Here is a 72,089-nt window from a genome sequence, read left to right as displayed (position 1 = left end):
GCTTCAGAATGTCCGAACTCGTAGGTACCAACAACAATAACAACAATAGTCTAAGAAAATTTTTTTTATAAAAAAAACATGAAAAACAAAAACCTATCCATATTACATGAAAATTGTTTGAAAGTTGAAAAACCGGTGACTTGCAGGAAAAAGTAACTCATAATAAAAGTAAAAACAATAATAAATATTATTGTGTTTTTAACAGGGTCCGAGATTTTAAGCGTGCCTATATTAATGTCTCAAATTTTATTTGATATATAATAGCTGGGTTCGTATTGATTTGTAAAAATATATCAACTTCTATTTTGACTATATAGTTGAAACTTTAATTATATTTTATACCATCGTCAGAGTAGGTCACGCGATACGCGCAAAAGAAAAGCGTGACAAGTTGTGCAACGTCGCAGATGGTTACTCTTCTTTCGCGCGGAACGGAACAAAGTTTCGAATCGCGGAGGAGAAAGACTTTTAGATCGGCAGACCAGCAGCAGACGTCCTACGCAAAATCACGTTACAATGAAAATAATAAAAAATCTCTTGAAAATGCTCTCGAGAAGAACAATAACGCGCGCAACGTCTCTGAAACGCGCATTATTATTATTATTATTATTACTATTACTATCATAACACACCGCGTACAGGGTGGTTTCTCGGAGGTTTGGACCTCAAAACTTTTTATGAACATTGAAAACACATTCGTCTTTCGAACCGACTTCTCTCTCATCCACTACACGTGATAAAATACCCAGACGGTGTGCTCCGAGTCCGGCCGAAACGTGGGAAATCACGTGCGGTCGAAACGGGTAAAATCACGCGCTCGGTCTAATCGATCATAAACGTCGTCCACCTCTGTAGCAGCTATTATATGTGTACACACACACAACACGAGTATTGCTATATATCATTAAAATATTGTAACACGCGTTATAATATTATAATGTACAGTGTGTAATGTTGATAGTAATTTATGCACCGATATACTTAGGTATAAGTCTTAAGCGCGTCCGTCGCGTGTTGTCGTGTATAAAGACACCGATTATTGTGTATATAATAGCATATAAACGCATATTATAATATAATAGTATTATAAGACGCGGTAGTCGATAATCGTTTCTTTTAGGAAAACGTTTCCGATCCCATGTACCCTGGTTGTACTTATTACACAGCAACCCGACATACTGTTATACTATTATTATTGCAGACCGTATTATGCATATTATAATAATATAAATTATGGGTCGTCTGCGGCTCGATTATCTCGCCACTGCTGCTGCTCCAGCTCACGCGACGACCGATCTTAACGATTCCGTGATCCATCCGTGGCTAAATGGTTCACTGCGATACCGAAATCGTATATAATAGCGTCCGCCGGGAGGAAGAAAAATCCTATATATAGGTCGAGACGAATACCAAACGTCCTCCGGGTGGTCAGTTATATACATCACAGACCGAGCTATACTTACATTGAGATTTCGATTTTAAAAACATTCTATATTATAATAGGTACCTAGTATAATAAATATTCTCATTATATAGTGCATGCGATTACTAATTAATATGTTTACTAGTAACGTCACTTCGTTGTTCAGTCGTCATATTATTATACGATTATTTTTCTCAATTAATTATCACCATTTTATACATATTTCATGAACGTACTTTTTTTCTAAATGCAATAACTTTAGGTACCTACACAGCTTATAGGCTATAACGCAATACTTTACTTTCCGTCATTTTATAACAAAATATACCCATAATAAGGTAAAATGTTGCTTTTGAAATTCTATCGCGTTTATATTCTTATTGGTTTGTATCTATCTGTTTTCGTATCACTTTACAATTTGCATTATTTTAAATGAAAATACATACCTAGCTATGCAGTATGTATTTTAAGACGCAATACACATTTTGGCGTGTATATGTATATTATTATTACGCTCGTGTGACTTAGGTATTATATATTAATTACTATTAAATAGGTATTAATTTCAGTTTTCGATGAAAACATCATACTTTCAATTATATAGATGAGAGATGAAAAAGAAAAAGAAAAGTGTATTTGGAGCGTTTTCTCAGCGGCCGAGGCTTTTCGATTATTGGAACACTAAAATGCATCGTCTTCGGAGCTGAGACGAGAACGGTTGAAAAACCATAAACTCAAACCCTAAATAAGCATTATAAAATGTATATAATATATTATATACATACGAGCGCGTTGTGCGAATATTGATTTATCGTACTCGAACATTCTCGTCATCTAAAAATAATATTTTACTCACGGCCCACGGGTTGTCCGTGTGGAACAGCGACGGTGGAGGCTCTATAATATTTTAAGTTATAACAGTATATATGTCCTCAGTAACACTTATATTCGTATTCGAACCTTTCTAGTTTCGGTGTTATCAAGCACACACTTGGTACATCGTATAAGACTTAGCATAATACTTGGTCGAAATTTATGTAAAAGATGTGCGTCAACGCAACGGTTCAAAATGTGTAAAATGTGTAAAATAAATCTAATTATAGCGTATTCTACGCAACTATAATTTTTTTTGAGCATAAGCTCGCCTCTATGGTCATTAGCTATTTTTTTTTTGCATGTTGTTTGTAGGGGGAAGAACCGTTGGTTGAAACACGTTTGGATGTGTGGCAAAGATTTGTTTCTAAAAATCCCGGGTGGTCACCCATCCGGAAGCTAGCAACACTGTCCGTTAAGAACACTCAGAGCGTTTCCGCGGTTGAGTATACGGACCGCTCCACACCAAGCGACAACAATTTATAATTTATAATAATGATGGCAATCGCGAAAACGTACAGGTACTTATATATATAAAACTAGAGCAGATTTATAAATTATTAGTCTTTGAAAGTTTGGTATTTTATCAGGATATTTTTTTTTTTTTTTATTAAAGAAATAACCCTCGGCAGCTTGGCCATTGGGATAAGATACATTTTTTTTTTTTTACAAATAGGTGTTACATGATATAGAAGGTTTTAATAAAAAAAAAAACAAATGTCTATACTAGGTTGTATTATAATCTTAATTATGAGGTTTAATTATCAGGATATTATTTATAGCTATAATATATATTGTGCTGAGTGATGTGCACGCTATCACTTCTATTTTTATAATGAATTTATTCAATTTCTGATTTCTTGCATTTTTAAACGTATAGTTATACCATATAGGTACCTACTTAAATACCATATTTTAAAATACTTTCATCTTGCATGCTATTTAAAGAGTTTCTTGTGTCGACATAAACTTCTTATTTTTTTTTTTTAAATGAAAATCGCTGTTTTTTAACATAACCTCCATCAAAACGCATTATTTATTTTAAACTGTAATGTATTCAAACCAAAACTCGAACGACTTAATTTAACTTAATGTATATCTAAGCATAGAATAAAAGTCCATAATCATATTATAGATGTAATATAGAACAGTTATAGTAATTAAAATTAATTTGGTTAATGGTTAATCTTATGGTGGTAACAATATTGTCTGAGTATAATAAGAACTAAACTAAAATATTTAGTTGATATAAAATCATTACGACGTATCAAGGGTTCTTATCAGTATGGTACATTTAATTAAAATATAACTCAGAAACTATATTCATTTGAATTTCAATATTAAGATAATTCAAAATTTAAAAAATAATAACCTACTTAACAATTATTCATAGTCAAAAGATAGATCTTATTTGAAAAAGAATCACTAAAATATGGCCACAGACACTCAGTAAGTACTCTTCCTATATACAAGCAAAGTATCTAAAATATTATTATGTTCTTTAATTATACTTCAGAATTCTAAAAATCAGAATTTTAATAAATACAATATTGCTTAAAAATGGGGGTGAACACGCTTGGGGAATCACTCTGTATATATCTATATATGGTATATACATCTACGATCGATACTAGTGGCTACTCATATAAAACGAATTCGCATGGCTATCAGGTATTTTACATCGATTCCGCAGGTCTTCGAAGTATAACACTATATTATATTTTATTTCTAACGTGTACGTACGTGTTGTTTATATTAATTTAGATCGCAAAAGATTTATAAATGTACAATAATAATAATATGATGCATATTATCATTATAAGAACGTGCAGAAAATTAATAATAGTAATAGGAATAATAATTATTTGTGTCACAGCGAATTTAATATAACAGTGTTACACTATATAATAGCTACTGTTTCTGTCAAAAGGAGAACCCATACACGTCAGACACAAACACTACAAAATGGACAAATCGCGTAATGTTATTAAACTCATCAAAACCGTTTCCGATTACACACACTATAGTACTCGCCGTGACGCAGTAACTTGTCTTTATCATATGTACCAAAGTAAATACCAAATAACTAGTAAATACAATATCAGATGCGAATAACATTATAAACGGCTATGTAGGTACAATATATTATAATATATTACAAATGACAACGTTAACCACCATAATGGTGGTTAATGGTAAATCACCTCGCGAAATATAATAATAATCAATGGTGCACTTTGAACTTTTAATAAGTGTTATATGGCACTCAAGCTCATTCGTATTGTTCTCCGCCGTGATATTTCTTTCTATTTAGTCACTTTTAATCGTTAAAACACGTCAGTACATACTTTTAATAGGTATCGAGTACGGGTAACGATTTCGCTCGTCTGAAAAATATAACGGAAATTATATAATTATTTTGTTGTGGACGAATTTCGCCTGCTGCACTCCGCGGTTTGCCGGAAATTGTGCCGTTGCTTAGAATTACAATATTATTATATTCATCGCACTATCGCAGGTATTACGACATAAAATGATTCCTAAATTTATAACCTGTTGTTTGAAGTATATAACAAGGGACCGAAGGATTTGGAATAGTGCAGAAAAAACACGATTTACGAACCAGAAACTCGCCGGAACCTTTATTTAAACTAATAGGGAACTAATAAATAATTTAGTACCAGAAATTGAGGAATCTAGGTTTTGATATTTCCTACTAAAAAAATTGTATTTTTCCATATGTTAGGTTCAAACTGGTCGGGCTTAGTAATTGGTATTAACCGAAACAGACATTTTTGTTTTTTTTTCTAAAAACCTTATTTGAACTTATTTGCTAAAAAAGTACGTACGACGTACGTACCTTATTGAACAGACATTTTTTTCTTCAAAGGACCGAATTTGATATCATATAACGGATCCGACCCCCCGCGTTCAATTTAATATTATAAAATATATTTAAACGAATAATTTACTTTGTTAAACAATAATTGTATGTCTATAAAAACATAAAACATCTACTAGATTTTAAATGGATTATTACACTGCAATTCGCTTCCAATAATGACTATGTCAAGAATACAAAACAAAAATTATATTCGATTTAACATTCAACGACAATGAACAGAACATAATTATAATAATGTATTTTAGTTATTTTGAAACATAAGTTTTACCCAATAACGACTTGTACGGTGAACTTAGGAGTTCTTCTGGCATAAATAACTTATTACAAAAAGACTATTCTCTTGTCACGCGGAAAAAAAAACATTTTCTTATAAAATCTCACAACGCAATTTTATTTGAACATCACATTTAAATAATTAAAAATGTTTAATATACTAAAGAGGATTTAGAAATAAAATGCAAATATATGGTTAATTTAAAATGGAAAGTTTACGGTACCCACACGAAGAAAGAAAAAAATTGAATACAATTATAGAATGTAGAATGCTATACATTGTCTCGAATAAAAAATTTACATTTAAAACATCGCATATTTAAAAGTATATGAGTCGTTTTAAACTAAATGTTAAATACAGTTAACCAAAGTCTGAAATACTTTATACTGAATAAACTTAGTAATTTATTATATTTGGTTATTATAATTCTATTATTTATCAATGAATCAAAATTTAAATATTTTATATTTAATGTAGAAAGGCCTGCTTTTCAACAAATTTCCCACAAAACTTACTCTTAAATTAACAACTTGAATATAATATGTAGGCATTCTTAATTTTAACTATTGGTTGAATAGTAAAATGTCAATTATGAAATACGGTATATTATCATAATACAATACATTGTTAAATAAAAACTCAATTGTTTATGTTATCCTAATTTTAACAAAAAAACTAATCATTTAAAATTGTTCATTGTATTTAAATTGATGATTTATTCTTAAAAATTTAAATGGCAAACTTTCAAGAAATTAAAACGGAGTATTTTAGATTTTTTTAATATTGGGATAATTTATTATAATAAAATTTATTTGCAAGTTTTTGAATATCATTTTGATCATTGTTGTGCATCAAAATCATTATTCAAGACTTGGCATCACTTATTTTTCAATTCTTAGAGTACCTACTTACGTCTCACTTAGTGATATTATTGTCACACTCTATTGTAGTTTTTTTTAAATTTATTAATTCATTTACACTTCTAATATTGTTTTGTTTACAAATTATGTTAGAAATATATTCTTACCAACCACTGTAAAATGTTATTGTCATTTTGTTCTACTTGTACAACACAATTTTTTTTTTTAAATTTGAACTAAAAACATGTCAATAATATTTTATCTTTAATACTACTTGTATTTGCTCAAATGCTCAATAATTTGGTCAATAGAGTTGTAAACTTCAACACAGACTAAACTATATACATATTATATACCTACATTATACTTTGTTTCTCTTATTAAAAAGATATATGTACCTATGGCTTACATTATATTTCTTAGATAAGTTTGTGCGAAGAAATGTATTTTACTAATTATATATTAATAGTTTCATTTTGTTGGTTTTCACTTTTCATCTGCAGTGTGTTTGCTTCTTGCTCATGGGTGTATGAGTTTACACGGTAAATATAATATTTTGGTCGTTCTAATTCTCGTATTACAATATTAGAATAATTAGCATAAGTATATTATAGTAACGAGTTATTTTAAAATTAATACAAAATGTATCTAGAAAATATATATATTTTATATATTTAAAGATAGCGTCTTCAATTAAAAATTCTCAGTTCAATTTATTGATTGAATAATGTATATATACATTTTTTTTCATGCTTGTCAAGGAAACTAACACGAGCATAATAATATAATTTGTTGCTTTGAAGTTGATTATATGTAATTACATATTGTGACAATTTTTGTTTAAACAAGTTCTTTGTTCTGAAAACTTCAAACTTTCACGGTAATTCTAACAGGCAAAAATAAAAACAACATCCAATAATTAAAATTAAAATGGTTTCAGTAACTCAATTGGATTGGTATTCGGTTTGCTTGGTTTAAGGCTGTGGTCAAATAAGTAATAACACAAACAAACAATAGTCGACACACCTAAGTAGATATTTTTTTTGACGAAGGCTTATTTGATGCGGTGGAATAACGTTTGATTAGATAGGTAAACTTTATAAGATAGTTTTCGATTTAATTAAATACAGTTTTAATTAAATTGTAATATTATTATTAAACTGTTGTAATTCGTTGATGTATCGCGTAGGTATAATAATATACATAATTTTAAATCGTATTTTTAAACGAGTATAATAATTATTTATAGTCATCATAATATTAAATACTTTATTTGAAACGATTTAAATTGGCTTTAAAGGCGTTAAAAATAAAAATAATAAAAGTAGTTAACACGTATTCTATATTATATTAATATTTTAATTTGATGCATTATTACTACGCTTTAATGTCACTCATCAACAATCTGTTGGAAAAAAAAAAACATTAAAACGACTTAATAATACGACTATGTAAATGAAGGAGTGCTCGATCCGTACTGTACCTGTTATAACATATTATTGTAGCACGGTCGTATATTATTATTATTATTGTTTTAATAATATTATTTTATCCTCGCATAATATAACATCGTAGAATGTAGATACACCTATTACGAATATTATGTACCTATTCGGTGAGTGCATCAGCTATGCTCGCTAATAAAATATTGGTTGTTGGATGGTTTTCGACTAGGTAGGTATACCTGTAGTTAACAAACCTATTTGTGCGATCTCCCAAAAGCAGCTTATTACCTATACGAAATCTCTTGTGACTTGTAAGTAGCAACGGCAAGTACAGCATCATTAGTAGTAATACGGGTACTAAACAATAATTACTAACAATTATCAAAAAAAAAAAAAACTATTATAAATTTATAAGTGTATATTACGGAAAATCGGGAGGCCAGCGAACGTGTTGTAGTTATTACCACTACTCATTTAATATATATAGATGTGTGTGTGTGCACACATATAATAATAATACGCATTACGCACATGTATATGTACACGGCAAAGGTATAATATAATATCCTATACATTATGATACACAAATACGAAGACATGAGAGTATTACAGGACTTATATTATATATTATGCGTATACATCGGGTCCAGCACTGCAAGCAGGAGACGTCGGCCGGACAACAATATAATAACGATTTGCCCTTTCACTCGCGGCCGTCGTTTAAAACGTTATACGATATCTGCTGCACGTATATGTACTATAGATACCTACCTATATTATAATACAGGCCACAGGTAGGTGGATAATATAATTTAATATACGTATGCGGCACATTCATAATTTATGTGCCTCGGCATATAGTGGTGCGGCTCTCGGAAATCGGAAAAATCGCCACGAAGGCCGCCCGGGTCCGAAACCTGCGACGGCGCGTCATATTATTAATCATCAGAACGATAATATATACCTACCGTCGTCCGCGCATACTATGATGCACCTAATCCGTATAGGTAACTATGGTATATACCATTCGATTAAATCCGATACGCGTATATTTTAATATTAGGGACACGCGCGCTCCTGCAAACTATTATAATTATATTAATAATATTGTTTATATATAAGTACACAATAACATCATACAATAATAATACTATCGTCGTCGGCGTCTCGCCACGGTGCCTCGTCGCAGGAGTTATATGGAATTTCTAAGCGACTCGTTTGAACGATCTGTGTACATTTCATTATATATATAGGTACGCTGTGCGCCAGTGGTGGATTGAACCGAGCGTACGATATTAAATGGACATTTGAATAGACACTTTCCCGGGTGGGCCCCTGCCGGAGTCGGCCCCTCACGATTTTTTTTTAGCTATTCTACTTATAGATGCTAAAAGTATAGGATGGAAAATCGTTCCATCTAATAATTATTTCAGGAATTATGTGTCATATGAGTGCATCGACTTTACCTATAATTAATACTAACCAAGTAGGTAGTATTCATAAATTAATGTTGTATAATCATCTTTGCATTATTGTTTTCAAAAAGTTTTATATCGATCGATATGAATAATTATTAGAAAATAAATATAGTCAGTCAAAATTTGGATATTGAATTTTATAGACAGGTATTTACTTACAATTACTTCATATGGTTATGCGTAATTTACTTGTAATAAATTGTCGAGGCAATTTATTTAAAAATATTTATTTAAATACGAAAATGATATTACCCCCCAATAATTATTTTATCGAATCCTTTATAATGTACGTGGCCATTTTCTTTAAGTCCGATATTGCAGACTACACGTGCTTTTCGTGTTTTGCATTCCGTATAATATTATTATAATAGGTAGGCACATAATGTATATCATTATAGTTGTATCATAAGTATATCACGACCGTCGCGCGCTCTGTGCGCACGCCACGGTAATAATATATTATGTATAAGTCCTATCGTTATTAATACTTTTTCCAGTTCGAAACGATGTCGGTTGGACATTTCGTCAAAAAAAAAAACGAGACGATATTATAGCAGCTGATAACACACAATATTCGTCAGATGTTGCTGCGGCTGCGTCGGGTCGGGTGGAGCGGGCGGGTGGCTAAAAAACGCGACGAAATTAATTAGAAAAATACCGGTACGCACGCGGTCAATATTTTAATATTGTTATTATAATATCATCGTGTACCTATATATATGGGTACGACGAGTGTAGGTAAATAGATACTTTCGACGAGAATGCGAAACTAATATTATAATGTAATAATAATATTATTATGTACGCACACGGCCGCCGCTGCCACCGCCTCGGGCGGACGTTAAAAATAAAAAATAAAAAGAAGAAAAAAAGCGGCTCCGTGTGTGCTGCAGGAGGAGACGGCCGGCCGCGTGTGGGACGCATGTGCCATTAACATACAAATTACATTCTTCGGAGAGTCGGTTAGGAACTCGGCCGACAGACGCAGAGATAGGGTCATCGGTGCTCGATGCACACGCACCATTACGCGGTATATAGTTTCCTCGGTCGGCACACGCGTGATGATAATACATTTAAATAATATTATCGTCGTCGTCGTCGTCGTCGTATCGTAGGTACAAGTAAATCCCGTTACGATATATATGCGCGCCCGACGACGGAGGTATCGCTGCCGATCGTGGGGTGGGGGTGGGGGTCGCATCACGCCGTAAGCCGGTGTCGAGTCCCGTCGTGGATTTTTGGGGTGCCGATCGTTTCCAAACAGGAATAAAAAAAATTGTTTGCGAAAAACCCATTTCGCGGGCTCTCTGCTCGTATATACGATGAGGGCAATACGAAAGGTACGACGCGATTTCGGTAACGCGGCGGCGGTCCAATATAATATAACGACTACCTCTATATAATATAATATATGTATATGAAAATAGGAGCGCGTATGCGAAAATAACAATGTACATAGGTATATTTGTATATATAAATATATATATATATATATAGGTAAATGCGTACACATAGTGTTATGCGCGTATATATTGGTCGGTAAAACCGTAAATTATTGCGGGGGCGCGCGAGCCGGGTTTATGGGCCGAGGGTAATTTGTCGGCGCCGGGGCTTTTCGAATTTCACGGAAGGGGATACTTATCCCGGCGCGGGCCGCCCGGACCGTTCCGATTCTTGCCGGGTAAATTGCTTCCGGAAAACGCGCGTTATATACAGCCGCAGGTAACGGAAACCGTCTTAATTAGATCGATCCGGAAGCGGTGCGGGCGGCGTGTTCGCGTGGAGGGCCCGAAATAATAATATATACCGATATACCTACAATGCAGTCGACTCGGCTCGCGGTATACCCGATAAGCGGTAACTCAAAGTTCAAAGCGATGAGAGTGCATAAGCACGATGACTTTCGTGCGTTGTCATAGGTTTGTTATCTGCGGAAACTGTGGATCATCAATACAATCGACGCAGTTAAGCGGATGAGAGAAACAATGACGACGATAAAACACTGCCGAATGTCTCAAAAATGTGAGTACCCGGGTACATTGTATATATAGCTACGTTATTTTCTGCTCTGACGAATTTCAATTTTTCTCGCGGATTTACGGGCATGCGAACACGTTTTCAAAATGTAAATAAATGACCGTGTTAATGGCGCCGGTGCGATAGACCACACCCGGCCGACGAAAATTATGCTTAAAAATCGAGACGAGCCGCTAAAGGTCGGCGCGTACGATTATTACTATACGACGACGATGATGAAAATGATGAATTGTAACAGCAATATTGATATCGTCGATGGCGTATGGTATGGGGCTCCTATAAAAGCGCCTCACACGTACCTGTGCAGTTGCACACTGTTATTATACGTATGATATTGGTCTCGAGACGACGACGATGATGATATCCATTCATCATAATAATGTTATAGTGTTATACGACCGGCTTGTAATATAATAATGTAAAGTGTGCATAGCCGGCCCGGGAAAGGGATACAGTCGTGAAAAATGTTTTATGTTAACTGTGTTTATGGTACCCCACCGATTGCTAATGCGTTAAAGTGTTACGGCAGAACGGACGTACTCGGAAATTGTGATGGACGACTGTAAAACGCCATAAACAGTAAATCACTTTTTATACTGCCGATAAAAATGACCATAATATAACGTAATAGCCGGTACCTAATTGCTTTATTTTTCTTCGTTTCGTTTTTTGTACATGCTACACAGAAAACAGATTCAATCACAATTATATTAGTGCGCGGTAGGCGTCTGAAACTTTGAACGCACGCGATCTTCATTATATAATGCCTTATAGCTGTGTGTGTGTGTAATTATTATTGAAAAGAAAACGTTGGACATTTTTTGAAACACACTATCGTCGATGTTATTATAATATTATACCAACCGAATAAGACGAATGATATTATTATTATGTTTTTATTCCGAAATTGCATTTTAGACGTTTCATATATTTTAGATTATTCCACATGAAATGCAACGTGAGAATATAACAACTGATGAATTTCAATTATATACTTAAATAAATGAAAAAAAAAAAAAAACAGAAAATAATTAATTTATGAAAGTGTTGCTATCCCCCAAAAAATCTGGTTACATAGGTAGGTACGCTTCTTATTATATACTTAAACAATTTATAAATTTATAAATAGAAACGCAAAAACGTTGGTCATTATAAAACCATCAAGTTTGACTAATGTTGTTTAGAATTTTTTTTTACTGTTTTTTATCTATACATTAATAGTTTCTCAAGGTGTAGTCATATTACAAGTATGAATAATTTTTATTTTCTTTGGTACCTACTTTAAATGATTAACGATGAGATGCTTTTCGTGTTTTAGCAACCATCTTAAAAACAGAAAATAAATTTAAATATACAATTTTATTTCTATCAAATTTTTTATCTACGGCAGTTGTAATAAATAAAATACATAAATTATAATATTAAGAGTTAGGACAACAAACTGTATAATATAATATATTGTTAATATAATTTATGGAGTTACAGTTATAATATGTAAAATTATTGTTCATTGATATTGAAATTATATTGCTATTATACCTTTTTACTACAAAACAAAAACGGTCAATCGTACTTTACGGTAGGTGATTGATAATATAAAATAAAAATACAAAAAAACCAAAGTGTTTGAATTAAACGTAGGTATTTAGAGTTTGTTTGAATTTTAGTTTATTTACCAAAGATATGAACGGTAAAGACAACAGTATTATAAAACTCAATTTCATGTAAATAAAAACGGTAGGTATATAGTTAGGTATAAAAAACTTTTTTGACTCATAAATTTAGAGATGCTTTATTTATAGAACATTATATATTAATATATTTACATACAATTTAAGTACATCGACTAAATCCAACATTTCTTAAATGTTTCATTTTCCAAAGATATTGTACATAAAAATACAATTTGTCCATATTTTGATTAGTTTGGATCAACCATTATTAAGTGTCCCATTCTCACCCAACCCCTCCCCTAACAAAAAAAACAATAAGTAACATATTAATATTTATATTTGGAAGAGTCAAATATGTTTTTATTGGATTAACGATATTAACAACTTTTTTTAGAAACATTACAGACTAATAGTAAGTATTTTATATCGGTTGTAGATTAGTATCATATAGTAAAATATTTATAACGTTGTGTAAGTTAAATTTAATAAAAGTCCGGTACTTCAACAAACCCGATTGGTTTAGTAAATCTAATAAAAATAGGTACGATATGACCCCGGAAATTGGTCCGGTGTTGCAGAGTCTGCATCTCCCGGTAAGTGCAGACCCCCGACCCGTCTCATCTATAAGCATGAGCGGGAGATGTCCGACATTAATGTCAAAGATTGAAAATTACAGGAAATAAAACATATTTTGTTTAATCCTTAAATTGTAACGCTGCGGGGAGACGATACCCATCTCTGTTGGCTGGTTTACATCTATTACCTACGTAACATCTCATCGCAATAATGTTGTAAATATAATATTATATTAGTCGGCAAATAATATTCTAGTAGCTGTATATTATGTCGTACATGTATATCACGTTATAGCTGTAGTTGCAGTAATATGCTGCCGACCGGGTGTATTATACCTATCGCTCATAATATAAAAAAAAATTATAAAACATTATTAATACGCGCGGGTCGTCGTCGCACCGGAAATCGATTATGTGGTCGTGTGTATAAGTCGTAGGATGATACGTGTACAGTACTGACTGCACGTGTATGTGTGTGTTATGGCTGCTGCGAAGAAAAACAATTTGCAATATACTCGCCGGCCGCCCCTTGACCCTCTCCCCAGGCCGACGCGCGGTTTTATGCGAGTACGGTCGTCGTCGTAGCCGGGTAATAAAAACGGTCGGCTCTTCGGCTGCCGGAGGAGCTGCACCCACCTCCACTCTTCATCACTCTTGCTGCTTCCACCGAACCAAACACCCCCGACCGCCCCGGAGAGACGATATTATTGGACCCGCTCTGAGCGGAGACAACTGCTGCTGCATCGGGGGAATCGACCTCCGATCTCCCAACGCAGCAGCTCGTCCCCCGGCTGCTATATAGGTATACTCCTCGTCCACCACCCCTTCAGTGGACGACGGCAGTTAAACGTATAGGTTAGGCATATATGTATTATAATACATATATATAGCTATGTACAGTGACCGCCACCGCCGCCGCCGGACAATAATCCCACTTGACGTTTATTGTTTCCGAGGAGGAAATCCAATTTGAGTTTTTTTTGCATTTTTTTTTTTACCGCTACGAAACGACGTTTTTATTACGACCGACCGAGTGTGCGCGTACCGGCTGCCATGTGAGATGGATCCTGCGGTACACGTATAACGAGCTCGCGGGTTTATCGTCGTTGGGTGGTGCGTAGTTCGGCGTCGTTCCCTCGACGATTAATTACGCGAGGTTCGCAGTAAATTATTGTTAAAAAAGAATCCAGATCCTCGTGTGTGTGTGTGTGTGGTATATATAGTGGTACGTGTGGTACGTCGAGTGTATTTTATGTACCTATTTTTTTTTTTACAAAATTACGACTGGACAGTTAATTAGTTTTCGGTCAATTAGGGGGAGGACGATATCGTTTCGAATTCCTCGGCACGATTGCAGCAGGTATCATATTATATAGGTGCGCATATCGTCTCGGACTAATTGAAACGATCGGCGGCGGTGGCATTTCATGTTATGTTATGATAACGATATAATATTATCATACATATATATATGTGTGTGCATGTATATAGGGAATAGAGCGGGGGTGAGAAAGAGAGGGGGAGAGAGAGAGATGGCAGACAGAAACGTCTCCCCTTACTCGTAAAATATAACAATATAATATAATACCATACGGTAATAACGACGTATATACGTACAACGATAATAATAATAATAATCGTATATAACGACCGTGTGACGCAAGTACACAACGCAGTGATATATGTACCACGCAGTCAGTTTTGGCACTCGAGATCCGCCGCCGCCGACCATTGTTTACACGGGATAAACGACTTCTGCGCTGTACATCGCAGCTGTGAAAGCAGAGGCCTGTTAGTTGTTGTAGTCCATTGTGCATGGGCGTCGCAGACGTATCATAATAATAATATATAGGTAATATTATTATTAAAATGTCTCGTGGTTCGATGTCGACCGGCGGGAATGGGATTTTTCTCGCCGCCGAACAGATCCGATCGCAGATCACAGCTTTTCAGGATTCGTTATTGCTACGCGTCTATGGTTCAGTGGTTTCCAACCTTTTTGGTTGTGCTGACCACCAATTATGTAAAAAAAACTTTGAGGACCACTACTATTTAATATCATATTTAACACACACACACGGAAATTATAAGAATGAGTGTCATTCAATCTACGACTTAAAATATTTGATTTTATCTACTGTTTTTTGTTAATAAATCTGGTTATGAAAACAGCTTATGATATTACATTGTTTTGTTTCTTGAAAATAAATTTGTTATCACTGATCAAAATAATTTGAAATTGAGGAACTTAATATTTTAAAATTTATAACGCTTGTTTTATCAAACTTTTGATCATCGGATTAATCATTATTTTGATTTCATTAACTGGTCACCCAACACGTCAACTTACCTGCGTGTTCCTAAAACGTAATTTGGCGGGGGCGCACAAAAGATGGCCCGTTCGCCACAGTACTTTTAGATCTTAAATAAAATGAATTTTAAAAAAATATACCAGTTGATTTTGAAATTATTCATTTTTCAATGCGGTATATTTAGAGTACCGAAAGTCAATTTTATGGGACCTACAGAACAGAACCACTAAACATAATACTCGTGCAGGTGTGCATGTTTTAAAAGTAACAAGCTATTTAATAGTTGATGTCATAATAAATCTTCGTGCTAAAATAAATAGTAAGGTAACACAATAGGTACAGGAAAATAGGTATGATTAATTTATAAAAATATACGTATGGTTTATAACTAGTCAATAAACTGTATGATATTTCAATTTAATATAAACCTAGTTTTTTTTTATTAAAATATAATTACAATTTATACACATTTGTTACAATAAATAATTTTGGTTAATGATAATATATACATAAGCGGAGACTAACAGGTATTGGGAGGGCACTCAGTAATGTGCCTAATGACCAAAAAAATTGAAATATAATATAATTTATTGACTGTTATGTTGTTATAATACTGTGCAGTAATAATGTAACAGCAGTAGTAAAGTTATACACTGAACTTTATGGTGACCCTACAATACCAAGCCGTTTTACTTTTTCAAGGATACAAAATAATTTACTTTTACATGATTCTTTTACTAAAAAAAGTATAAAAAGTTTAAGAGTTCATTTGAGTTGCTTTATCTTTATTTAGATAAAAAAAAAATACTTATCTAATCCGAACACTGCTACTGAGTATTCGTTTGTAACGAAAAAATCGACCTTATCCCGATTATTCGGTGATTATACATGTATACGCACACCACCTAGGTAATTTTTTTCTATAATTTTACAAAAAATTGTATATACGTTTATTATTTATATACTAAAATATCAATTTAATATTCAATTGTATCTATTCTTCAGTAGTTACCTACAGCATATGTATATTAAGGAATGCGAAATTTTTTATTTTTTAAAAGTCTGGCGTATCGCCTTAAGTATTTGTTTGCGAGGAGAGCATAAAATATATTTAGAGGGGAAGATTGTATTTTTTTTTTTGGTGTTGGCAGCCTCTAGGACCATCACATCATACATCCAGCTTTCCACCCCTCTCGAATTGCTGCTCGTGCCTTCCAATCACTTCCTCCTCCTAGTTATTCTACGTCCTTCTTCAATACATCCTCCCATTTCATTTTTGGTCTTCCTATGGGACTTTTTCCTGTAGGGTTCTTTTCCAGGACTGTACGAATTAATGGGTTTTGGTTTCTCCAGGCATGTCCTGCCAACTGTAGTCTCTTATTTCTTATTGCTTCAACGATGTTTGGTTTTTGGTACAGTAATTCTAATTCCTCGTTTTTCCTTATCCTCCATTCACTAGTTACACTGTCCTTTACAGGTCCGAAAATCCTTCTCAGAATTTTTCTTTCAAAGAGATGAGCCTATTCTCGTCAGTTTTTCGAATTTCCCAAGTCTCTGCTCCATATGTAAGCACTGATCTTATCAAGGTAGTGTATAATTGTTTCTCTAAGTTTCTTGACAGGGATCGCTTAAAATTTTCGCTAATCCGAAAAAAAACATTTGTTTCCAGCCTCTATTCTCGCTTCTATTTCCTTTGCTGTATTATTATTTTCTGTTAGTATTGTCTCCAGATACTTGAACTGCTCTACTCTTCCGAAATTATATTGATCTATACTTAGGGAGGGGCTTAATCTTGCGTTGTTCTGCCTCATTACAACCATATATTTTGTCTTCTCTTCATTGATAAGTAAATATATTTTTGCCGATGACTTTTCTAGCAATCTGAATAGCGACTTAAGTTCATTTTGCGATTCTGTTATCAATACCAGGTCATCTGCGTATGCTAACAGTCCTATAGTGTGACCCTGTAGGTTTACTCCTTCATGTTGTCCCATATTCATTTCTCCTATTACTTTTTCCAGTGCAATATTAAATAATATAGGCGATAAAGAGTCTCCTTGCCTTAGACCTGTTCGTACTTGTACTTGTTCTGATATTATATTTCCTATTCTGACCTTAAAATACGTTTCCATAATACTTGTCTTGATCAAATTTATCAGTTTGTGTGGGAAATGGAACTCTGCCAGTGTATTAGTTAGACCTTCTCCATGTATACTATCATATGCTTTTTGAAAATCAACGAACAAAACATGTATTGAACTCCCATGTTTTTTGTATAAGTTGTCTGACAATGACAATTTGGTCTGTTGTCAATCTGCCTGGTCTAAAACCCCCTTGATAATCTCCAATTACATTTTCAGATGTCTCTTTTCTTCTTGATAGAATGCAGTTAGTAAATATTTTGTATGCAACATTTAAAAGTGCAATTCCCGGGTAATTTGTGCAGTCCTTTCTATCTCCCTTCTTATGTATGGGACATATCATTGCCGTTTTCCAGTCTTCCGGTAATTCCTCTGTTTCCCATATTTTAATGATCATTATCCATATTCTTTTAGTCAGTTCTTCTCCACCATTGTTTATCAATTCCACTACTATCTCGTCCTCTCCAGACGATTTGTGATTCTTCAACTTTTGTATCTGGTACTTGACTTCCTCTAAAGACGGCCTTAAGCAAAGCTGATAATTTCTACAGAAACCATGGTGTTCCGACTGAGAGGGAAAATTTCACTTGGCTTTTCGCAGTTTAGCAACTTCTCAAAGTATAGTTTACCCATTTTCTGGCTAAATCTCCTTCCATCGTTATCAGTGACCCGTCATTGTTCTTCAGAAATCTCTCTTTTTTCTTGCGTTCACCTTTAGGTTTTTTACCCTAAATTAAAAAATATTTAACAACATTTATTTTTCATAATTACATAATATATTATATTTTATTATATTATTAATATTTAGAAATATTAGAAAACCGGTATATGTAGCAATAATCAATTAAATATTATTCAACTATTATAACGATTTAATTTCTTATAATTAAATAATAATACATTTTATATTGATCAATAAAAAAATATACCTAAATAATAGTATAGTATTCTCATATTCTTACCTTCGATTATACAGTCATCTGAATGTCTTCAAAATTATTTTTTGACCGTTGATTTCGAAGAGTTCTTTTAGTAGTATTGTTTCTGGTGGCATCTTAGCTCGAGTTTCATTATCCAAGTTTCTAAGTTCTGTAATAATAATATTATTTAAAACGAAGTAGAAAAAACATTGAATTTTATATTAGAGGAATGAACGCAGCCAAGCTGTAATCTCGTAGCTTCGGACAGACTGAAGTCGGATATATTATATTTGGGTAAGTTTTTGTAATCTATAATCGGTGTTCAATTTGGAAACACGTTACTGTCGTAAGCCATTAAAATAATAAATATCACGATTATTTGGTGATTATACATGAATACGCATATCGCCTGGGTACCTATTTTCTATTATTGTACAAAAAAATGTATTTAAGTTTATAATTTATATACGAAAATATAAATTTAATATGTATATGTATTCTGCAGTAGTTAAGTGCTTAAAGCATATATTACAGAATGTGACAGTTTTTTATTTCTTAAAAGCCTCGCGAATCACCTTAAGTATTAATTGTCTGTGAGGAGGCAACAAAAATATATTTAGAGGGGGGGGGGGGAGCTATCATAAGAAATCAATGAGAAAATTGCAATTTTTTGTCATTCATTTCACATAAATTGCTGATGAAAAAAATCATATCTATCAACTCTTGGATTTGACATTTAGATGATTTAGAGTGATACGAGACTTTTGGCACAAACTGTATGACAGAAGTTAAATATTAAATCAGGTTGTTGTGATCATTCCACAGTCCATTAACCCTACCAAATTATGGTTAGTTTATTATGGCACAATTTATTAACCTAGATGTCCCCCGGGCCCCACCTTGAAACCGCCACCGAGCGTCGATATATGGGTCGGGAATCGTCGGTTTATATATAATATAGACGAAGACAAAATATGTGATCCAGCTAAGCCTAAGCGAGTCCTTCGAAGTTAGTTAATATATGTTCATGTAATAATATAATGTTGACCGCGGGATGTTTAGAAGTTATTTGGGACGTTTGGACACACTTTCAATTTGCGAACGAAATCATCACCAAGATTTTTTCCTTCAAATGTTCAGTTTAATAAAATTGGACGTACAACGTCGTCGTGGTCATTTGGTGTAAAGTTTGTGTCATTCTTCCGTGATCTGCAACAGCTGACGTTTTATCACATTTTTTTGCTTCTCTCTCTGTGGTGAATTTCCGGTTTGTCTGTTCCAAATCGCAACTATTTGTTCATAAGTTTTGTTATTATTTTTAATTTAGGAGGGCTAAAATGTTTATGGCCACGAGAAAATATATCATGTTCCGTGAACTTTTCAAAAGGACTTTTTTCGCAGTTACTATCATAATATCCAGTTTGATAATAAAAAACGTCATAAGTATAATCTCAGTCCTAACCAGTAACTACCATTAATTATTCTATAAAGTATAACAAAAAACCTGATAAATATAATAAAAAAAAAACTGATATTGTCTAGTTAAACTTATGACAAAAATGATAAAAATGATATGGATAGTAAATAATTTAAGAAATATACTTGTCAGGTTAGGTTAGAAAAGAAGGTTCTTTAAAAGAATATTTTGGAAACAATTATTACGTTTCAAATTTATTTATTCCTAAAAAATAATAATGTTTTAACAATTTTTTTAAAATAAAGTTCTTGACTTGAACAAACGTTATTACTTTTTACCATCAACATTTTTCTAAACATTTGTCTAAAAATTAGGCTTACAAATTGGCCATTTTATATTTTTTTTAAATAAATACCTACCATCCATGCCATTATTACTCGTATTTCAGAATTTTGACACAGTATTTTTGTTTTAGTAATATATTAGATTTTTAAAATTTTAGTATGTATTAATAGAATTCTTTCACTTATCGTTTTGAATTAATTATATAGATTTATACAATTTGTTTATTTTCAAAGCCGACATATATGTATATGATATTAAATTGTTTTTGGATTAGGTGGCCAGAAAAGTTGAACATTTCAAATTACCCAACATTAATTGTCAAAGTCACCAAGTTTTTATTCAATTTAGTATTTACACTTCTCGGCGTTTGGCTTATTGGTAACCTATGCATATAATGATTAAATTTATTATATAAGTATATAATTATTTGTTGATAACAACATTGACGTAATTCGTGCGAATATTTCGTTAAAATAAAATTATAATACCAGTACCTATATGTATTATGTGCAGATACACGATGACGTGCCGAGTGCGAGTCCGTCGTCATTTGGATTTGTAGGCCGGCTAATTATTCGACTAAACGAATAAACGCGCGAAGGCATATTTTAATATTATATGATGATATGTAGCGGCAAAGCGTATACTGCACACAACCGGAATAAATTACACCAAAAATGGAATTGCCGGCGAGAACGCTCGGCATAATACATAAAACGTGAGTGGGTTCTTATTATCGCCGAGTGGTTGTGTCACCATTGCCGTATCTGGGCTATATCATAGTATTATACCGAGACGGTGTTCACAGAAAATAATATTATATCGTATTAAAAAAAAATATATATATATACCTACACCGTATCAGATGATGTGTGATGGAAGTGTGACCGCCGACGCGACGAGCGTGCGTGCCCATTATAATAAACACGCGGAATGATAATAATATTATAATATTATAACGATACCTATTATACGGCAGGTTAGCGGCTGGGAAGCTGTAAACGGCTGTAGGGCCGTTCAACAATCGCGACACAGATTGTTCATACACCTATATTATAGTTTTCTGTTGTATCGCGAAAGCAGCGGACTTTTAGTGGACATAACTGCCACCCCAGCCCATGTATGTTCTCTATTTGTAAGTAAATGTAGGTGGATTTTCAGAGTTTGTAAGTTCATCTGGTCGACGTTATGACCGTTTATAACCCGGGGGGCTAACTTCACACTGTCCCCCAACCTTGTTCAATTTTCACCAATTACATTGTAAGTTGTAGTTCTCTATTTGTAAGCAAATGTAAGTAGATTTATGGAATTTCAGGAATTTTTGTCAGCACCGGCAGACCACACAACCAATATTATAGTGTTTCGTTTTCCTCTCGAAAGTTCCTAAAAAATAATTACCCCCGTACCGGCAGTGTATTCAGATATTCAAAATCGAATGCATCTACAGTAGACAGGACTACTTTGGATTTGTATATCATATGGGTTATATATCATAATATATAGGTTAATATCCGCATTATACGGGGGGTGGCCAACATTTTTTTGATTATGATTTACTGGGAATATATTATTGAGGATCGACTAATGTGAAAAAAAAAACTTATATTAAGAGGTCACTACACTGCAGATATTTGTTGTCTCCGTCTTATATGTGCACGACATAGCAAATTTACGTTGTTTTTAAAATTAAAGTGAATTGATCTATAATGAATCTTGACGGTACAGGAAAATCATCTGTGTTTGTGTGTGAGTTTTTCACGATAATTCAGTTTTAATTGGGTTGTGAGTATGAAAAACCCACATACAGACACAGATAATGTTCTTACCATCATGTTTCACAATAGGCGTAGATTCACTTTAAACGGAGCTAAACGCGTTCTCCTGAGCGTAAATTTGCTATATTACGCGCACTTGTAAGACGGAAATAACAAATGGCCGTGTAACGTCCTCTTAATGTTATATTGCTAATAAATAAACATACTTACCAATATTATAAATAATAAAATAAAATTATATCTAAATTGAGTGTTTCGTGCAATCATGCATTAAATGTCTAAATAATCTCAAAATGTATTAATATATTATTATACCTACTGTTAATATACATACTGTGTACTGTGTATAGAAGCGTGCCATTGCATGCCATTTCCAGTTAATTATATAATCTGGGTAAAAGTCGCTAACTGCTAAACGAAGACGCTACTCAAAATGATCACCTGAAAGTTTAGCGCGGTATTCAGCTTTTATGTAACTTTCATGTGAGAAAATGCCATTTCACACGAACAGCTGGTTAATCCAAAATAGGTATTTAACAAGCTATTGTATCTGCAAAACGTTTAACAATAATGAATAAGTTCTAACAAAGAGGATCGACTATGAAATCGTCCTGGATTCGACCGTTTGGCCACATATACGATAAGTACTTTTATATTTTATTTATTTGTGGATTCAAGTGCGGGCCGATGGTTAATGTCACTTAATGACCACTGCATAATAGCTGTCGAATTTTAGCGTAGTACAATAATGTTATATTATATAAAACGAACATTCGCCGAAAATGTTTGATTTCGACTTTGGATGATATATCAAAACGACATAATATTATAAGTGGTTTTTGGGGGACTTAAAAAACTGTAATGGAGTAGGACCGACGACCATCTTGCGACGGGTGTGTGTGAAGGTGATAGACGAAACTAGAGCAGAGTTATTATATGCGTCTGTCGTCGGGACAAATATTATACATCGTACAGTACACAAAACCACAGTATACGATATTAGTATAGCGTCGTCCGTCTGTAGCTGCTACAGACAGGAAAGGTATACATAATATAGTTTATTGTTACATTAATATCGCTATTGCGTGGTTGTAAACTGTAAAGTGTAGGTACACGTCACATTATATTTTAAATATAATATAACCTTTTGTCTTTTAAACTACAGTCCACATACAAATTGTGGTTCATATAAAATAGAATAATACGATAGACTGCAGTGTGTGTGTCTTATGATATACCATGTACATGTACGCGCTGCTGCTACCGTTTCGGACCGTTCCCACGATAACTCCAGCGCCACGCGAGCACTCCGTATATCACAAATAATATTATTATATAATACACTACATGACTTTATTATTATTATGGTAAATACGCTGATCTCCGAATAATAATATAATTATTTCATTCGTCTGTCGTCGTTGTTGTCGTCGCCTTTTGAGACGGTCTTCGCGTGGCGCCACATGCATAATATAATATTATATAGAGGATCACGACGATGTAGCGCATACACATACATACCTATATATGCACTCAGGTCTACTACAACAACAATAATAATAATAATAATAATAATAATATGATATTGTACATTAAGTGACGGTCGTCTTCGGTTTCGGGGGATTTCGGTCGTCGGGCGCGTAGGAGCGCACGGGAGAATAATAATATAATATTATATTATGGTCTATTCATCTCGAGGCGGTGGCGTGGGTAAACACTCGACGACGAGTGAAGACGCGTTCTCGTAGTCGAAAGGGGTGATGTGACGAGGATGAGGTTTATTGGAGGTGGCGAGGAGTGGTGGTGAAAACGAATACGTCACGTGGACTTAAATGCGCGACGCCGTCGGAATTATTTTTATCATAATATTTTATACGTCGTGTACATTGTGTTATACCACTTGTTACCGCGTGATGATAATAATATACCTACATAATGCGCGGAGTGCGACACACTTATTATCATATTATTATGTATTTTAAACGGCGCGCGGTGGTTTTCAGAACTCAGAGTGGACGCGTTATTGTTTTCACCGTCATTTTTAATTTTTTTTATTCAGTATGATTATGTGTGTGTGTGTATGTGTATTTGTTTATGGAAATATTATAACGACCGTCGTTGGCTAGACGCGGGTACGGTTTACGGTGATCTGAACACGACTCTGCCCACGGAAAACCACGGAGATCTCGACGACGATTATAAATATTATTATAATTGTTACATTATGTGTTCATATTAAAATGCATGGTCCTCGCGTGGCTGTGAAGGGAACGCCGCGCCGCCGTTCGAGGTCTTTTACCGTCGTCGTTTAATAATTATCGTCGTTTAGAACAACACGGTAGGCGTCTGTCCATTGTCTGCGGCGTGCAACGCGTTTGTTTGGTTTTCGAGAAGTTTTTTTCATCATCCTCCGACTCCGATCGGTTTTGAACCACATCGCGCGAGCATTGTTCTTGAACATTTTTCACGATGGTTGCAGTGCACATATACGTATGTATTATACATATTATTGTGTTGTGATGATAATAATACAATATAGGTGGAGAGTGTTCCGACCGGTCGATTGTGATTTCACATACCACGCGGACGCGTATTCGTTTGCTCCTCGTCGAGTGGCCACGCATCATCGTCATTCACAGGGTACAGTCACGAACTCGAGAGGACGCGTCAAGACAATGGGGCAAGTTTCAGAGCAATCGAAATATACTGTACACATTATTACTTAACTGTTATCATGCATAATATATAATATGTATGTACCTACCTACTTGTAACCGATGTGAAATGTTCAGCTAAACTATTGCGGACGTAAAATAGTATAGGTACACACCGGGCCGAAGCCGTTGACAATATAATAATATTATAATAACGAAACGTACAAACCCGGCGTGGTGTTTTGTTGAGATGTGTTCGAATGGGATCCGCGTAGAATATTATTATTCGTTTGTTTTGCGTTTAGTTCGCTCCCCAACTATTATAATATTATAATCATACAGCGACACATCAATAAGCGTCATTCGAACACGAGTTAGAGTTAGAGTTCCCCGATAACAATTATTATCCGTGGACTTTATCAAGAACTTATTGCCTTTGTAAGACATGTAACGCCGTTTGGTCTTCCATATACTTACTGTATTATGATATTGAAATGGAAAACAAAACGACCCGAAGGATATCGAATGGAAAATATCGAACATTATGTTTCACAACGAATTAACATGGGTATAGCTGGTACGCGTTGGTTTATACCTCCGTAGGCTTAGATATACTCTGTTCTTACGTCTTTTAGACCGGCGTCAAAGAGTTAACACTACATAGGTGTACAAAATATTCGTCGCCGGTCCGATGTGATCCAAATGATCCGACTGTATATGCGAAGTACGCCAGAGCCTATATATAGCCATATAATAGGTTATCTAAAGAGGTTACGTTGGGACTTGGGGATTTGAATGCATGAATCTCGGACACGTGAAATGATATTATACAAAAACCGAATTTTCCGGATCGACGTAACTACCTGCTATGATGTTATGCAATATAATAATAATAATATGCAGCGTGTTATTTAAATCATGTAATGTCATACCTATCGTAATAATGTTACACTATATAATACCAATCGTGGTCAGAAACGCTGCAGCACGTCCCATCGTCTATATAATCCGATTGCTATATTATTATAATATAAGTCGATCGATTATTGACGTGCGTCGCGTAATATATAAACGTGGGCAGACCGAGTGCATGCGATATCATGACAACCACTGATTACCGATCTGATTGTCTGGCCAGATCGATTCGGCGGCAATTTCAATGCATAACGTTAATGACGATATCATATTATTATAATAACGAAGAGTTTCAGCCTATAACCTAGGCTGCAGCTGGGAGCGGCGGTGGAACGTAATCGTTTCGAAACTGGACGTTTTTGATATATAAAACGAAATAAAAACAATAATAATAATAATATGAAAAGTCAACACACGCGCGCGCACGTCATAGGTATAATAATATTATCCATCGTATAACACGACGTAGGTATACCTATTTATTTATTATATATAATATATACCATAATATGTATTGTGCGCATGCACACGGTTAATCGTTTCGGTGGCTTTTCCACAGAAACTGGTTTACGGCTGGCAAGTTGGGGGGGGGGGGGGGGGGCTCCGTGAACTTAGCCCCTCTCTACTTGTGTTTCTAATTTCCTGAGGTCGCTGTTGATTCACGAATTCGGGGATTGAATTTACAATATTGAATACAATTTGTCCAAAAAAATTGCATAATGTGGGAGGAGGGGCAACTTCATGTACGTGCTTGTTGGTGCAGTCCATGACTCATAATATGTAATACACGCCCGACAGCCGCCCGACGACAGAACCCCGCTGCAATTGACATCATATTATTATAATTATTATTTTTATTAGAAGTAGTAGTTGTAGTAGCACTTGGTTATTCCAATGACTTCCAAGTCCGACCGCGTTTCGAAACACAACCGAACTCCTCGCGTATACATGGTCAATAAAAAGTATGGGGAAAAAAAACCACGACAATAATAATTGTTTAGTCGGCGACCCGAGTTCGTCTGTGAATGTGTGTCTGTGTGTGAGTGCGCACATCGGTTTTTATATTAATGCCAATTACGGTTCGTTTATTTTACGACCGCCGAGACGGTATAATATAATATATAGGTACCTATGCATATATATATATACGATTTGTGTATAGCAGCTCCCGCTGCAGTACATCGGTTTTACTTTCCGCCCGACATCGGATCCTCCGGGAACCCCACCGAGCGGGCGACTCTTGCGAACACTATAATAATACATATATATACACCGCGGTCTATTATCTTATCGTTAGCCGGAAGAAACCAATTATTTTATAGCCGGAGAAAAATATTCCCTTTGGTATTTCCGCGCCGATTCCGCCGCCACTGCTTCGCATACTGCTGTGTCGTACACGATCCGTTGTTTAGGTTCAACGGCGATCAACACTATAGTATTAAATTTCGCCGCAGCAGTGTACCCCATGTACAAATTATTGTCCTGTACATATTATTATAATATACTTTTCAGTCTTTCTACAGCCTTTTTTTTCGTACTCGTTGTAGACCCTTCGTCCGGTTGTCCGCGAAAATCCGTATCCCTCTCCCCTCCGGTACCCGAATTCAGAGTGTACGCACTTCGCAATAAATACCGTAGGTAGGTATCATATATCAAAATTAATAATAATCAAATCGTTAACAGAACGAGCCTATACTAAGTAAGTATTATTTTTTTAACCTTGTTTTAGATTTTAATTATTCAGCTAAATTATACCTACCGCGGTGAACAGCGGTTAATACAAATCGATTTTCGTTGTAAAACTACAATATTTATACTTGATTCGGTCTTACGTATCATAGCGATCCAATTTTTACTAAAGAGGTACGAGGTCATAAAATGTATATTTTGCTACCTATATAAGTCTATGTTTTAAAAAGAAATATTCCATCACCATCGATCTCGGACGAAAACAGTTTGGCTTCCCTTCACCTTTATAATTTTGATTCTGCTTACGGTGAGAGGATTATTTCCAGTCCACTGGAGCAATATGGTGCCTAACCTGTAACTTTTCATTTTTTTTTTCATAAAGCTAAACTTTGTTTCGTTTAAATTGACTAGTTAACATTTTTAACACTGGGAAAATAATTGTAGCATGAGAACTATAATGATATTATAAAAGAAAACCTTAAGTATTTATTTGCATTTTGTTTCCAATCACTTTTAATCGATTTAAATTTTATTTCACAGATTATGGAAGCGTTTACCAATGAAGAAATTTTTTTAGTTCGATTTGAAAAAAAAAACAAATTATTCAAGCGATCGAAAAATGTCATTCACATTTAAATTATCTATAGAATTTTCCTGAAGTATTTATTATAGCGACGATTATATTATTTCTATTTTTCTAGTTTTATATCATTAAATCTATTTAATTTAATGGATTCTCTTGGAATGGTCGCTCTGATTAAAATACATTATATTATGCTCACAGCATTAACATAATTAAAAATAAAATTTAAGATATAAAATGTATACAACTATTTCATCTTTGTATAAAAAAATTTTTTAAATTTTTTCCCATCTTTTTTATAAAATTCCAACTAAATAATGCCAAAGTAACACAAACACACCTTTAGAATTAGGCGTCTATCATTATTATGACATTTATACTTCCGATTTATGAAAATTGTCAATAACTAATATAACGTAAAATAAACCTATACCAAGATTATATAAAAAACAATATGTAGTGTTAAATTAAATTTCTAATAGAATAGATAATAAATAGGAAGACATTTAGACATAGTCCTACGAAAACGACAGGGGTAACCGAATTGTATTAAGTTAAATGACAGTAGTTGCAGTCACATGCACCTATTGATGATAATCACTATGGACCAAGCATCTCCCCTCTGTGTCACAATTTGTATGAAACCCTTCACAGTAATAATTATAACATAATTTGTCATGTCAATGATTTCCCTTTCTAGGTATTGGCCATTGGGACCAAATTTATATTTTCAAAGATCGTTTTTGTTTTCTGTGCGTTTTCGCTGAACAAAATATATGAATTTGGGTCAATATGTTCAACGTTGTATTTATCAAGAACGACAATCTCGGTGTACTATTTTCTGTGCATGGCATGTTACGTGTTATCGAAAATCAAACTTCCATAGACGTTTCCGTCCAAGTAAAATATTTTACCATACATAAAGTTTTACATCTACCTACATTCCAATATTTGATACTCCAACGCAAGTCGACCGTATAGGATTTAATGCGCTGCTATTGACGGCGACGACAGAAGACATTTTCAATTTCGTTTATTATATTATATTTCATATTATAATATATATATATGCACTCAGCTGTCAGCGTTCAACTTGCAGCAGTCAATGGTAGGTATAACGTAAGTTGATTCCGTCTGCTGACGTGCAGTTAAAATTCGTACAAATCGAAATTAGGTATACCTACTGCTCTATATAATGTTAAGGATGATATTTATATATATACACTGCAAAAGGTTTTTCACATTCAAAAACCAATGACTACGTATTGTCGACGACGAACGTCGGTATGGTCTTTAGCCAGCAGACATTTCCGAACTTTGGAAATTCAAACGTTATATAAGTGTCACTGCCTCACACACGACTGCTCTTGCTTTTGACTCTCGTTCGGTTTGCAGTGTGTGATGATAGCGGTGTATATAAATATCCAGAGATAATATTAATATTATATTATGCGTTCGTGTAGAGCGTGTTCGATCGATTTCCGTAAAGATTAAAAAGCGATTCATTTAAAACGCAACTGTCAATAAACGCAATAATACGTGTCACGAATTAATTCAAGACTATAGGAATGTTATTTTGAACACACTTTTACGCTGCAGGTGTACAGTCATACATAGAACGCGTTGATAAATAAATGGTAGGCCTGCGCGCGTTTACAACTGTACAGATGATGGGTTAAACGGAGGAGAAATAATAATGCATATTATTATTATTATTGTTTGTAAAAACACCGGTCGTGAATATTTTAGTAATAATGATAATAATATAGGTACGATCGCCGTCAGCTTATGACGTTTAGTCCTTTTTCCAAATTTATTTATCGGACTATTATTGTACAATTTATGAATTTGAATTTTTCACAATCATCATAATAGAAAGGGACGCCGAACAAGGATGAGGGGTCGATTTTATCATTGAGTAATATTATATATACATAATATTATTTGGGAAGTACCTACACGTCGGGTCGATGATGAGGGTTTACCTGCGGCCGCGGTGCCTACAGAATATTTTATTCCACATAACTCGTATACCTACACAACAGTACTCGTCAGAAGGAGCAAAAAAAAATAAAAAATAATAATAACGCTTAGGGTCACAATAAACAGAAATGGTTTCTATTGTCTACGGCGGCGACGGTGGAAGAGGAGCTCCCGAACACAAAAACATCCCCACCGACCAATAATCATAAATATAAGCTCCTTCGTGAACATCGCAGTAAATAATTATTATGCAAACGAATTTTTCACGTTAAACATAATGTAAACTTGTATATGTGTGTGTGCGTAGATATATAGGGTGATTTTTTAAACGCAGACCCTCAACTTCATCATCGATTGTTGTGTTAAAAGTTCTCAAACAATGTTTTTCATAATTTAGATTCTCAACACGGTACTAGTATAGTATAATATGATAAGACGTATCTATAGTGTACGATTTAGTAATTTAACTGAATATTATGACTAAATATTAAAACACAGAATAATATGATATACCTTATAATGAAATAATTATTATTCGAAAAACGTATATGCATGAACTCAATATATATTTTATTATTTACAGGTTATATTTTGATAGTGTAAATGAATCAGCTGATGAATATTTAATTAGCACATTCATTACGTCCAACACAAATGTTGGGAAGTTATGGCACATTTGTCCGTTTGAAGGTATTGCTTTAATGCCTTCAAATTGAAAATGTGACTGAGATCATCTGCAAAAAAACTCCGTTTGAATATTTTTGTTTTCTAAAGTAGGTACGTGACCGAAATATGATATTCATTAATTTTAATATTTTTTTAGAGTTAAAAATATGCATTACTTTGTACATTATAAAATATTAATTTCAAATTATTCTACATAATACATAAATATATTATGACGCATTAAGTAGGTACCTACATTTGTGGGTGAATAAAATTAAAATATTTTCTCGAACACATTTATATCATGAGAAATCGACTTACAATATTATTTATCATTGCGTATTATTATTATTATTAACTGCAGAATGTAGCATTTACTATTGTGAGATTAAAAACGGTTTCATATAGATGCCGAGCCCGACCCTAGATGATAAAAAATCGTTTTGGAACACTCCGTATATTGTTGTTACCTATAGGTATATGTATAAAAATGAACTATACCTATACACGATGGTATTATATAAATTTTATATTTTATGGGTACGCGTGCACGCAAAAACGGTATGCGTAATCGAAAGAATGTCGGTCCGACCGAAATCGATTGGATGAAAGCATAAAACGCTGTCGGTCGGCTGTCGAATTTGTTATCGGAGAAGTCGACTTACCACCTTATACCTATTATATTATATATATATAATATTTTACTGAGTATAAAAATATATAATCGTTTCGGCGACTACCTGCCCGTCCGAAATCATCCTCTGGCAGCAAGAAGTTTTAAGTCGCATTAAAACGCTAATGGGTTAATCAAAGGGACAGCAGATGCTCGATGGTAGTTTTTTTTTCATCTCCGGAGCCAGAACCCCACGTGCTGTCTGGCCAAACGCACTGTGTCTAATCGCAAATGCAGGGTTGAACACAAAAAAAAAATGTTGGTAATAAACCGCCATAATAACTCGCTTCCTTCGTTAAAACGGCCCTAAACCGAAATTAAGTGCTCTAAAAACCATTTATTAGCAAAATGTGTTTCCCGTTACCAATCACGTTTTGTCGAGAATTCACTGTTTTATCTTTGTAGTACATTATACTCAGAACGTTTCAATTCTAAGAAACGTTCTATTGCTATACATAATATGTACACATTTAATATTTATTTTTACTGAAATTACACAGCAAATTTCATAAAGAATTATTTTATCACTAGGCCGAGGAACTATTAAAACTCTAATATACAAATATACAAAAAAAAAAAAAAAATATGAAAAAAATATGCAATTAAGCAAAAACATTATGTTATTAATGAACAAAGAAATGTACTGAAGCTCAATAACTCAACTCACTACTATGGTTTGCTGTAAATAAAATGTAATTTCATAAATAGCTTTCGGTAAATTTGTGCTAATTGATTCTACCTAATGATTGATAGATCTCATTGAAATAATTTATTTGAAAATACTCTGATTATATCACACCGGATATGTATACTATACAAAATGTAAATTTATTGATTATTATCATAATACGCCTTATTAAATAAAACAAATATTTTAAAATTAGATAAAAAAAAAAAAAGTTATGGTTTTGAATACAAAATAAATTGTTAGTTCAATACTTCAATATATTATAAATTATAATAAACTAATTAATTATTAGAATAGCAACGAATTTGAAATTCAATGAATATTGTATAAGTAATTAATGCTAAATAATCGTCTTTGTCACAATTTATTATTAATGAACTGTATCACCTGTTAGCATTTCAAAATTACGTGTGTACCTACAACTGTACCTACCTATCATCTATATAGATAATATTTCCCCAGCTAAACGAAACATTTCGAGCTTTTTAACTACCTACTAGAAGAATAGTCTCTTAAAGAACCATCATAATGTTATGCTGAATTTTTATATATTGTATACTTTTATATATTATTTTATTTTGGCAATTTGCAATGTTTCTGAGATAAAGGATAAAGATACGAATGTATTAAGAGCATATATTGGGTAGGTTTTTACATTGTCAAAAGAAAATTACTGACGAGTAATGGGTGTATTTTATATACTATATTGTTAATAATTTCACTTTTTTTGGAAACTGTGCGTCGTATTAAACCATAAAACCAAGTCATTCTACTTCAAATAAATACTTCATAAAAAATGACCATGTTGATGCATTCATATTTTTTCCTCGTAAGTATCTTTATTTTTTAAAATTTTTTAAAGCCACTTAAAATTATGTATTCTCTTAGGTGTTTGACTGTGATTACTGTATGTGCACTGCATGTTAATTGAAGCATCGCACTGCATCATTATTGTCCCATACTACATCCGGTAATAATAATAAAAAATACTACTCGATCGAGTAAAACAATACTGCTATTTATATATTATTATTATTTTTATTTCTATTCGAGTCGCAGAAGTTCTACACGTCAAATCACGATCTCACAATTTACGTCAGGCGTAACTCAAATCTATAAGCGGGTATTATGGCTTAGAATTCGGGAAAGCGGTGTATGATAATAATATGTATACAAGTATCGTTAATAATTAAAATAGAACTACGGTTGTTTATTTACGTGTATGCCAGTAACAATAAGGAAATGACGATATAAGGCGAGTTGGAATTGAAACGTTTTCCATAAATTACAAACGCAATATAAAAACAACTAATAAGTTATTCAAAACGACAGTTCTGTGGTTACCTATCTATAGTTGCGAGGAAAAGTGGGTATATTATTCCCCTATTTTCAAACCATAAAAGTCTATAATTATAACTTATAAGCAACGATGTCATTATTAGTTAAATTATAATGGTGGCAATATATCGTTATTAAGACGGTTCGGTGCATTTTGTAAAAATCTGTGTAAACGTCGAAAAAGTGAAAATTAATAAAATCTTAACGATTTATGATATCTTACGCTGTGGGCGAGAACCATAGGACTTAAGAACATAATAATAACAGCTATAATAATAATCGCATCCCCTTTTGCATCCCTATCTTCCTCTCATATCACAGCCACAGGATCTGCCACAGAGCGCTGTAGGTATAACGCGTTTATCTGCACTGTTTTCGACGTCACTCGACATTAATTCTATGGGTTCGAGCTTTGTCACAGTTCACTCTTCGATGTCGGTCGTCTGTAAACGATAAGAATAATATAGCAACAAAAATAATAACAATATATTTTGTCGGTTACTACAAACGTTAATTTTTTACTTTTGTAATTGTAAGTGTTCGTCCTATCGTCCGATAATTAGCGGTTTTTTATGATTTACGACTGCACAATATATAATAATATTATATACATTATCAAATATTCAACATGACGCTAGGGTGTGCAAGAGCAAATATCAGTACATACCGTGTTTTGTAGATTATAGTGACTATATACCCCGTGGCCTTTAATGTAGAGCAATGGTACTAACTATATATTCACACGGCTAGTTAAAGCGCAGGCCAAACGGAAAATGACAAAAACTCGGTTCGTCGTCGGATTAAATAAAATATAAATGCGTGTAATATATATACACGTGTCCTATGTGCAGTGTACTTATGTATATAATAATAATAATATTATATTCCCTCGGACTGTTGTTTCTATTTACCGCCGCTGCAGCTATCGGACCCCCGTAATCATCCTATACAAACACTGCAATCGCGAGGAGTTTGTTTTTAAATTACTTCTTGCAGGAAACAATAAACGAAAAAAAAGGATTTACTAAACACGGACTCCGATCCAGATTAAATTTGCATAAGCGCAGCTGTAAACCGACAAAAAAAAGTCGGAAAAAAACATTGGCACCGCCGGAAAACGCCTATCTCCACTCTCCCCTACCATCGCCCTCAACCCACCGTACCCACTAACCCACACAACCCATCCTGCCGGTCGATCGAAACGCGAAATACTGCAGCACTGCACAATATGTACGCGCGTATATATATTATTATCAGCTAATATACATCACGATACGAACCCAGGTAGGTACTTATATATGAGTGTGTTAGCCGCTCCGTATAGTAATATATTATTCGCGACAATTAATCTTATCGGACTCTTTTGCATAAAACACATCGGAATCGACGTGCGCGGGGGGGGGGGGGAAGAAATAAATACCTAACCAGCATCCGTTTGGAAATTATATTACGTGCGCGATGGCGAGGTGGTGGATTGTCGTACACATATATAGTGGAGGAGGATTAAAAACGGCAGGAACGCGATATTATATACTAATAGCGACGACCGACCGAGTTCATGATTTATCGTCGCCAATCGTTCTCCATCCAAACGAAACGTTTGCAGCCCGGCTTATATACACCTAATGTTATACCTATACCTAGTGATGTAAATTTTCATGAAAATTTTTTTTGGTGAAAATTTTATAATTTATCATATTAATTTCTTATCAAATAAATCTTTTGATATTATATAGTTATAGTTATAACTTATAACTTGTAATTATATTATTATTCATATATTCATAGTTATATCTTAAACTATGTATTTTTATTACCATTTATACCCATCAATGTGCATTTTTTTCTTTTATTAAAAATTTATTTTTACTTCAGTGTAAATGTTGAGTGTGTAAATAATCGTTTTGCTATAAATTACAATTATTGATTTTTTATGTAATTTATTGGTTGAGTCACTTCCACAATTTTAACCAAATTATAATTTTTTCTATTATAAGTGTTTTGTTTGACTCTGACATTATACTTGTTACAATTTAAATAAAAATGAAACTGACATTTTATAAAGTATTTGAATATATTTAAATTTCAAAATAATAAAATATAGAAACAATTTTAAATCAAACAGTCTTTTGTTAGTTGGTACTTGGTTGTAAGTGGTAACACTATGCAAGTACAGATTAAACGCTTATATTATAATTAACAAATTATATATATCCACCTTGGCTACAATGCTACATCTCGATGATTATATTAGAAGAACATTGTTAACCATCAAAATGAACAGCTATGGTACAGTGATACCAACCATACAACCTCAAAAATTAATTAAAATACATTAAAATTAAAATTTTCAAAATTTTCAAATTTTCAATGAAAAAAAAAATTTCAATTGAAAATGTTCAAGCTTACATCACTACCTATACCTATTATACATTAACGCCATGTGTAGTACGCCTCCGACTTGTTTATATTTCAGAAGCGTGAGCGAGCGAGCTATTTATCCATTCATTCCAATCGACGATGACCTCTCGGACATCCCATCGCATCGTCGACACGTCTGCAAAGAGAACGAGTCCTTCCGCGCGGGATCTGTATGACATCATCACGGTTTAAGGTATACAGGTGATTGCACATTGGGATATGACAAGGTGCAGACTACCAAACCTGAAACTGAGCTCTAGAAATATTACAGCAAGCGCTCCCCGTGAGAACAAGTCAATCAAATTACAATCGAGGTTACATTAAAAGTGATTACGATTTACCGTGGCGTAAGTAGAGGGTGCCGTCGTTTTTTCTCCACAGCTGATTTTGTGAGTCGAATTCATAGTTAACCATTAATAAATAATTTGGTATTGGTCGACGTGAAACCTGTAACAACTTAAATCGTGGATGCGGCCAACGGAATTGTTACAAGACCGGCATGCCATCGATGGTCGGAACGGAGTTTTCTTAGTTTCACGTTCATGGCAGAAACCGGTGACTTTATAATATCGTGTTGTACCTATACCTATATACATAGACAGCTCGCCAAAACATAGCCATACTCTTTATGTCCAAAGTGGTCCTTGAAGGATGAAATGATTTGATGCAATTATACTTGTCTTCGGAGGCTACAATTTTTTTTTCAATCAACTTCCTACTGTGTTTCATATAATTTTCATTATTTCAAACACTCCTTGTACTTACTGTGATACGATATTTGAATTCGGAACGAAAAATGCAATTTTTATTTTGATATATCATAATATTATTGGGGGGTCGCTATACAAATTTAGAAATAATTCCAAATTGAGTACACTTCACGCACTCGGGTATGTATAATGGTACATTATAATATATTATTGTTATATTTTGTATGCTATGACTATGAGGTATCTATCAAAGACTATCTCGTCGTGAAAGTCCGTGGCAAATATTATGTTTGCGATTCTCTGCTTGCAGCGCTGCTCGCTGCCGCATATAGTAATATACATAATAATATACTATGTATAAGTACATATCCCCTGTCCCCTTGTCGGAACTGCGTCACCTGCAGAAACAGTCCTGGCTAAACGATTTTTCCCCTTCGTATGACGGGGCGACAATTCGTATTTTATTTAACAGCGGACCGGGCCGGTAAAAGCGCTTTTTAATAATTCAAAAAAAATGGTCGCGCTCGCGATACGCATATAGCACACAATAGACTGTGCACGTATATATACATAAACAGTGGGCATACCTTTGCGTACATATACACATGCATAATAAGTGCGTACAACAATACTAATATAATATGCAAATGTGTACAGAACCGAAATACGCTTTTACAGAGATTACAATGCGAACACGCGTATACCTACATGCCGTATATAGGGAGGTAGGCGGCAGCGGTATACGTATTATAGACATAGGTACCGGCTATATAATATTATGACGACGACGGCTGTCCTTATAATATAATAAAATATGTTGTAGGTATGTACACAAATGTACAGACATTTATACCGTATAAGAAGCGCTCGATGCACTTACATCGCGAATGGGTTTATCTGTACGACGATTATAATATTATTATAATAATATTATGTTTTCAGGTCATCTGCAGCTCCCGCCACCACCAACCAACTCCATTCCAATATATATATATATATATAATGTGACTATATAGTTTTTTTTTACATATATATTATATACCTTAACCCGCGCAATATCATAACCGTTGCACCGTCGGGCCATTCGTATCCATTCTATATAGGTACCTATATATATATATATATATACCACCGCGCTTAAACGTCGTGTCCGGTCCACACACGCGCCGCCCTTGCGTATAGAGATGAAAATCTCCGGTCTCGCGCGAACTAGACGTCGTAGACCGCGGGAAAAATATAATTTTACTCTACACACACGAGATAGGCGTCTCGATAGGATCTATATAATATAATATTATGCGATGTGTATATAATATATATATGTATATACGTGTACGGGTAAGTACATACTTACGCGGGGCGTGCGTGCACGGACACGAACTTTGTCTCTTTACTTTATACATTTTTAATTTTATAAGCGCGCAAGCCAAAAGACTACGACGAAGACTTATTATTGTTGCGTGCGAATGGCGAATCGATTAGAATCGCGTATCGAACGAACTTAAAAGCGGAATGAGAACGACGCGGTATATATTATATATATATATGTGTGTGTGTGTAGGTACGACGATACCTATAACCTCTTTTATATTAGCATTAAATAGCATATTATATTATGTGGAAACGCCGAAGCGATTTCGTGTTCGCTTATTTCGTATTCTCCCCGCTATAGGTGACATTTTTGCCTTTCGTTTACTACATATTATTATTTTCATAATATTATTAATAATAATATATATTATATTATAAATAAACACACCAGTCGGCGATCCGGCGTTATAGGAATGCACGTTATCGCGTCGCAATATGTGCTTTCCTCCGCTTTTTTTTATTTAATCCACCACACTCTACGACCGTCGATACAATCCTCTTGCTTGTCACCTCTGCGCGTGTTGTATTTACAGTTTTATTATTATAACGCGTGCAGTGGTTGCTCTCGATTTGAACGCTTGGCGGACGTTACGGTTTTCGAGACGCGTTAGGTATATACGCGACCACACAATGTGTACTCGGTGCGAGGGCTTATCTAAAAATGGCGAATAAAAATACGAAAGATTTTGAAAAAAACCGACCGATATGAAGATTGACAGACGAACGGTGACGAGGTGCACTCGCGTTCTCCGTTTAAGTCTTTATACCCGTCACACCGTCCTCCGAAAAACTAAAAAGAGACGAGTGTGTGAATGAGTGCTTAAACAAACCCTCCGCAAAAATAAATAAATTCGATTTTCGTTGATACACGCGCTCCGTATAATAATAATACGACTATAATATTATACTGTGTGTCTCTTAGTATAAGCACATATTATATAGATATAGACGGGAGGGTGCTGTTGTACGCTGCTACAACATCATATTTTGTTCCTCGTGTTACGCCGCGCGTTGTTTATTTAGGTTTTTCGTTTTTTCGTTTGTTGATGTTGTTATTATTATTATTATTGTTGCTATTAACTACACAGTAGCTGCGCACACCGAAACGATTGTATTTTCCACGAAAACCCATCCGAGTTGAGCTCAAGACCCACAGCCCCGGGCAGGTGTGAAAATACGTGAGCGAAAAGAGTAACCGGATTTTTATAATACTTTGTGCACACCATATCGCCCTAAGGATTTCCGTGTTAATATAAAACCCCGTTTTAGGGTACGAGATCTCGCATAACCTCTCTGCTCGTTTATATAGCACAGCGCGTATTACCGAGTCCATATTTTGTTTACTATTCCACTCGTCCCTTATATAGATCTCTTTAGTTCGTTGTTGTTTTACGTCGTCCGCGCGTGTCTTTTCCCGCCGCGTCGCGTGCTTTTTACATCGCGTCCGCGCATTATTTTTTGGGATAAAACGTTATTGCAAATACAATACTATTGTGGTATAATATCTGCACGCATTATAATTCTTATTCGCCGAAGGTTATTGAATATACGTAGATCACGTAGTCTTACAGGTACATAAACCGTATAAAAAAACGTTTAATATATTATACCATCGTTTATACACACGCGACACTATTTATACCTAGGTACACGATACATCATGCTGTAGCTGCTGGTGCTATATTTTCTACGAAACATTGCGAATTTCAAAATATTATATAATATAATACACGCGTTTTTACAAACCTATCAAACGCACGATTACACGCTGAACTTCATGTATACATTGATGCAATGTCTGCTCCGGAAGTCGAACGAGTTTTTATTTTGAACTTCGAAAAACTTTCTTTGTCACTACAATATATGTAATAATAATACGACACTGATGCAGGAATGGAGTTTTAAAATAAATCCACAACACACACGCGTGTCTTAAACATTAACATTTTTAAACTTGTGCATTTTTACAGATCATAAAATATGTATACAGTCACCATTAAAATTTGCTACTGCAAAAAAAAAAATAACAATAAACTATGCTTAAAAAATAAACGATGGACGAAGTTTACACTTTGCATTGAAATAGTTTTCCAATAGTTTAGTTTATCGGTTTAGTTTTTTAAATATCATATCGTTAACGTGTTCTGATAAAAAAAAATAAAAAACCACTTCATACCTCACCAACTTTCAGATTTTTACCCAGTTATCCATACATCCGATGCCCATCGATCAATATACATAGTCGTATAAACTCGTCAGTGTATTTTAACAGAAACCATCAGTTTTCCGGAAAATGGCATTGAGGGGGATAACACAAAACTGATTAATGGAACGTAAAAGCGTCGTACTATTCATTAACCCTCGAAGTGAAAAAATATATATATATAATATATAAAAAAAATGTTTTCAAAAGAACATTTTTTACTCAGCTCATTTGTTCCTTAAATCTCTCTCAATGTCCTCCACGGAGTGGTGTAGATTTATCGTAATCTTCACGAGTCTGATGTTAATTCTTATTTCGAGAAAAAAACAACTGCAGTGAACTTACTATACATAGAGAGTTTTCTGTACTCTTTATAGTAAATAAGCAAGAAAACGTGACTGTAAATTGCTATGATAAAAGTTAAAGAGCCTCGTGACGTATTCGTTATTTAACTGCAGTACCTAGAACGTATAATATGGTAATCGACTGTGGTGATAATTATACGCAAATTATTGAAACGTATTATTTAGAGACTTCAAATTCAGAATTCTACAGTTAATTTCAACGGAAACACTATGCCATTAGACCACGATGAAAATTACTTGAGAAAATTGATTTTCAAATATTGTCAACTTAAAATTATTCGTTGATACCTATTTAAACAAAACGCGTTGGATTTTAATTCCTACTTAAATCGCAGTATTTTTTTAATAATATTTTTATCAACACGCATTTCATTAAACTTTATTCGTTGCGGGCGTTTAAAAACGACGGTTAAAAGCACCGACCACCGAGCACAATCATAATAATAATTATAACAATTACGGTGAGTTATTTAAGTTAAACGCGAATCGTTGACGTTTATAAAGGAAATGTCGAAAAGTATTTATACCTATAATACCTTACCGTGGCATGCAAATGTTTACCGGCTGCCATGCGGCAAGTCAGTTAAGTCGGGTTGACGAAAATCGGTTATTTTTGTGCGCTTTCCGACGGCCGTCGTAGGTATTTTACGGCCAGGTACAACTCTGATCTGATAACATCACGACAGTAATGACAATAGACACGCAGCATTATGCCTTACGATTTATTGTCTCGGAACGGCTTCAGGGTCATAATTTTATAGTATGTATAAACAGTCGGTCACTTGCAGCGCCGACGACGGAGTCCAACAATAATATCGACACGATCCCAATAACAACAAGTATTCACGTAATATTGATGATATTATGAACGAAAGGTATATTCGCGAGGTGGCGGTGACATTGTTTCTGGTTACGTCACGGTGTTGATGTTTTATTGGATATCACCAATGTTTGAGATCTATATTAGCACTGAGTACATATAATATATATATTTTTTTTATTATTATTTAACCCGCGGCAACTTAGGCCATTGGGTGGTTTTTACTGTGTGGGAGGGTACCATTGGTTTTAGACACGTTTACACAGTTTTGTAGATTTTTTGGATGGCGGAACTTCTCTCCGGACACCGTGACTTGCCCGAAGAAAAATGCCACCCGTAGCCGAAGTTTTGAACCGGCGTCGGTGCTCGTCGCAACCGATGCCTTAGTCCCCCCAGTAAGTATATTTTAGTATAATATGTTATATGTCTATAAATATATTTATTACAATATATACTCAATGATATTAGTCCATATCCCATGGACCCCTCCCCCCTCCCCCCCCCCACACACACACGTATCGGAGTATTCGAAATTACATAAGCGATCGCCACGTATTTGTTATGTCGTAGTCCAAACTCTTCGTCTGCAAGACTCTATACCGCGCTTTTGTGTTATGATAATAATTATTAATTATTATATTTAGTCGTGTGTACCGATACAATTAATGACATTCGTTAAAAGCTGCGTCTGCAATCCATACCTATATATTATAATGAATTACTGATTTGACATTTTTTTTATCGTATCGTAGTAAAATATTAATTTCTAGTACAACGTGCGTCGTAGATATTATTGTATAATAATGCACAATATTATGAAATAAAAATACTAATTGTTAATTGGTCGATAAACTGCATACCAGCGACAAGTGCAGTAGTGTGTCATGATCGGCTCGGTCAGTCCTCGTCTGCATATTCGGTGTATAACGAGTAAAATACGTTGATTGACCGGCTGGAACTCGGTCACTAGGTCACTCCGCGTAGATAAATAAATAAATAAATAAATAATAAATACGCATCCTAAAACCCGACGACTCTGGGCGGCAGGCACAACGCGAAACGGCCCTCGCCCGGTATGACGCTTTACCGTCACACGCACAAACACCACCGAAGAGTTGGTTCGTGATCTGTTATTATTTTTCTGTTTGACCGAACCATGGTATCGGTGGTCAATCAATTAACAATATTGTACCGTAACGATATTGACGGAAGAAGCGGACCGATGTCGCTCTACATAATATTTCGCCTGTCGCTTGTGCGGTATTACAAGCCAATATTATAATATTTATTTTATATCATGAAAATATTTAGATGATCTATATTATAATCTACAACGACAATGTTCCCCGTCCTCGTGTTTCCGCCACTCGAGGGTATCTGATCATTTCGCACAACGACAGTAGGTACAACAGTACGACGGAAGCACACTGGCCGGGCCAGACTGACGCAACGAATTAACGTTGTATAACAGTAATATTATATTGTATGATAATATTAATTATTTGAACGCTTTACCGTCGTACTATTTGATTCATCGCGTTTCACCCAAAACATAATACAATATTATTTGACTGCGCATCAATGGTAATCATAAAATCTGCAGATACATTTAGACCTACATTGGCATGCAAATTTAGTATGTAGGTAGGTATATAATAGTATAAATGATACGATGTACCACGTAAATTATACATTTTCTCTACATAATATGTATATAAAATAAATTGCCTTTTATGTTCGGTATGATCTGAGAAATTACTGGTTCAATAATTTACATTAATTTTTCAACATATGCAAGTAGGGTGTATCGTATATACACACACACATTCGTATTTAAGATCAATTTTACGTAGATCCTATGTAGAAGGGACTCATAATTTAAAAATAAAAACTGACGTTTTTAAAAATATTTATTCTGATTTTAAGTATTTAATCTTCTGAATGATATCATATATTTTAATCGGATTATTTCAATCTATAAAAATTGAATTTCAGACAAATAGTTTATTATAGTTGTAAATATTTAAAGTTTCGACAAACTCATCTAAGATTTAACTCATATACTACGCAAGTCCAAATTTTGATTTTTGTATATTAAAGTACTAAATAAACATTCTGCTTTGGAATATTAAATGAGAAATGTATCTTGTCGTTAAAAAATTTAAAGTAAAATATTGTTTTTTAACAATTTAAAATTATGTAAAACAAATATTTTCATAGTCGAATCTAACTTTCCTAAATCAATCATCACTCGATTCCTACCGATTGATATTTATGATCTACAAACATAACGTCATCATTATATATTTTATATTATATAAAGTTAAATCTATACCGAAACGAATCAGATAACCGCAATAATATTATTGTACCCACGACTCCGGCGGGAACAGAATCACGTCCGGTAAAAAGTCACTCGCTAAACGAGTATCGACACCGGACGAAATATCTATTATTGTTTCCGCAAAATGCATTTCACGTTTTTGTGGAAAAAAAAATTACCCGATCCGACTCATAATGTGCAGTTTTATGTAATGACAAAAACAGATTCATATATACGTCTCGAGTGCTGCAGACAATAGAACAGTGACTGTATTTACAATCAACAATATAATATAATATATATTATTGTGACTAGCACTTCCCCGGCAGAAGGATTGACGTGGCCTGTACAAGATTCGGACGGTTCTTCGACAGACGCACAACAATAATAATATTATACTGAAACAATACATTCCGTGGATATCAAACTTGCAGGCGGTTCCGAGATTGTTTGTAGGTATTAAATGTTAATTATAATGGACTATCGATCCGGCTCAGCTTCGTTTGGTTTTCTTAGAGGTTTATAATATCAGACCGCGGAATAATATTATATGCAGCGACAAACAGTTAGTGGTATTCAATCGTCGAGTCTGCAGCCCATATACATACAAAGTCCAATAGCCGGTTGACCTACATAATGACTAATTTTAGGAATATTATACGGATAACGACTGCAGACACAATTCGCACAGACGTAGGTATATAGGTGATTATAATGTATTATGCGTATAAAGGAAGTAGTTTAAATTAATTTTACTTAATATAATATTACATTGATTTTATCGTCTTCAATTATCGTCAAGTCGTCATGATTAAGTAATTATTGTATTTATAATTAGAAAATAATAATAATAACACCATACTCAATTGTATTATTTAAATGTGCATCGAGTGGCTATACACCATAAGCACTGTATCCATATTTGATCGTGGGCAAACAAACGACGATAAAAATACTATTATTATTGTTGTAGAACAACCAAGCACCACGATTCTCTGGATAAAATTTTCAAAATCCTCCGCGTTGTATATATATATATATATATATATATAATATAAACCATCCCTTTCCTCGTCGTTGTTGTACAGAATGCAAGCATAATATTGTGAGCTGCAGGTTGAATAATTCACTCGGCGCACGTCTTCACTCATAACACACATATATTATATACCTACACAACATAATATAATATATAATATCCGTCTCGAATGTCAGAATTTATACAATACGCGTAATAATAAAATAACATGCATCACACGCGCGCGTGGAAAATAATATTTTTACCGTTTTCTGACTACCTATATATGATGGTTACTCTTGGGTTACTACTATTATACCTATATATACCGTGGTAAAACACGTCGAGCTCTCTCTCCGGAAACGCAGAGGGGTAAGACGTGCGTGGCGCGTCCGCGCAAGGTGGCGATGAGGGTGAGTGTGTTGGGGGGGCTGCACTTACGACAATATACTCACAGCCCTGCCCGCCGGCGCCGCTCGTAATAATAATATATTATACATAACATTGTTAGGCCCGTGTGCTATTGAAAACGTGCGTGTTACTACGTAATATTATTACGTTTTGCCCGCAAATAATATTCAAACCGTGAGTTGTGCAGGAGTATCGGAAATCGGACGTGTCGCGGCGCATCAAACTCTCTCGGTTTTGAAATCGAACCACGATTCGGTTTGCGAGACGTTTTCTCGATTGAAAGCGGGGTGGAAAAATAAAATACCGAGCCCCTCCAGAATATTGGACTTCTTCGTTTTGGATATTATGACGTCGTATTTTGTATTATAATACGATACGGGACGGATTGTATACGATAATATTTTGTATACGGTCCACTGTTCAAAATGCATAACGCGAACTGCACTTTAGTGTACGATCTGGTAAAAAAGTTCATTACAGAACTCGGACACTTTGTATGATCCGGTAAGAAGTTCATTACAAAAGGAGGACACTTTTTACTATAATATGTACATTATACATAAAGTATTTAAGTATATAATATATAGGTACATAGTGTTACAAAGTTTGATGAGTGTTGAATATTATTTTATTTAAAAGTAATTTAAATATGTTATGTAAACATATAAATATAGTACCCATTGTAATAGTAGTTAAGTTTTTTAAATGTGTAAGTTAGCAGGTAACGACCAAACATCACTTGGTGTTATAATATATTTATTACAATTGTATTATATTATTATAAAAAGTTATATTAAAAAGTTGATTAAAATTTTTAATTTTATAGTACACTTACTACGGTTGTTTAAGTAACAAACAAACATGATTGGTGCTATAGTTTAATTATATTACCAAATTAGATTATATATACGCTAAATGGTATTTAAACTTAATAACATTTTTTAATATAGTATCGGTAATGACTTGAGACTTTTTGTGCTTAATCTAAAGTTTTGACTGTACGGGTTCTGTACGGGACCTGTAAGTGTTCGCGTTTTGCACTTTTAATGTTCGGCCGTAATACAAATAGTGACCTAGAGCGGTTACCACCTCCTATATACCTATATAACATACAATATAATGTACCCTAAATATTTGAGCGCCTAGTGTGTACACCGCTGTACTGCAGCGGTAAATAGAATTCGTCTCATCTATCTATACGCGTAATATTATGCGTTTTAAAATGAGTTGGATCGGCGGCTATAATAACAATAATATGGGCTTGTAAAATCTAGTGGTAAAGTCAAACACACAATAATATGTAGGTATATTATACCCAGGTACTATGTACGCATTCCTCCATTATAATATACGTTTCGACTGGTGTTTAGCCAGTTCAACAACATAACTCGTGTATATACATATATTGCATGATACTGCTGCAGTGGTGTGTTGTTGTTGTATATTATATTATGTGCACTTGTATGCGTGCGTGCAACATGTCTTTATAAAATATTACGCTTGGCCACGGCACAATGCGCAGTAAACCCGTTGTCATTTTTCCACCGAGGTCAGTTGCATTTTCTCGACTCATAACTCATCGGATTACCTCCACTCGCCGGATGCGCGCGCTTTACAAAAGTCATACATAGCGACGATGATGACGGTATAGATATTATAATACCCACCCAGACCCGTGGGGGGGGGAATATAATAATAATAATGATGATGATAAAAAATTGCAAAAAATTGAATCACAGCGGCGATAAAGAGAGGAGAAAGAATATACAGATAGGAAACGACGCGCTGCACTCGCACACACAACCAGTCACTAATTTTACTTTAGGTATATACCACGCGGGTACTTGTTTACTGTAAATTCGCGAATGTAAATATAGCACACGCATTTATACTGTTTTGCGAACAGGCGTATGTGTGTTGTGTTTATACCTATTATACATATCAAACGGGAAAAAAGCGTTGTAAGCGCATATAGTGAATAATTGTGAGAAAGTAAACGCGTATACGATTCCCACCACAGTTGCGACCTCAATCGAAAATACTATGATCTGTGTCGTTAAATTATATATATTGTTCTTGAAAGTTTTTCCCTGAAAAATATATGAGCTCATATAAGACTTGCGTAGTATGACATATCTATATTATAATATGTTCAAATATATTGCACACGAGGAATGGTCGTATAATATATCGTCCCGTCTACCGTAAAGTCTCCAATATTCGAGTGCAGATCGTGCCCAAACATCGTATATACAACAAATTATTATAGAGTAATGATGGACATAATATCATACGAAATCACACACATATACACTATATACAAATCCGACCGATGTTCATAATATAGGTAGGTACTACATATAATATATCACATGAAAGAGATTTCCCGCAAGTTTCCGCCCCGGCTGAATTTAATTAATAGCTATTGTCTTGTAATTATTTTCCTCGTTGATGTTAAGCTTGTTCTCGTGTGCTCGTGGGCCATAATATAAGCCTATAATGAAAACGCCATATTAATTGCTCATATAGGTACAACGATATTATATGTACGTATTTTATAGGTAGGAGGTACCTGTATGTACAATTTTACAATGCGTTGTTCGTTTCGCAAATAATTTATTTTGTTTAACTCACGACGACCTATATAATATAAAGATTATATTATAATTTAAATCATTTGAAAAAATGAAAAATATCCATCGTAAGTACTTACCTACCTGACTATGTGTGTATCCCCGTCGTCACCGTTCTATATACAGCTACTATTTATAGTACGTCGTTGGATATGAAAATATAATATAATATCAACTGCATAGTCCTATTCGATAATCGAGCGATTTGTAACGTGTGATGTTCGCGTATAGATACAGAATGTTACAGTAAAAAATTGCAGTACGATGGTTGTGGGCGTGGGCGAGTGAAAAAAAATTGACAGCTCACGGGGCATACGCATAAATTATAATCGGAAAACAATAAGTATAATAATATATACGTCGATATTCGCTTAGAGCACATATTATATATATTTCCGTCTTCGCGGGTGCAGAAGTATAATAATACAATATGTTATTATTATAATAATATTTATATACGCTCATATCATACATTGTATATACCTATATATAATATATATACTCGCTACCTATACACTATACCTATATAGATCGAGACGAATTTCGTCCTTGCGGGGAACACGCGGTAGACACAAAAACACGGCGCACACACACACACACATTATAATGTTTTAATACTATACAATAATATTATAATATAAAGGTACCCATATAATATAGGTGTATAATAATAATATATTATATTTTATACTACTGCCCGCGTACATTATATTATTATCGCAGTTTATATGTACCTATAGGTATATAATATTATACGCACTGCCGTGAGACGCATAATTAATTCGATCGCGGCTAATTGTACGATAGATAAGACATAGATAATATGGGATTTTGTGATTGAATTAACATATAAATTAGTACCAATCCGTATGCGGCGCGTAGGTCACGACGGCGAAACATGTTTGTTTCGCTCGCACAATATATAATAATAATAATAATAATAATAATAATAATGATAATAATAACAATAATAATAATAATATAATATATTGGCGTTTATGTGATTTTCGTCGTCGCGCAATCTCTCCCCCGGTCGGTGGTTCATCCAGAGCTCCGCGGCGGCGGCAGCAGCCGGATCCAGAGACGGATATAATATTATACCTATACGATCATATATATAATATAATAACCGATACGGTCAGTGTCGGACTCTGTTTCGGATTCTATTCGAGATTCGAATTCCGCACATATATACCATTCGTGGTTATCGACTTTCGTATACCTATCTGTGTACCGCATGGCACATACACTGCAGATTGAACATTTTCGTTTGCCACTTGACTAAATGACATTTTTTTTTATTGCTTATCAAAAATGTAAACGTTATTTACGTTATTTCACATGTATATATGAAATTTTATTTTACTAGGAACTTCAAAATATAATGAGATTTAATGCACATAAAAAAAATTAAATGTCTACAATTATATGTATGGTATACGTATTAACAATTTGGCTCACACTTATACCATTGACAGTTCTTGGGGTAAAATAAAATAACGGAATAAAAAACTGCGGGGTACCTACCGATGACCAATGCTGAATAGTTATAATAAGTAAGAAAAACCAAAAAAGTAGTGATAGTGAATAAACGGAAAAGGTCCTTACTTCTTAATATCAAATTTACTAAATCATATTTAATGTGGATGTAATGACCCGTTCAGAATTTTTTGATAAGGGGAGATTTTTTTCGCGTACCACCTAAGAGAGTTCCACGTACCACAGGTCGAGAAACGCTGACCTATACCTACCATTATATTATACTACAATATTTTTATGTGCTGCGCTGTATAACAATATGATATTACGTGGGCGTATGCATATATGAATTATAGCAGGAGATACATAGTAGTGCGTGATTGTGCGTTAATAATGTTTATCGTTATTGTTTTTCTCATAATAGTCATTATGCAGTGTGAATCTCCTCGTGAAGTCTGCAAAAATAAAGTTGAAACTTTACTATACTGCAGCAGACATGTCCGAGTGATTTTCAAAATTGCAAATCACTGTCTTTTAGATTTAGGCGCATTTCTATTATAGCCGTCGAGATCTTAAAAACCGTCTAATTTCAGTGCCGCAGAGTGTCTACTAACTTACTACCGCTATGAATAGAGACCGTGAAGGCGACGAAGGATACGGTGTACGCACTATTTAAATGAATCGCTAAAGCCGGTTCGTGTTTTATCAGAACATATATTATAAAATCGGCCGCGATCACCCCTGGTGCTCGCAGCAGCACACGACGATTTCGGCTTTTGTGCGCCGAGGAGGGTTCGATTTTCGAGCTTGGCGAAACGGATCCCCGTCATAAATCTTCGGGCAAACCACTAGATGATTACCGGACCGAATTTTTGACGTCAATAATATTATTTATATTTTATTTTCATATTATAAACCGTGTATCGCATCGGTCTCTCTCTCTCTCTCTCTTTATCTCGTTATTAAAATCGTCACGCGTCCTATTATCGTTACGGATTTAATACAATATATATTATACGTGGGGCACAGTGGCCGCGATAATATTTCACTACCGCCGTCTCTCGGCGAACCGCCGCCACTGACGCGCGTGCGGGGCTCGAAGGGTTTCTCCGGTTTAATTAACCCTTTTCTTCATATATATATATATGTTGTTTTGTGTATAAATTTTTTGTCGGAAAAGGGAGCGCACGTCCGTGATTAATAGCGTCGTGCCGGGACGGCGACCGCGGGCCGCCTTATCTCCGAACCACCGACGCCGCCGAGATTAAGTCGTCCGACTCGCAGCAGCCGTTCGTCATCGTGTGCATACGCGCTACCGTGATAATTCGGCACCACCGGTGTTCGGCACACTTCCGGTCGCTTACCGAGGCGTTTGCGATTTTCCTTGTGCTATAACGATATAATACTGTGCTATGATGTCGTCGCACATAAGATAATATTATATTACATCGTACGGAACGGGCCACAGTAAATTCGACGCTACGCCGTTGATTTTTGGATGAAAAACCGTTTCCCGAAAACGTTATATTAATACGATATAATCGAAAGAATATATCCCGAGTTTCCGCGCTGGTAAAAATATATATAATCACATAATATGTCTTTCGTCCACCGAAATAAATGTTGGTCAAAATAATATATCATAATACACTGTGTATGATATGAATGTCAATATGATCCCAACCAACTGCAATGTTCGAGCAGGATAATATTATAGATAGATATAGGTATGAATATCGGGTGAGCGAGTTATAAAAATCACATTATTCTGGATCTTATGATTTCCAAAGTATATGAAAGCGTATTACAAACGATGCAGCGTGATACTCGGATATTCGAAATTTAACAAATGGGAAATCATTAGCATATGTATATATATATATATATATATATATATATATATTAGGTTGGTTTGCGAGATAATATCGTCCACAGATCGTTTGTGTTAAACCAATGACCGGAACTTTTCGATAACGAATAATATACCTACACAGCGCCATTATATTGTACAGTGTTTAACACGTTCGGGCGTACAAAATGTAACCAAATCACGATGACCACTATATTATAATCTTTACACAATTATTATAATATTGTGTAACACGATAGCTGTACGTATTATAGTGACGGACTTGCAAGATTTCAACCGCTAGTGACAATTTTTATATCCATCAACTTTTTTCGCATCTATTATTAGTATTTTTTTTTAAATTTATTCTGTTAGCCGAATATTTTAAACAATTATTGCACGAATTGAAATACTTCTAGATGGTTAAAATGTTCATATGGAACGATAAGAATACGATATTTGATAAATAAAATAATTATTGAATTACGTTCTCCAACTATGTATGTCGCCAACTTTTAACATTAACGACTTGTGACATGAGAAGAATCAATCATAATACTTAACTGTACATGATACATAGCTACATATAATTGATATGAATTACAAAACATGTATTGTATGGTGTAAAAAATTACACATAAAAAAAACATTATTATAACATACCCAATAACCAATCAATTTTTTTGTAATGCATATGAGGTTATGCATACGTCGCGCAGGTTGAATATAAAATAGTAAATTACAAATTATTATTATCAATTTAAATATACGTGGTGACAAATTTATCCGTATTCTCTGCTCTGTTTCATTTGATATTTTAATTTAAAAAAAGCTATGCATGTATTATTTTTGAAAAGGCTGTATACATTTTACAAGCTCGCAACTATACCTTAAACATAATTAAAGATAATACTATCCAGAATAAAATAACCCCATCAGACGAGTGGTCTGATGCACTCGAGTAATAATTTTTATTTTCGATTTCGTCTCTAAGTAATGATTGGCTTAAATATTTATTCATTTAAAATAATTAATAAAACAATATTATTATATTAAACAAATAATAATAATAATAATACAAATAATAATAATAATAAAAAAATAATAATAATTAAAAAATAGTATTAATTGTATTATGTTTAAAAACACTTAACATCGAACGAATATAATGTGACCGACGACAGCAAAGTGCACGAAGCGAGTAGGTATACGGTTGTACAGCGCATGCGCGCGCCAGACGATCAAGAGTAGCTCAAGAACTTAATCTTGTCCATCAGGTAGAAAAGCGTTTCGGTGGTCTTGAAGTCGACGGTGTCGCTGTGTCCGGTCAGCGTCAACAGGTCGGGCGCGAACCGCTGACCGGCCTCGGCGGAGGAGTCGGGCGGTACCTCCAGCGGTTCCTCGGAGAACACCTGGCTGACCTCGGTGCACTTGAGCAGCACGGCCCGTTCCGGTGTCACCATGACCATCTTATACGGGACGCCTCCGGCCTGTCCGCTCGCCACCGACAGCGACGTCCCACTGCCGGCCGCTTCGACGGCCGGCTGCGTTTCCTTCATCTGCATCACCATGCGGTCGAACGGCGCGTTGACGTTCCACCGGGACGCGGCGAACTGATGCGTGCTGCTGAGCGCGGCCATGCATCGGTACGCGTGCCGCTCGGCCACCGCGTGCTTGGGTGGCCTGTTGCCGTCCACGTAGTGCCGGGCGTCCGGTTCCGGGAACAAGTTGATGCCGCCGCGGCGCAACAACCGGACCAGCTTGTCCGGCCGGTGGTACGCGCCGATCATCTCCTGCAGCGCAACGGTGGTGGCGTTCTGCAGCTGTACCATGGCCGCTTGGTCCTCGCGCACAGCGAACTCCACCAGCACCGTGGCCGCGGTCACCGACAGTACGACGCCGGCGCCGTCGCCGCCGCCCTCCGGCCGTATCTCCCACGACTGAAACGGGAAGTTCGTGTACCGGTTGACGGCCAACCCGAACGAGCCCATCCGGCCAGCCCGGAACGACACCATCTGTTTCTCCTCGTTGAACCTGCGGACAGGAATCGTAACGTCAACCGGTTGGTCGGTTGATATTCGTAGGGCGAAGGACGGGATAACGTCCTGGGAACCGGCCTGTGATAACAACGACAAATCTCGGGGGGCAAATGAGGGGTGGAAATCAAAACGTACCATGGCCAAAATACAAATTTTTCTAAAATTTTCAATAAACACGAACCTGTTATATAAATAGACAAATCGTTTTGAAGATGAAATTATCGTGGTAGACAATGTGCGAAAATTTGATGCGTGCTTGTTCAAATCGAATTTTCACACCTTGTCTACCAAGGTGGCTGAGTTGCACTTATTGCAGCGTGTTGCACCCAAAATAAGTTGAATAGTCACAATTTTTTTAAGAGTTGTCATTTTTACGGACTTCGAAGTGCGCGGGATCAGCTAGTATATTTCATATATTATGTTACAATGTTTAATAACCTGGGCCTTCATAACGTTTTTTCTTAGGGAGGCTCAGTAGTTTTTTCATCAGAAATTAAACAAATTGAGATTAGGATAAAAATGATTAACATTATTCTGTTTTACAATATATTTTGTTTAATAGATAATAATTGATGTTAAGAAGTTAAAATATAATATTATGTAACTGTCAAAGTACTGTGATCAAAATAAATTAAGAAAGTCTAGATTTGAAATTTCTAATTTCTATAATAATATTGTTGACATAATTGACGGGCTACGCGTCGTACATAGGAGATTTTTTTAATTTTTCCTATTATTGAGTTGTTTTCTATTTGGTCATGATTATTATAGTATTATATCGGTTAAATAGAGATATTATAATATAAACATTATTATTCTAAAATATTACCTGATATCGTATATGTATTCAGTTGTCCAATTTTTTTTTTCTTCGTTCCACATGGCAGGTTTGGGATTTTCAAACCAAAGTACATTCTCCGGCAACTTGATATTTATCAGCGCGAGTCTCTTAAGTGCTTCTTGGTTTTGTTTTTTTACGTCCGTTTCCTCGTCTTCTGACGATGTGGACGAAAAACCCATCGACAATTGTAATGGTTCGTATTTTTCATGATAATCGATGGGCTGCAGTGCCTCTGGTCCGACGATCAACACGCCCACTGACCCGTCTTCGAACTCGACAGGTTGCATTGGAAGTTTCCACATTTCCACGTTAAATGCTCCGCCAATTATCCAGTATCTAAAAGTTATTTATTTTGAGACATTGTATGTACCTATAGTTTTGTTGTACAATATTTTATTAAAGGTTGAACTAGGTATTATCTAGATGCATTAGAATGAACAACAATTCAGAGTTAAAATTAGAAAAAAAAATTTTGAGTAAGGACCAATTTTTCAATCATTTTTATTCATCGAATAACATGAGTTATTTAACAAATAAGAAAAAATAGATAATTACCAGTTTTTCAATGTCAAAATAAGTCTTATTCGATGAATAAACCACGAATAACTTTTTAGGTACTTTTTTGACCATAAGTAAAAATAACTTCAACGCATTACAAATCATATTAATGATTTAATCTCAATTTAAATAATTTTAACTGATAGTAAGAATAAACGTGTACCTCCTGGGATTAAGCTCGTTTGGTTTCTCCGAGTATTTCAATGAATTCGAAATATCTTCCATCTCTTCCAGCTGTCTCATTTCTATTAATTGGCTTGGACTTTTTCCCACGTCAACTTGTATTGACTTCGTGGTTTCAGGTTCTACTGGTTTGGGAGGTTCGTCCTTTATGTCTACATCATTTCGTTGATCTTCTTGTTTTTTTTCCTCCTTTTCTATATCATCGCTTGTCGGACGAACATGAGGGTCATTTTTTTCGAGTTCGTCCAGGTATGTTATAAGATCCGCTGGATAACTGCTTCGATCCACTTCCGCAAACGCTTTAAGTTTTTCTTCCATTTGTTCCATCCACAATTGCCTATTTGATCGTTCCTTCTCTTCGTCGAGTAGCTGTATTATCTGAGCCTGTTGTTTCCACATGTCCTCCGAGTACTGCCACAGATCTCGGGTGTCCATCTCAAATGATTTTGAAACGTCAAATTCAGCCATTCTGTCCGTAAAAGGGTCCCAGCGTAGCCACAGAGCCATTACTGCCATGTACTGTTGTGATAGCTGTGGTGGAACATCGACCATGACAAGACATTCGGGGAAATCACATTTCGGCGGAGGGCGGTCGTCTGTCAGCAACCTGGGCCTGTGACATACTACATGTAAGCCAACGGCGAATGCTTCGCATGAGTTCTTATATGCCACCGTTTCTAAATCTACAGGATCCATTCTGCGGTCGTAATCACTAATCAGGTGGTAACAAATTCCGTACACGATTTCTACCAGTAGCCGTCCTAAGTTGTCCCTGGCTTCTCGGAAGCACTGCAATTTAAACTGACCTAAGACAAATTAATTATTGATTACTATCATAATGAATGTCACAAGTGTGCATATGTTGCTCTTAATGAATAATGTGATTGAGTTTTTAAATATTTCATATTGTTTTAGTTTATATAAAAAGTTATACACTTTGGTCACCACACGAACCTGTTCAGTGGGACCCATTATGTTTTTGAATAAATAAAACAAAAGTAATTATAATATTTAATTATATTGTATAAATTATCTGGCTCAGCTATAATAATTTTAGTCATTTCATATGGGATTAAAAAAAAAAAAAAAAAAAAAAACCAAAAGAAAAATTTGGTCACATTTTTATAAATTGAATGTACTTGGTACAATAGCGACATTGAAATATGGTCAAAAACTTAAATAACCATGTCCGTGAAAATTCCATTGCCATTTATGTACGTTTGGTAGGTACCTATATTATCTTATATTATATCTTACTGAAATCCAACGGTAAATCCACGATATCATCTACCGCGTCCATAATCTTGAATATCTCTAAACATTTTTCCACATAAGAGTTTTTATCGTCACTGACATGGCGCACTTGTCTCTCAACAAAAAGGTACGTGTTCAGTTCCTGTATAACCTGCGGGTTGGGAGTACCGTCGCATCGTATCCAATGCTGCCAGTCCAATTCTTCGCGGTACTTGCGGTCGTGTTCATATTTTTTTCGTGACAAATCCGATAACATGGCACAATTTGGTTTTAACCGTTCGCTTCGGAGCTGTAACGATAATATTCAACACGATTAAACTTAATATTAGGTAATGATTACTTACACCATATTACATGATGTGTTCAAGTTTAAACAGTAACACTTCTGCCACTTCTATCATAATATAATCGTTCAGATATTTATGTTGATGAACTTAAGTTGAAATTATTTTTTAAAAAATATGCACATCATAACTACTCAGGTCAATTGTTTCAAAAAAAAAAAAATATTGTTGCTACCTATCGTGGATTACAATAAAAAGAGACATATTAGTATAGTGCCTTATGAGTTATGACTTACTATCCTAATACAGTAATACCATAGTTCGTTCCATAAAATAAACTAACACGGGAACACTAATAATATTAGTATTATCTAGGTATCATTAAAATAATATTGTCACCGTTATTCATTAAAAACAACAATGATGATTCAATTTAAAAACTACATATATTTATTTAAACATGGTTATATACATAGTTTTTACATTTTTGTAATATTAACTATAATTTTTACATAGTTATAACTGAATAAGAATAAATCTGAAACTTAAATTAAATTCTTTGCCAAAATCTAAACCTCTGGATAAAGGGTCAACTCCATAATCAACTTTTTAACATAATAAAATATGTAACTGTTATAAATAAATTTGTTTTGTTTGACTTCAGTGGAGTAAAATATTAATGATTAATTTCTTAACCATACTCGTGGGCGTCGGATTCTGGACCTTCTCGCCCAAGTTTGACATCAGAGTACTTGTACAATATTAAGTATCAGTTATAACTTATGAGTGTTTGATTTATATTTTGTTTATAAAGTACTTATTTCTTAAATAATGAAATGTTTTAATAATAAATTATATCTCGAACACTTTGTGAATTATTATTTACCACGAACTACCTACCTATTTTTATACTACACTACCGCTATACATTAAATAAAAAATATAAATAATCGTATCTATTATTATACTTATAAAATAGGTACTTATCATAATATAATACATTTTATGAACGTATTTTTCTGTGTAATATCATCTTTTGAAGCAGTATTTTTTTTATTTTTTTTTTTTATGTCTGTGCAATTATTTTAAACAAGTTACTTATGCAACATTGTCTAATACGTATCTCATATTAATACCAGAAACAGTTATAATTCTAATGTATTAGATTAGTTTCTAAAAATTTAAAGTTCATATAATTTATATAATTTGATACACAGTAAACCTATATATTTAGATAGATATAAGATATAATATATACTAATAGTATACTATAATGTCGAATAACTTACACATTATTATAATATTAGTTTTATTTTCCACAATGTATTTATTTTTATTCTAGGTAATAACCATGTATATGATTAGTAAAACAGTAAGAATGCTTAAACCAATGAGAATTGTAAAATAAAAAATGCCCATCAATAAGTTTGATATTTTAACGTGATAATTTAAACATAACATTTTTTTTTTTAATCGTAAGTTTCTGGGTAGTATTAAGTGACAAAAAATTCTGAAAATAAATAATGTTGCAAAATATATTTTTTATAATAGTGCAACAAACTGTTTTCTAATTGAATGAAATTACATCGTTGTACTATTGCTTCAATAGTATCAACGTATTAGTGAAATATAGCTAGAATATCAACTTAATAACTTTGTTTTCCAATTCTATTTTTTATGTTTATTATCCACACAAGTAGGTAGAAACCAAATATTATATTAAATATTAATTATTAGATATTTTATTTTATAAATTAAAATTTATGTTAAAATATTTAAATAATAAAAATTCTAACAATATTTAACTGTTGTTAGAATTAAACATTAATACAATTTTGATAAAATAATTACATATTATAGTGTTAGCTTTTTTTTTTTGGTTTTTTTGTTACAAAAACTTATGATGAATTTTGTTTTAAATGTTAGATATACAAAAAATATATCAAACTCAAAATAATTTGTAAATTTTCATGATTTTGAAGGATTTTGTCAAAATACTAACTTTAGACGCTCATAAAAATTAACGTAAACATACGCTTAACTTTGTTTTAAAATTACACTAATAATAACTTAGGTATGAGAAACCTTGCGTTATATTTTCAAGTTTTGACCGAGCGAAAAATTGTATTGATTTCATCGACAATAATTTAAAAAATGTAATCAAAATCTATAATCTATTATGCTTAATAATAACTCTAAAAAAGTCAAAATATTCTTAGATTTTATATAAAAATTCGGTAAAAAGTGCATGTGTTTTACTTTTTTTTGAGTTAACCAAAAAAAAAAACCAATTTTTCAAATGGTAATACCTGAGAGCAATTTTTTGATAAAATTATGATTATAAATTCAAAATACTTAATAAATTGGTGACCAAATTATAATATTATATGGTTAATGAAAATTAGGTTACCTGGTGTTCTATAATCCTAAACTCTCTTTCCTTCTGCTTTTCCAGTAAGGCTTTTTGGTCTCGTTTCAGTTGTTGGGATTGTCGAGCATCCGACTTGGATTTAAATTTTGGGCCACTATTAGGCGTTTTCATTTTTCCATCGAATCGTTTTGCCATATTGTTAACTTTGTAAGTATTTTCACTTGTATCTCTCGAAAAATACGTATTTTTGTATTCATTTGGTTATTGATTTAACTTTGGAATATCTTCAAGAAATGGTCGCTTGGCAACTCGTAGGCAATCGTTTTGTTTTGCTGATAAATCTAAAAATATGTTGCGAGATTCAACGCCGCAGGATGAGCCCATCGGGAGATCGGAATTTTTTTTTACATATAGTCGAATCATGCGTAGCCCTTAACAAATATTTCCAAGTTGAAAGAAAAAATGCCTTTTCGCTTAAGCTTTGAACTCTGCAAAAGTAGACAGTATAATACCTACAACTGTAAACGAGCAACGAGTCGACCCGAATGTAACGTTTTGACATTTTTTTTTATCGTGACGTCCTCATCTCATTAATACATGCACAACGCACAAACAAACAATGTAATAATAATAATAAAAAGTCGAGTACAATTTTTTTTAACGAAGTACCTACCAAACATTTAGCCAGATTTTATTTAAACGGACGAACAGGTATATAATAATAATAATAATAATAACGATGATGATGATAGTTGAAAAATAAATTGTACACAAGTAAGTGCTCTATATATCATATTATTATATTCTAAACTGAAGTAGGTACTTATGCGCACAGTTGGCTGTATTTTGTACTTTTTTTTGTTTTTCTTATTTTCTCATTTTCGTCTTTTATCTTAGATTTTATCATATTTTAATTGATCTAACTCTCTATAGTCTATACCACCAATACATATATGCTTAAATGAGGTTGAAATAGGTAATTATTTTTATATCATGCATCATACATTCATGCATACATGCATAATACCTATTTATAATATTATTAATTATATTTTATCACTTTAATTTTACTATACTAAATTATTTAATAAAATAAAAAACAAATCGGTGCCTACCTATATATAGGCTATAAAACGCCTAAATTAACCTAACCTATATATCATAATATATATATATTACAATATATAATACCTACTGCGGTTCGATCTCGTCATATGTAAATAATAATATTATAAAAGGTGATGTATGCCGCAAACGGTTTACTATCGTGTGTCATAGTTTGATTTACAAATCGTAAATTCTTACAACTTACCCATGATAAATATATTGTGAATAACATACGTCCGCGGAAAGACTAAATAACGGTCTTGTACGCAATATTATAGCACGGTTTCTACATTTTACCACGTCTAAATGTGGTACCACGACTATATATATAATATTTATTCTTGTTCGTTTGCACCCTTCTCCGGGCGAAATACGTACGAATAAAAAAAAAAACGGTGTGAAACAATCGGTTACCACATATCCAAAAAACCTTCTGGCCGCGCACGACAAATCTGCGGCACCCCCGAAAGGTAAACACACTGCACAACGTGTGTACTTATGCGATGTTATTAAAAAAAAATGTTTTTCACGCCTCCCGCGCCGATAGTTTGCCTCCCTGCCCACATCCTCCCTCGTTATTACAATATCACATCGTAACCATTTGCGGCGACGTGTTTATTATATTATATTATTTTTCCACGGTGAGGTGGTATACGCGATACCGCCGCCGACACACCCAAGAAAAACATTGAACCGAACGTCGACGGCATAATAATAATAATATAACAACAACATATAATGCGTTACTGAGCGACAGTTTATATTATTATATTGTATACAGTTCCAATTTCACGTGCGGGGCAGGCGAAGAGTATAGTGTGCGCGATGAGTTGTTTTTACACACGGTATTCCGTGTATAACAGCGTACAATGCACACATATCGAATATAATATATATATTTGTTGTATAGACGGAGAGGGGCGTTTTTAGGGGTAGGAGAAAAAACCGCACGATATAGATAAAAAATAAAAAAAACCCTCTGTAAGTCTTTTATGTGGTCTTAGCCTTTGATCTTTCGGAAATCTTATCGGTTTCCATTTCTCGAAGATCTCTCCCCCTGCACAGCTCCCCCCACCGTTTGGTCCGACCCTTTCCGCCGCCGAAGCCGAACCGCAGCCGAACCTTCGTATTATGTGCATGACATACATATATGTATATACAGCTTACGATTACCTGCCTGTATGTCGCGTAGTCCTCCTCTACACCGTCATCCGTCCGCCCATCGATGCGCGTGCGTTTGTTTCACCGCCGTTGAAACCAGCTATCATTACGGGGCATCTAATGTTTTTGTTGTCCTCGATGGCCTTTTATGATTTAAATAACATATTATATAGGTAGGTATTATTATTATTATTATTTTTTTTTTTGTCGTCGTCGTGCGATGTGGTCGTGTCTGCGTGTCATCTGCCGCTCGATTTCGGATCAAAAAATCCGTCTCCTTTTGTTGGGCGACGTTTTGTCCGCGACGTCGCGGTTTCCGCTTTGCTAACGACCCACAATGCTCGCTATATTATTATTATTATCATCATCAGCTGCCGCAGAATTCCACCGCGTATGACCCTCCCCCCCACCCTTCAAACAATCTGTCGTGGGGGCATATTTTCTGTGGTTTTTTCCCGATTTTTTCTTCTCGTTTTTTTTTTTTGTCGCCCCGAACAATCGACCGAGATGGGGCATAATGGCGGTATCCCGATCTGCAAACGAAGAGGACGACCATACGAGTTTTCGGTACCTATACATCAGCTCGAAACAGTGATTCCCGAAGACTGTCAACCACGAGCGCCGGTCTCCAAGGGCCCTGCAGACGTAGAGCCTCCCTATTATAGTGTATTGAAAAAATAAATAAAACACAAATCGTTGTAAAATCAATACATATTCGTCGTTCCCCTCGGAATCTAAAACAAAAAGACAAAATAGTAGTAAACGAAACATAATGTGATGCAAAATGCAAATAACTCATTAAATTAATATTTAGAAAATGATGTTGACAAAGGCTATCCGTGAGGAATTGACATATTATTATAATGGTTCAGACTCATACAACACTTATTATTTATATACCCATTATTTATACAGCCATATTTTATAGTCATTACAATTTATTCATGACTACGAATTCGAAAGATTTTACCACACATTTTATTCATATATAAAGTAAATAATATATATTATTTTCGATGCACTTAAATTTTCAGTTTAACAAAATTCGACCGGCTTAGTCGTTCGATAGCCGATTAAAATATCATACGACATCGTTGCACGTGAATTCGTCGTATTAGTTGGTTTTATTATTATTTTTTTAGTAGCAGTTGGATGTTTGTGAATTTTAAGTGTTCTCTATAGTTTGGCCGAAAAGGCATCACGTTCTCGTTCGACAGTCGTTTCATTTTACCGTAGCTTCGCCCGCAAAACGTATGGGTTTATACCGACCTACCTACATATTATTATAATAACGACGGTAATTATAATAATATGACGGTAACCTCTTACCAACACGGTCCGTAGGCGCAGCGGTTTCGACGTCGAAAGTTTTAAACGGTCCAAAGCGCCGCCGAGGACGGTTTTTTTGCCACCGCGCGAAAATAGGTCGCCACGAAATCACCGAACGCGGTGGGTACCTTTTATACGACAACTTTATTAACCGTACAGTTTATTAATTACAAAAGTTTTTGTGACGATAATAATAATAATATACAATATCACGTCCTATATATATATTATAATACCTAGGTACCTATTATTATATACAATATCTATACGACCGCGGTGCACCATCCGATGACTTTCTTGGACCGCTAGAAAACGATTACAATATATATAAACATAATTTTATGTACCTATATTATAATTTACAAGCTACGAGACGACAAGGCGATATTCACCGGAGCGAATACAATTTGCATTTTATACGCATTTTCGATCGCGGTGATTTCACCGAGAAAAACTAAGCGTCATCGCTGTATATATAGGTAATTAGGTTGACTGATGTCTATATATTATTACTATTATTATATAATATTATACACCGTATACGCATGGTGTATTAAACAAGCAACTTTTAATTGCACACGACTCGCAGGAAATTCTTCGTTTCGAAACGGAAAGTTAATAAGCCCACTTTTTAAAGAGCTTTTAATGAGTAAACATGAGCTGCTGCTGCAGCCTTTTAACGTCTCCAAAACTTTTAAAGTTATCGTTACTCGCGGGGTGTCGTTTAACACTTGATTCTTCAGCGGGAGTATATTATAATATAATCCAAAAAGTATCATTTACCAACTCGCTTTAAAAATGTGTATTCTATTAAGTACCGTGCAGACGTATTTAGGTAGTGTAAATACTGTAAATGAGTATTAAGACTAGGCGAATCAACAATTTCGCCAATACCTATTAAAGACACAATACCTATTATAGTATTGTAATGTTTATAATTGATTTTTACAGCTTAATTGTTTGTCATTTCGGATCCAACCACCAAAGGCCATTCGCAAATGCTTTACTCAATTAAAAAAATAAACGACTCGAGATATGGTTAAATCTTCTTCAGAGAGGTACCTCTCAACACGTGTTGGTCACTACCGTAACTTCTCCCCTTTCGATACGCACATGGGCATTGAAATCAATCGAAATTGTTTTATTTAAATGACGTTTTGTCCAACCACACAAATAATATTTTTAGCATATTTTAATCGGTTCGTGATCGTTATCCGGTACACTTATATAAGTTGTCTTATACGTTTTTATGATGTATATCTATTTATTTTATATATAAATGCACAATTTTGTTGTACCCTAAATATCTAGTCGAAATAATTATCTTGAAATATTATTATAGTTTTTATGTCGAATTCAACTGTTTTGAATTAACGACTACCTAATATTGTATTATTTTGATTTGTGTTTGCCGTACCGACAATTCCGATGTAAACCATATACATGTATTAAAAAGCCCACTCGCGATAAAACCGTTGTTCTATCGACGTTGACAAAACTGTAGCAATTATCCATAATAATATTATTGTACAGGTGAAAAACGTATTTCGTTTTATTTTTTCCAAACGTTTCGCTCTATGGCCTGTTCGTCGTTTTTTTTTTTTAATGTTCTCGTCTAGCGCGGAATCGTCAAACTATTTTTAGCTATATGCATTTCGTCCCGAAATGTTTATAGTCGCCCGGGGAAACGACTGACAATTTAACCAAACTGATTAAGGACGTGTCAGCCTCAGAACAGTCTCTTTGCCGGATAAAATATGTTTGCCGGCTACACCGAATAACGTCCGAAACAAACTACAACGGCCGCGAAAACAGATTGCCGTGGCGCGACCGTAATTCAATTCGGTCGGACTAAATCATTATTAAAATGCCGAATTGACGTCCTCCGATTAATTATTCGAAACCGTACTCGTGCAAGACCCGCTGCAGCGTGTGCAATAGATAATAATGTGCATTATAATATTATTATACTGTTATCGTTCAACAGCTGCAACCGAAATGCGATGACGTTCGTCTGGTCACACGACGGAACGCACACGATTTTTTTTCTAAACGTCCTCTGAAAACGCAATCGTCACCATTATTACGTATAATATCATAATCATTAAAATTTGTTATTTAATTTTTACGTTATTGAGGAGATTGGAAGCGGATATTTTTCTTCATCGTTTTCTTACACGCTGTATTAGAATTCATAACTTTTTCTTTCAAACGTACCGCGATCGATCGAATAGAGCACGACGAGAGTTTTTAAAACACATTCGAATTGGTCGTCGAGTGTTAGGGTCGTTTTTCCCGAATTCTCGATTTTATCCCCGGAGATCCTAAAAACCATATACGAAAAAAGTAAAAACTCAATTATTTCATTTATTATACATAAATAGGGAAGAGTTTAATTTAAAATTAGGAAAAATCGATACCCGCAAGTGTACACCTCGCGGGTGTGTTTATAGGTAAAGACGGATATATAACAACACCGATTCTCTGATCCGCTCAACAATAATATCGTCACGTCAACGGCCGAATATGACATATATTATAATATTATATAACGTATAATTTATGTACCTATTATTATTTAACACACGCATTTCGGGAATATATCGTGTAAACAATATTATATGCATCATGATATCATCTCGTTTGCTGGACCGTACTTAACGTGTCGGCGAGCACTGGACGTCAGTTTTTGATGTTTGTATTTTTCGACGAATAAATATGCTGCGCAGGAAACGGATGTTGGATTTTACGGCGCCAATATTTCCCCGGTCTCGTCGATGGGTGTAATCGGACGGATCGTACAAAATAATATATATTATATATCATAATAATGATATCACGGCCGTTTTAAGCCGTATACACTGTAGGTAGGTACGTCGATAACACGATATCGTTATATATTACCTATGCCTATGCATCGAGCGCGGAATGATATAACACATTATTGTTATTTTGGTGCAATATATTTTCGAACCGAAAACAAGGGTTAGGTATAATTAAAAATATAACGAACGACGGACGCGCACACGGGTGAACCATACGCTGCATTGCGATTATATATTATGCGCCGAATGTGTGTAGTGTAAACACTTAATATTTATACAAATAATATATATATATACAAATGATACAATGCGATACGTCGATATCACACATATATATATGTGCATGTATAATATTATTATCATCGGTGGTCGTAACGAACACTGCGTCGCGTACGGTCGGTTGGTCTGCAAATAATTTTTCTGTCAGCACACCACCGTTTTAATACAATATTGTTGTAATATAAATGTCGACGCGAAAACTGTTTGCAGACTGCGAGTTCAAACACGTCGAGAGTTCGAATTCGTGCTGCGATTTAACTCCTGCAGAGAGTGAAATCAAATGATGATAAAAAATGCTTTTCGTGCCCCGACCCCGTCACGGTCGTATATGCGCTGCTCGCCAATCAGTCGTGTTATTGCATCGATCGACGCGATGGCATTATCATCATCATTAACTGCTGGCTGCATATCCGGTCGGATGGGTACGCCATATGATATCATCTGGTCAAATCGTATTTGTTCGGTAACTGTCGTCGGTGCGAACATCGCTGGTCGTTAGAATATAATACATGTATATGGAAATGGGTAGCACTGAACTTTCGAGGGTTTATTGATTCGATATTATTAGCGATCCGCTCGTGATAACCAGGTCGTTTCGGGATTTGAGAATCCCGAGCGCCCGTAAATTCAATTGTAAATCGTAAATTCAAACGATGTCTCGTAATTCGTTGGACGTGTCGCATCGGTATAAATATGACGGTTGTTTTCGATCCGAGGCGTAAATCGAGAGTCGCGATCTTCCTAAATCTCCAAAATATGACACGATGGTTATAGGTATACTCAATTAGCCAATAGGCGGGTAACCATACTTAGGAATTTTGGAGCCCAGGGCTAATTTTTTGGTGGGCCCCTTAACTCAAACTATAGGTTATATTTTTTTGTTATACCTATCGCATTTTTAGTAATTCAATACTAGCTGATTCCGCGCATTTCGCTGTTCGTAAAAAATCGGTTTAAATTAATCGATTATATTTAATTATTGATAATAGAACATTAAAATATAAGATGTTGGTTTCCCGGAAGTCGACTTCAGCGATTCACTATGGAGCTGCAAGGACGACTGTCAGACATTTCGTTCTAAAAGATAGTAAGTTGATAGAAGCTGAAGATGTAGAAATGGCGAACTACGCTGGCAGCTTAGTGATAACATTTCTCATTTATAAGCTCCTGCAAGTATTAAACTTTAACCTTTGATTTAATCCAAACCTTTGTACATACAATATTTAATACAATAATACAGTATAAAAATGAATTGAAAATATAATATTATGATTGTATATATTATTATCTAATTTTGTTGTTTCGTTTTTAAACTTGATGAGAAATGGGTCCCTTTACAAGATTTTCGCATCGATACCGATAAGTTTGATACAGTATATAGATACTCTACTGCAGGTACCTAACTATGCCTAAACCTAGGTCTCCAACCTGGATAAATCGGTTCTCGGTAGACGGACACCGACAAAAGAATAATAATAATAATCATATTAAGACGTCGTGATGTCACCGATGTTATAACAATGCGTAGGTATTACGTCATATCTTATACGTGAAACGAATAATTGGATAATTATTTCGACGGTCAGCAGAATCTGATATTATATTATATTGTAGCAAGTCTTGCACGGCTTATTGCATATCGATATTCTCACAATCTCACCAGTATAGTTTAGTCGATTGCACATGACAGAAATCATTTTTTTTTAAATAACCTTTTTAGATTTGTGATGATCTACAACATTAATATTATGGTAATGATTGTACGCAGAGCACACTACTTCTATACACAAACAATCCACGTCCATTATTCGCTCGTACGCATTATTATAAAACACTATGAGAGCTATGAGAGCCATAATATTTTTTTTTTCGTGTTAAGTATTATAGTTGTGTTATACTTCTATATACGTTAAATAATAATATTGTTTGCGTCGTGAGAAATTTACCACACACGGGGCCGTTTTCAATGGGCCGCCGATCGAAGACGATTCAAACACATCGAACTTTACCCTGCACACAATTGCAGCAATTCACGCATATAACCTCTACACTATATAAAACAATAAAATATTAAAATGTTGCGAACAGATGATATATATAGTACATTATTATATAAATGATAAACAACGCACACTGCTTAAATATATAATATAATGTAAACACTCGCAGGTCTCGCGGATAAGCTTGTTCGTCGTATTGTGTGTTTAATATTGTAAAAAGGTTTTTATTTTTATTTTTTTTTTTTTTACAACTATTATTATAATGACTTTTTGAAAAGTCGAGTGTGTAATGGTTTAGTGTGCAGGACTTGAGTGCAAAACTGTGTAACGGAAATGGCATTTGGTAATTTTGAAGACGCACGAATATATTACCTAACAATATGTACCTACCTACCTATATAATATATTACATACTTCAGTGTTTGTTTAATTAATGCGTTATTATTGTTGTTATAAATGCTTTTTTACAATGCGTTCAAAAATATTGTGCAATATCTTAACGATTTTTTTTTTTTTAAACGATACAATATATAGTTTCATGGTTTTGTATCATTAAAACTACAATATTATTATTATTATTCACATATGTGAGTTATTGTGGTGTATAATATTCAAATTAACAGTGCAAAATGTATACTAGGGTAGGGTATAGGGTAGGTAATATTTTATGCGAAATAAGTTGACTTTTGTTTTTGCAGGAATTTTGTATTTAAATAAAAACATTTAATACCAAAGTGTTATTAAAAAGTAGTGGCTTATACTTTAATCCAGAAGTGATTATTATACGACTCCGCGCATCTTGTTGACAACTCAATAAATTGTATACACAAAAAAAAATGTCCAAGTACGTATATTGCGTCTAAAAATATAGTTTTAGGGACATTGCTTAAAAATCTCGAAAGGCAGTAGACGACATTATGTTTTGAGAATTTAGATGCAATGTAAAAATAAAAATTAAAAACAGTAAAAACAACCTTTATGCGCATGTTAACCACCGTAATAGTTGGGACGCCGCCGCGTTCCGGAGAATTTTAATGTTATTAAGGATTTGTTGAATGGTATAATTTAACCGAATTGCGTACAAAAGTCGTTAATACGTATTTAAAAGTGTTCAGTTATAATATTTTAATGGTACAAACTGCTAAGACGAGAAACGCTTTATATTTCGTTCTAAAAATATCGCCCTCTGTTTGTTCACGTTTCGTCTTACAAAAGAAATGTTAGCTCGGGCGGCATAGAAATCCAAACTGGATGGGAAAAGTCTTTAATAAGCCTCCTCGTTGAGCAAGACTATTATTATTATTATTGTTGTTGTTGTTGTTGTGATTTTATTCTTTTCTTTTACGTGAATGGGTATAAGTATTCAAAACAATAATGAGTATATATTATATTATTATTATTATATGTATTATGATTAAAAAAATAAATAAAAAAATTATTAACAACACACTACTTGAACCACAGCCGCGTAAATAAGGTAGGTACCTTAATATTATTATTTTTTGTTATTACCCCGACATTCGGTCCCTTGTGAACATAATATAATTGTTTATGCTCAAACTAATTTACGTGAATGAATCAAACGCAAAGGAAATTAGGAACGCTTCCGTACACACCGCACTCGGGCAGCGGCCACAGAAATGTCGGACTAGTGATAAATAAACAAAAAACTTATTATTATAGCCACAAAATTATACGCACACGATCACAATTATTACAATATCGTACTTAGAAATAAACATAAAGATGTGTGTTTACCTATGATAAGGTCATATAATATTATGATAAATAAATAAATATAATAAAGACTTTCAAAACGCCTAGACGCCGGCCGGACGACTTGGACGTCCCCTCCCCCTTTGGGGAGATGACGTTTGATTTAAAAATCGGAATCCGTTCACGAACGGCGCCGTGTGCTCATCAGTTATAATATAATTCATTTTCATCTATATGGATTCCGTCCAACGACGATCCATTGACGGGAACCTTTCAATATAATAATAATATAACGGACCCGCCGTGAAACAGAAAGGATACTCATCTCGTCGTCGGGCGAGCGCAGTCCCGGGAGATAGGGTTTAAATCGCGACGAGGGACTCATTTTATACCAGTTTTAACACGCACGGGAAAATCATTATCGTCGTCGTCGTAGTCGTCCTTGTCCTCCTGAAAACGCTTTTATCGTCGATCATCTCGGAGGGTACGTGTCATTCGATTTGACGGGCGGCGGCGACCCGTACGACATATTTTCCATTGTATAGTCGTCTGTACCACCGGTTCGGCCGAGGGACGAGAGACACTATATGTATACATAATATACCACTGTTATATACGTGTATAGTATATTGTATTGTTGTAATACATAATATTATATATTATTATACATGCGTACATAACGCTGCGTGCGATTCGTCCGTCAAGGGGTCTCTGGAGATCGATCAGAAATGCCTGCGTTTACGATGAACGACTACGATGTGTGTGTAGTAAGTATTATTATTATATTATATTTTTATTATTGCCCCAAACATTAGCCGCTGTCGTCCGTAACAACGCGTAATGTGTCGTGGATGACAAAAAAAAAACCGAGCTGAGCGCGTATAATATAATATATTACTATAGGTACTCACGAGACCCGCGGCCTCCGCAGGTAAGGAATCCGAAACGAAGGACTTCGGTGTGGACAGCAGCTGCAGCAGGGGCCGAGATAAGATACTGTGGTACGTCATAGACTTACACATTATATTATAACACAGTACAACAATTTATTGTGGTCTGCAGATCAACTACTCAAAGAAATGCCCGTTTAGATTTTATATTAGTCTAGGAAATCATTATTATACTATTGTCTATTTCCTATAGACGACGAGACAACAATAATGCTCTTTGAAAACTTTTATACAAATTATCGTAATCCAAGTTCGCCGCAGGGCCCAAACTTTTACGTTAGAAACGCGTTAGCAATATTGTCTTACTAACAAGAATACTGAACTCGTGCGGTCGGGCCGCGGACCTCATGATTTATTTATTTATTTTATTCTGCACAATAATATTACACTTCACATAATAACATAGGTGATGTGCTATATTATACCGTGGTCGTGTATACTCAGAAGTGCATTTACCAGACTGTATGTTGTTTTTTCCTTGATTTGAAATTGGTTCGGGTATAAGTCCCGGACGGGAAAACAACGCAAATATATAACATTTCCGGAATGAGCTATTCGTGCACACAACCCGCGTGCAGTTCTATAATATACCTACCTACGCGAGTGGAGCGCAAACAAATTTGGTAAGTGGTTACACGCGTACACGCGGCGACGGTCCCCCGAGGTGGATGGCTCCTTACCCCTATTACAATATCTGCACCCACCACCCCACCCATGTCCAACGTAACGACCCACCGCTCCTGCGACCCACCACATTCGCCACCCGTCCGCACTGCCGGGAAACCGTGTTTTTCCGAGTAAGGCGGCCACATAGAAATTTGCGTCACATCGCGCTCGCGTCGCAACTCGCGAGAACGCATAACATTTATTTATTTTTTCGCAAACGCTTTCCCGCGGGCGACGTTCATACAGCAAATTTAACGATGATAATAGTAATAATACAATATAATATACTGCTGGAGCGGTACGAGTGAATGTTTTCTATAGTTGCGTGGTGATGCTTGGGTAGGTATACTTATCGGAGTGTTGGGAAAGTTCGGCACGAACCACGTACAATATTATATATTGTGTCCACATGTCCTGACGGGATTCGGCCTTCGGATACTATTTGGTTTACGACTTGACGAGTGTGTGTGTGATCGCAGGATTGCGGCGCTAAATTTACGACGACAACCGTCCACACGAAACGCGTTTAAGATATTATGTTCTGTTATGATATTGCATAATACGTATGTTTATACCACACATAGTCTTAACCGCATCGGTAGAGATGTATTTTTTTTTTAGATTCCCGAAGCCTAAACGCATTTTTTTATCTCGTTATTCGCCTCGAAATATATTATTTTTTATCGTCATTTTAATTAATGTACGACCTGCACGTTGGCGATATTGTTTTTAAAAATGTTAACGATTTGTAACCAAAAACACTTTAATAGTATAATATACGAAATAAATTAACATATTTATCGTATTGATACACAACTATTATGTTTCCAGTTGTTCACATAGTCACCGTGTAATGAAATACAAATGACGGACATTAAAAGAATATTTAAATTATAAATTTATTGCCGTTTAAATACTTTATAATAATATGAACGATTTTGATTGAAAATTCTTGGACGGAATAACAAAGTGCGTTTCCTTGAATTATCATTTACACTCAAAAACAAAAACATCTAGGAAACATCTTCAAGACATTTTTTTCTTTATAACATTAACCCCCCGCTGTTATTCATAATTATAGTTTTATTATAATTACAAAGCAGTATAAGTACAATCATATAGTCTTAATTTCGATAGAATGGATTTTCATAATCATCATTCGGGTTGACCAAAACACAAATGACATCACATAATATTATTATATATTGTGCATAGTATAATATATACGAGTTTAATTACATTAGTATACGGTATACTATGTTGCCTACTTTATTTATATAT

The 72,089-nt window shown here is 34.5% G+C and overlaps 2 protein-coding genes across 2 annotated transcripts in view; both read right to left on the bottom strand.

The window, feature by feature from the left end:
* Nucleotides 1-17,855, bottom strand: part of LOC103307731 — a 55,914-nt gene extending 38,059 nt beyond the window's left edge. The window contains exons 1-2 of the mRNA XM_029490016.1: nt 17,670-17,855; nt 17,100-17,324 (exon numbers count right to left, since the gene is read on the bottom strand). Coding sequence (XP_029345876.1) covers nt 17,100-17,324; nt 17,670-17,855 — 411 coding nt within the window. The remainder of the gene's footprint in view (nt 1-17,099; nt 17,325-17,669) is intronic.
* A 34,498-nt stretch (nt 17,856-52,353) lies between these two features.
* LOC100568717 (axonemal 84 kDa protein-like) lies at nt 52,354-59,465 on the bottom strand. Its single transcript, XM_003241198.4, has 5 exons — nt 58,815-59,465; nt 56,124-56,409; nt 54,847-55,672; nt 54,114-54,461; nt 52,354-53,279 (listed from the first exon to the last, which is right to left on the bottom strand). The coding sequence occupies exons 1-5, from the start codon at nt 58,968-58,970 to the stop codon at nt 52,487-52,489; spliced, it is 2,409 nt and encodes an 802-aa protein (XP_003241246.1). The 5' UTR covers nt 58,971-59,465; the 3' UTR covers nt 52,354-52,486.
* Between the last annotated feature and the right edge of the window lie 12,624 nt (nt 59,466-72,089).

Source organism: Acyrthosiphon pisum, chromosome A2, assembly GCF_005508785.2.
Source record: "Acyrthosiphon pisum isolate AL4f chromosome A2, pea_aphid_22Mar2018_4r6ur, whole genome shotgun sequence".
Classification (NCBI taxonomy): Eukaryota; Metazoa; Arthropoda; class Insecta; order Hemiptera; family Aphididae; genus Acyrthosiphon; species Acyrthosiphon pisum.
The sequence above is the reverse complement of the archived record's forward strand: the minus strand, read 5'-3'. Positions and strand labels throughout refer to the sequence as shown.

Excerpts from the sequence above, each read along its gene's own strand:
- LOC100568717 (XM_003241198.4), bottom strand. The coding sequence starts at position 58,970 with ATGGCAAAACGATTCGATGGAAAAATGAAAACGCCTAATAGTGGCCCA. Across the intron at positions 56,410-58,814 it reads TTAGGATTATAGAACACCAG|CTCCGAAGCGAACGGTTAAA; the intron begins GTAACCTAATTT and ends TTATCGTTACAG. Across the intron at positions 55,673-56,123 it reads GGATTTACCGTTGGATTTCA|GTCAGTTTAAATTGCAGTGC; the intron begins GTAAGATATAAT and ends AATTTGTCTTAG.